The 60,948-nt window shown below is 50.0% G+C and overlaps 1 protein-coding gene and 1 pseudogene across 5 annotated transcripts; one reads left to right on the forward strand and one right to left on the reverse strand.

Annotated features, from left to right (window-relative positions):
* Positions 1-13,185: 13,185 nt before the first annotated feature.
* Kcnj15 (potassium inwardly rectifying channel subfamily J member 15) lies at positions 13,186-58,225 on the forward strand. 5 transcript variants are annotated; one of them, XM_021656574.2, is made up of 4 exons: positions 13,186-13,412; positions 13,739-13,910; positions 47,682-47,767; positions 51,320-58,225. In XM_021656574.2, exons 3-4 carry the CDS (start codon positions 47,698-47,700, stop codon positions 52,477-52,479), a joined length of 1,230 nt encoding a protein of 409 aa, XP_021512249.1. In that variant the 5' UTR covers positions 13,186-13,412; positions 13,739-13,910; positions 47,682-47,697; the 3' UTR covers positions 52,480-58,225. The 5 variants fall into 5 exon arrangements, with proteins under 5 accessions (XP_021512249.1, XP_021512250.1, XP_060226792.1 ...); XM_021656575.2 differs by having other exon boundaries at positions 13,186-13,363; XM_060370809.1 differs by lacking the exon at positions 47,682-47,767 and having other exon boundaries at positions 13,332-13,412.
* LOC110560578 (large ribosomal subunit protein uL23-like) lies at positions 26,666-27,414 on the reverse strand (annotated as a pseudogene).
* Positions 58,226-60,948: the final 2,723 nt, after the last annotated feature.

Here is a 60,948-nt window from a genome sequence, read left to right on the forward strand (position 1 = left end):
ATGGAGACAGAGCTGCCATGGGCCACGTATTTGCAGGGGTTCTAGGTTATCTCCATGCATGGTCCTTGATTGGTGCATCAGTCTCTGCAGATCCCCGTGGGCCTAGATTTATTGGCTCTGTTTGTCTCCTTGTGGAGCTCCTGTCCTCTCTGGGTCCTTCTATCCCCACCCTCTTCTTCCATAAGACTCCCTGCGCTCTGCCCAAAGTTTGGCTGTGAGTCTCAGCATCTGCTTTGATCCCCTGTTGGGTGGTGTCTTTCAGAGGACATCTGTGGTAGGCTCCCATCCTGTTCCCTCTCTTCATCCAATTCAGGTGTCTATGCTATTTGCCCTTCTGAATGAAAATTAAACGTCCTCCCTAGGATCCTCCTTGTTGTTGAACTTCTTTAGGTCTGTGGATGGTAGTGTGGTTCTCCTGGGTTATACGGCTAAGATGAGCTGAGGGGAATAGGGGGAAGGGAAAGGGAGGGAGAGAACAGGAGAAGACAGGGAGGGGCTACAATCGGGATGTAAAGTGAATAAATTATTAAAAAAATTAAAAAGAACACCACCATCTGAGAAAGAAAAAGATTTAAATAAATAATAAAACTTAAAAATGATCAGGTCACAAAAGGGACGCCTGTAGTGCGCGCACTAGCCAGGCAGCCCGGCTTGGACAGTCACCTCAGCATTAAGTGAAAGCAGAGGGCTTGTGTGTGTCAGAGCTGCCGCTGTGCTGCTGTGCGTGGAAAGGACATCTTTGCTTTCCACTTATCATTTGATGCAGATGTTTGGCTCAAGTGTCCTAATCTCCTCAGCAAAGTTGTTAAACTGGAACAATAATCCTGCTTGTGTACGTTTTCTTATGAGGTGTAAATTTGTGGAATGGTATTGTTTTTACTGTAGCCCCAGAAGGAGCTTCCACTTTGTGTCTTCTTGATACACACACACACACACACACACACACACACACACACACTATGGGCTTTCACCAAGGTGTTGCAGATGGCTGACCTTTTTTGAGCTCTGAACTTGTCAAAGTCTGCAAAGGACACAAACAAGGAGGAATTTGCTGAGCTTTCTACTTGTGACCTTTGGAGCAGCCCAGCGGAGTCCGTGGTGTCCACCTTCCGAGCCTTACACGGTTAAAAAGCAGCTAGCAGGTGACAGCGGTGGTGACAGCCGGTTAAGCATTCTCCAGACTCTGCTCTTGAGTGGAGGGCGGGTGCCCAGCGAGGCTCCCAGGGGCAACCTCGAAGCTGGCCCGCCCGGTGAGGGGAACGGAAGGCTGTTCTCTGACGCGCCGCACCACCGAGGTCCAGTCCCATCTCCCGGAGCTGCTCCAGCATGCACAGGCCCGGATTACACAGCGACGCTTATCTCTCACCCTTCTTCCTGGCTTATTCCTCCACCTTTCAGAGGCAGACTGTTTTTAAACAAATAATGTTGACTAAACCTGACTTTCAAAACTTCTCATTTCAAACCATCCTACTTTGGTGTTTGGTCCATAAGACACAGTTCACCTGAGCTTTCCGTTACAGCTGTCACAAATGTGAGGGCAGCCATCGGCGCTCTCACTGTCGAAAACATTCCACGTGTGTGTGTCACTGCTGTTGCGTTTGTTTAATGGGCCCCAGACCTGATGCGTTTCTTTCCTGACAGACAGGTTCTCCGCGGTTTACTGGAATTAATGAGTATACAGATAGAAGTTTTTAAGTGCCCACGATCAGGAACATCACGGAACATATTGTACCTTATTGTAAAACAAAAATAGCCTTGGACAGACTGTGGAATGTGCTTTCACAGGATAATCAGCCCTTTACTGTGGTTTTCCTGCCAGCCGGGAGCTCTGCGTCACACCGAGCGGATGCCAAGTGTCTGGTTTGCACTTTGGTAAGACATGTTTTTCTTGCTGTGAATTTTCAGGTTTGCAGTCTCTTCCCCCCCCCCCCCCCCCCGAGCGAGCACAGAGCATTCACTTCACCTTCACATGTGTTTGGGGCCTCGCTTTGCTCTGGGTATTTAAAAAAAAAAAAAAAAAAACCCACAAAAACAAACAAACAAACAAACAAACAAACAACACAGGTGGGCAGGACAAGCCCACACACTTGTCCTCTGCCCGCTTGGTGGAGTTTCATCCTGTGTAAAGGAACATCCTCCTTGCTGGGTTTTCTTTCATCAACCACAGATTTTTGAAGGTCTGAAGTGACGTGCTGAAACACTGCGGTGAGGGAACTCGGGTGAAGATGTGCTCATGAAGCCATGGTGGCTTTTAACCCTCCTGGAGTCAGAGGTTTGGGCCAATCTGTCCTGACGCCTCTTGTCTGGCCAGTGCCCGGAGCAGTTGAATAAGATCTTCGCTTCTTTCAGTCAGGACAATCTGCTATGGGCTGATGACCAGTGGGAGTGTGTGGGGTGGGCCGCTGGGGCCTACTCGCCTCTAACCCACTTCGTTCACTAGAGCAGGCAAGGCTCCGTTCGGCGTGCTTTCTACCCAAGCGGAAAAGGCAGTGGAAGACCTAGGGGTCCATCCCTTTTCAGACTAAAATTGTTCCTAAATAACTCTCTCCTCGTGTGTCCTTCTCTCCTGCTGGTTCCCGCCACGTTAGCACTAGTCCGGGGTCACCCAAGAGGCAGGATTTCACACATAATCACTTGTGAAAAAGCATTCTGCAATTGCTGTCACTCACTTATTCCCTCATTCGAGATGGACCCAGGAAGGTAGCTGGGGGTGAGGACTTTAATGAGAAGATTTTGGGTTGGGGGGGTGGCTTGGCCAGTACTTGCCACGTAAGCTTGAGGAGCCATGTCTGATCCCTCCACCCCAAAAAAATGTTGAAAAAGAAGTATAGCCACATGCCAGTGCTGCGGGGATGGAGACAGGAGGGTTCCTGGCGTTGGCTACCCCACCTGTCCAGGTTCAGTGAAAAACCACGTGCCACCCCTCCCCCAAAAAGATAAGGCTGGAAGTGACGGTGGAGGAAGGCGAGCCAAGCTCTAGGCTCTGCTTCCACAGACACCTTCACCTCCGCATGCGCAGCCTGTATGCATGCGCACGCTGGGTACACAAGGAGAGGACTTCGACATTTAACCGCGGAGGAGTCTCCAGGCTCCTCACTCCCAGGTTCTCACACCAGCATGTCTCTCGTGGAGCCCTCCACTCTGCCGGCCCAAAGCGCACGCCAGGCTTCCTCCCCGGGCTCAGCCCAACTAAAGCTTGATGGACGCCAAGTAAATAAAATCTCTTAGTCAAATATTACAATGCCCAGACTGTAAGGCCTGTGCCTGCTTTCTTTAGAAACCTCATTGCCCAATGGGACAATGTGCTTTAAGCTCTGTAGACCATGAGCCAGCAAACTTTTATCTAGAAAAGGCCAACTTGCAAATATTTGTAGCTTGAGAGACTGCTTCCTTGTCAAACCCACACCACTGTGTCATTTCACCAGGAGGGTCTTGGTAAATAACCTGTAAACATATGGACATGGCTGTGTTGCAGTAGAACTTCAGGAAGGCCATGAAGGTTGGCTGTGTTTGGCCGGAGGGTGGGGTTCTCTGGCTCCGTCTAGACTCCATTGCCTAAGGGCTGGATTGTGCTGTGTTTCTGAGCTAGGGCCACAAGACCGTTTTCCTTTAGCTTCTTGCTCCTTAGCACTCAGGAAAAGTTTCATAAAGTGGCCCGCCATCCTGACTTCTATTCAGTCTTTAGATTTGATGTAGCCTGACCCACCTAAGGAATGTCCTAAGGTGCTCTCTCTTCTGCCCCCCCCCCCCGCCCCCAGCTCACTCTCTAGCAGACCAGGTCTATCCCTCACCACCTTGAACTCCCTAGAAAGTTGAGGATGGCTGCTTCATGCAGTGCTGGAGATTGAAGGCAGTGCTTCTGCAAGCTTAGCTGGTGCTCAACCAACTGGACACCAATCTCAGCCTTTATTTTCCTTTTCTGCCACATTGTTTAAAAATAACACCCATCTTTGTGGAGCATCTGGTTCACTTAAACTACAAAGACAGAGCCTGCAGTGCAAGGCTGAGCCCTTTGTGGTTAAACTGGTTGCTCCACCACCAGAGCCTAGGAAGGGAAAGAAAGGCCTGGGGCAGATCAGATGCCTCTGACAGGGAACTGACTTAGACACCAGACTGTACCTCCTTCAGTGTGCACCTCAGCATAAGTGTTTTGTGTGGAAGTCAGCATAAGGAGTGGACTCTAGCCCCTGGGTCACCATCCGGCTGGCCAAGCATTCCTTTCCTTTAGGAAGACAGGACCTGGCAGATCAAGCTGGCCACAGTAGCCTTCCTCTCCTCCCTCAGGGTCTGACAGCAACAGAAGCAGAGGGGGGAGGGGAGGCAGAGGCAGCTACCTATGTCATAGTCCCCCTCAGCCTTACAAGTGTCCGTTACAAGCCTCACAGAGCCCAGGCGGCAGGACTTTTTATCTGTCCAGTGGCCAGCGTAACCTCTCTGAGCCCCAAGGACTGAGATCATGACACTGAAGGGTGACAGTCTCCCGCAACTCTTCAGCGCCCAGAGTCCACAGGCTCTTCTTGCTGCCTCCTGGGAGTTCTCTGCCTCCTCTCTCCTCCTTCCCACCCTGGACACAGTCTGTTTAGCTCTTCTTTATGTTGTCAGTGGCAATTAATAGGCCTGGGGTGTGGCCTCTGCTGTAGCAGTACTGGGAAACCATAGATGCAACTTGGATACGTGCTATGGCTAATGATCCAGGGTAGCAGAGCCACTTAGGAACTGGTTGCCAGTTATCCCAGGACCACTCATCTGCAGACCTGCCCTCTGCTAGGGGCATGGGACTGTCTGCATGAGATTAGTGACCTGTCAGGCTCCACCTGGTACATTCCGAGCCCTGTGCCCCCACCGCCACTGCTGGTACTTGGTGGAGCCAAAGCCTCCTACCCTCAAGCAAATGCATGAAGGCCTATGCATCTGAGGAGGAGCACTGCCAGCGGTTTTCTCTGGTCATTTAGGGCCCAGGGCTGGGTGGCGAGGCAGCCATGGAACAGCGCTGCCCTGTAGACCAACACTGAGCTGCTGTGTGGTGTTGGTCTTCATGTGACAACAGGAAGCTGGGACGGATGGCAGCGTCCGGCAATGCTGTTCTTACACAGGCACGGGATCTTAGCCATCCAGCCCACCAGTGCCCGCATCATCCTCCACACAGAGCCGGTGGGATCAGGGACGAGCTGCTGAACTGCCAAACCACCTCTGCCCTCTCTGCCACTGTCCTTGTCTGAGGCTTCTTTCTCCAGGCCTCCAGGCCTCCAGGCCTCCAGGCCAGTCTGCGTTGCTGCATGGAGAAAAGTGAAGACCACTCACTCTAAGGCTGTCTTCTTTTTAACTGCTGTTGCGATACAGACGAGGCTGCACAGCAGAGTGTCTACTGGTCACTTAGTGGGCTTAAGCAGCCTGCTTATACAGCCCAGAAGGGGGTCTCTGGACTGATCAAGGCCACTGTTTGGGCAGCCCCAGCCTTGCCCTGGCACCAGCCACAGGGACTAAGGCTTGCATATGGCAGGTTACACTCTGTCCTTAGCACTGGCTGAAGGAAGTGACCTTCTCCCCCAGCCAAGGTGGACATGGTTATCTCAAGGTAAAGGCTGAAGATAGCTGGTTAAACAGCTCTCGATAGGGCTGAACCTTCGACATCCAGGGCAACCAAATGGGAGTTTTTATATTGTTATCTCAAGGTGTGTTTAAGGAGTGCTGAAGCTACCCGGTGCTGGCGTAGTGTAGCCTGTCTGGCTGCTAACTGATAGTTGTTTTGCTCAGGTTAGTTTGGACAGTACAGGAGAGTCCAACAGCTGCTAATTAGGTTGTCTTTATTCTTTGCTTAAAGAAAGATGAACACCAGAAAGTGTTTACAATCTGAATTTATAGAACTTCTGTGAACAGGAGCATTGATTTTACCAGATCCTAACAGTACTTTGACAAGGCTTCCTACTTGTCCAGAGGTAGGCCCTGGTCTGACCCACGGTGGTTCTAAGATAGCACGGGAGCAGGGTCCATATTGCAGGCCGAGCACAGACATGGGGCAGAATGGACCTTAGGCCTGAGGGTAGACCAGCTGTCTCCCCTTGGTCTGCATCTGACCTGGGCTAATCTTTGGTTTCCTCTACAAGAACAGGAGCAGACTTTCCTGGCAGTCTGGAACCCCCAAATCTCTCTAACTCTCCAACTGTCCTTTCTAGGCAGAGCTGAGTCCAACAGTGCCAAGAGAGCACTATCTCCAGTTCCAGCCTTGGCTCTGCCCACTCAGAATTTCTTGAGTAAAACTAGGCACTGGGCTGCAGTATTGGTGATAGGGCCAGTCAGGCCTGTGCCAATTAAAACAAAAAACATTGTGTGTGTGTGTGTGTGTGTGTGTGTGTGTGTGTGTGTGTGTGTTTGGACCAGGGGTGGCAGTGCATACCTGTGTGCATGCAGAGGCCAGAAGAGGGCACCAGGCATCCGTCTATATTACTCTGTGACAATTCTTTTTATTCAGGGTCTCTTCTAACCCTGGAACTGGCATTCATTATTTTTCCCAGCTGGTCTAGAAGACAACAAACACCAGACTGAGATCCTCCTGTCTCCACTGCCCTTGGACCTGGGTTCCAGGCACTTTCAGGCTTAGAAATGCCAGGCTTGGAAATGGGAATCCAAATTCTGATCCAATTCTGATCCTCACTCTTGCTTAGCAAGCATTCTTAACCGCTGAGCCGTTTCTTCAGCCTGAGCTTGTGACTGCTAAGGTATTTATTTTATAAAACAGAGAGTTAGCAATAAGACCTCTGGACCAATGATTGTCTGTTTCTTCTTAATAAAAAAGATATTCTAAGTAATTGGATTGTGGGCTGGATGCAGGCCAGATAGCTAGCAAAGGAAATTGGACACATCCTGATGCAGATGACCACATGGGCATTGTTTGTCTAAGATGCTCTTTAAAGGGTGGTGACTGGCCCATAGCTGGAAGAATGCAGAGCCATGACCACAGGAGGCTGCTGTAGGCATCATCTTCAGAGTCTGAGAGCAGCAGGAAGGCAGGGGAAGGCATGAGGAGCCAGAGGCCACAGAAGGCTTGGGGAAAAGGGCAAGGAGCTGGACACCTCAGTCTAAACCCAACTGCAGCCTGCCCTAGTTGCTGGTTACTGTCCATGCAAAATGGTAGCTCTGAAGGGCATCTTTCTACAGTGTGGGGCAGAGCACTCGGTCTGCCTTGGCATTCCTGGCCATTTTAGGAGGGCTGGCTACTGTTAGGGTTCCTGCTCTGTACCACAGGGTCCACAGGTGGCCTGTGGGGAATGGGTTAAAAGTCCCGTAAGGAGGTGTTAGGCTCAAGTCAGGGCTGTGAATATAACACCTGATAATCAGATTGATAGAATCAACTTCAGTATACAGATTCACCATCTGAACTTTGTTCTTTATACTACAATAAATGCAGGCCTGAGACCCACCTGGAATGGGGTCTTTCTGATGTGAGATTTTTCATGTCAGGAGTTATCCTTAGCTATAATTTTAAGGGGCAGGTCAAGTCAGAGAATAAAACTTGAAAATGAAAGACGTGTGACAAAATCATAGGGGCTGTCATGATTTGAACGGGAAATGTTCTCAACAAACCCCTACTTTGAAGACTTGATTCTCCAGCTAATGGTGCTTTTGTGGAGGGTTCTGGAAACTTTAGATATTTCCTAATTATAGGAAGTAGGCCACTGGGGTCCAGGGCAGATCTGTGGAGACTTCTTGCCCCTTGTCCCTCCCGCTGTCTTCTCCGTGTTCTGCCTATGAAGGGCTGAAGAAGTTCTTGGGCACATATGCCCTCTGCTGCAATGCTCTGCCCAACTTCCTGCGGCTAACAAACGTGTGCTGGTGCCTGAGGCCTGAGCCAAGCAGCCCTTTTCTGTCAGATTGGTGCCTGAGACCTGAGCCAAGCAGTCCTTTTCTGTCAGATTGGTGCCTGAGACCTGAGCCAAGCAGCCCTTTTCTGCCTTTTCTGTCAGATTAGTTTGCTTAGGTATTCGGTCACAGCAGCACGTAAGTAAATGACACAGGCAGAGAGATGGAAGGAAGGATAGAGACATTGGTAGGATGACTGGCTAGCGTCAGCATTGGGTGACACGGCTGTCCCTACAGCTGTACCCTCACAGCCACTTGTCAGGTTCACCTCGGAAGAGATGAACTCATCATTTCCAGCTCAACTTCTCCCTGAGCTCTGTTTTCACACAGGCACATGTCCTGCTCACAGAACTGAGGAGAATGCTTTCTGCTTCCTGCCTTTTCCACCCTCCATGCTCCCTGAATTCTGAGGAAGAAACCCAATACCCAGCAAACACTTGAAGGTGCTCTGCTGACGCAGGCCACTCTCTTAACTAAAATTTCCATCTCTGGGACTCAGCCAACTTTGAGATGTGGTGACTTCTATATGTGGGCCTTATTGGCTCTGTCCACGTGAATTTCTGTAATTCAAATGGCAGTTTGGACACAGGGAACATCAGGCAGAGTGATACACACACGGCCACTTGCTCAGGGCAGCACGCAAGCCTGGGCACCATTGACACTCTGTTAGCAAGTAAACAGAAAGGCGCTCCGAGCACCGCCAAATATCGTTTTAGATTCTACAAGCATGATAGGAGATACACTCTCACACTTGATTTCTGGGAAGGCATGCATGTGATCAAAGTCAGAAAATTATGCTAAATAAACCTGACAAATTACTGTCACAACACAAGGCACTTCAGGAACATCAGCTTGGTTAAATTCAGCAGGAACAAGCTGAGGAGATTCTGTTTATTTGAGTAATATAACCTATTTAACCATTCAAATGATTTGACCCTCCCCCGAAAACAGCAATAGAGTAAGAAAAAGGAAACCACAGCTCTCCTCACTGCTCTTCTCGGAGAAGACCTGGTTCTTAAGGAATGCAAAATTTTGGAAGTATTTTAAGGTAGTTCAGGGTCACAGAATACAGATGATGAACACACAGATCTCGAAGGACTGGAGCATGCACAAAGGAGAAGGTAAGAACCACAGAACTGCCCCTTAAAGTCTGTGACAGAAGACACGAGTCAGCGTCCCCCGTGTTCTCCACCTGCACACGCAGATCCTGGAGGTGAATGTGTGCTCACCTGATGAGTGTGAAGAGCAGCTCAGGGGCTTGGCTCTTCCTAGGTCACAGCTCACAAGCAGCATCTCCACAGAGCCTGAACCAACAAGAGAAAACTGCATTCCGCTCTTCTCCCCCACGCTGCTCAGCTTCTTGCCGGGAAGGACTAGCATGTCAGTGACCAGGCGAGGACTGCAGCTCTACCCTGTGCACTGCAGCCGAGAGCTGGCTCAGAAGGCCAGCCAGAGAGCCCCTCAAAAGACGCATTAGAATGGGCCTACACTGCTAAGCCAAGGGGCACATTCTTACGGAGCGGTATGAGTGTTTTGCTTCTTCGTAAATCAGAGCCCTACACCCTCGGGGGCACCTCTGCCTACCGAGTACATGGATTTCTGATGGGAAGTCAGCTGAGCTGAGGTAGCCGGACGTTGGTGGGAGTTCCTCAGTGGAACTCATCTGGAGAAGGGCAAGCCATCACCCAGCTCCATTGTGGGGAAGGGTAGCCACAAGAGCAAAGCAAGGGGGTGGGATGGAGTGAGCTGCAGGGGCAGGCGCCCTCCTGCGTGTGACAGAGAATAAATGCAGCCAGAAAGCTGGAGACTCAGCTGTCTCAGTAAAATGCTTGCCTGCAAGCTGGGAGGCCTGGTGTCAACCCAGCACCAGTCTAAACAGCCAGGCCAGGAGAGCAAACGTGTAATTCCAGCACTTGGGAGGCAGAGACCAGTGGATGCCTGGAGCTTGCCAGCCAGACAGTCAGCCAATGCATGAGCCCAGTAGCTCAGTAAGCGACTCCATCTCAAAGTCAAAGTGGATGGTCAGGAAATTTACCCAAGGCTGACTTCTGGCCTCCACATGTACACGCGTGTACCTGTACATTTAGGAACACATGAACATGAACACCACACCACACACACACACAGGGTGAGAGACACACAGACAGACAGACAGACAATGAATGAATGAAGGAAGGAAGGAACACCAGGCGATCTTTCTTAATGCAGAAGCTAAGTAAACGCAGCCACCCTCTTTTCGGCCTGCATGAGGGTCAGATGCTACAGAGATCCGCAGAACCTGAGCACAGTTCAGGAAGCCTGACCTCTGCTCCCTCGTCACACTCCAGCTGCTCTGACTTTCCCGTTGGCTTGCTGAAGAAAAGGACAGTCTCTAAGGTGTGCTGAGAGCGTCTCTGCCTGCACTGCTTTCAGACAGACAGCGGGAGTGAGTCCAGTGAGGTACCCGTGGTTTTGGCAGCGCAGCAAACAGCCAGGCACAGCTTGCCTTTCAGCTCAGCTTTTTGTTGCTTTCTAGACAATGTCACATTAATTCCCACTGTGACTTAGCTAAAGATTCAAAGAGAAAAAAAAGTAGGTGAGCTTTACAGCAAGGATCTAGAAGTGAGGGGCTCCCTCTTCCCCACTCCCGTCTCTCTTCAGCCCGCATTCTTGGAGACCTTAATGACAGCTTGGCTCAGCTCTGTCACCTGATATCATTTAGCCAATTTTCATTGCTCAGTTTTTCCACAATAACTGGGATAGTTGGCAAGAAGTGACAGTTGTGCATTGGGAAAATTTCCAACATCAAAACCCAAAAAGTGCAGGTGTTTACCCTCCTGCTTATAGCGCATGCTAAGGGTGTGCAATAAGGGAATGGGGCAGTTATGAAGAATCAGGGTCACCACAAGGAACCCATCAGGGTGTTTCAGTGACTGTCACAGCATAATTATACCACTAAATGCTAGTTAGACAAAATAATGCCAGCCCCAAATTGCAATCTGAGCCCATAGTCTCTGCCAGAAGCCAGGCACTAACTTTGGAAAAGTGTTAAAAAGGCCCTTGTCTATGTTCAGGGATAGAAGTACCAGAAAAAGACATATGAGAATAAGAGGGACTTAAAGGGAAGGGTCTTTGGACAGCGTGAGGCGATGGAGGACAGTAGCTGCCTTCAGCAGGTAGAGTCAAACATCCTTCCTGCTGATTGCTGTCGCTTAAGTGACATGGGATGACTGTCACAGGGTCTGGGGCACTCTATTTCTGCATGTAAAACTGACTGAGAATCAGCCTGCTGTGCTCAATAGTCTGCTTGGCCGTCTGGGGAGACACGCCCATGGCATCTCACTGTCTGGCTCAGGTAGTTACCCACCTTCTCCACACAGAGCTAAACAGTAAGAGACGAGTAAAGAGTCAACACGCGCCAGCGTGCCGGCACAGCTTCAGTAGTGCCCGGGCTTGGGTACCGCAGGAAGGAAGGGTGGATGTGGGTGCACTGGGCCAGACTTGCCTAATTACACCCGCAGGCAGCACTTTGCTATTTAACCAGCTCATGCTGGCAAAAGTGCAAACTCGTCTTTGCTTTTTACCCTCTGTGAGGGCAACTGCTAGGAAACGGACCCACTGCCAGAAAATGTGTTTGAGGTAAGCTAACTGTACATTCAGTGAGGAGTAAGGCTGTACCAACAGAGCCTAAAAGAAAAAAGTCTAAATTGATTTCGGCAAGAGGAGACATGAACATGCCTAGCTGGGGCCAGCAGATACCATGACTCTCACTGGCACAGACGGTGCCACGAGAGGAACTTAGAACCATGAGGTAACTCAGGAGAGGGTTAAAGAGTGAGCAGAGACCCAAGTGTCATAAACTGAACTTGTCAACTGCATCTTTTCCCATTGGGTCAGCATTCACAGATACAGTGGCCATTATGAACTTAGTGTGACCATATTAGAATATCAGAATAACAATTCTATTTTTAAATATATATTTTAAATATTATTAGCTAACTTTAAAAAAGAGAGGAGGAGTGGATGAGCTATAATCCTAGCAACCTAGATGGATCTCTGTGAGTTCAAGGCTAGCCAAGGCTACAAAGTAACACCTTGACCAGAAAAAGAGAGAGAGGGAGAGGCAGGAGAAGGAAGGAAGGAAGGAAGGAAGGAAGGAAGGAAGGAGGGAGGGAGGGAGGGAGGGAGGGAGGGAGGGAAGGAAGGAAGGAAGGAAGGAAGGAAGGAAGGAAGGAAGGAAGGAAGGAAGGAGGGAAGATGAGGAGGATAGATAAGGGGTTATTGACCAGTCATTCCTGCTGGGTTTGGGCTACAGATCAGTTAGTTTAACCAACTTGGATGACAAGCATCAGTTGTTCCTTCATGTAGCCAAGCTCAGATCTCGTCACCTAAAAATCTGCTCTTTGACCCCCGGATAGGAAACAGATTTTATTCACTGGATAAAAGAAAGATTGGGTGACTTTTTTTTTTTTTTTTTGCAGGAATTAAAAGGTTTTCCTACACACTTCTACCTCAGAAATTTCCAGAAACACCTAAACAAGCCATTCAGCTATTAACTCAGGCAAAACAAAGCCTGTCTCCTCTGCTGAAGTCTTGTGGATGGCTCTTTTAAATTTTCTCCCTTCCTCTGTGAACACTCCAGTGGTATGTTTTTAATGTCTCCTCATTTGGTGCATTCTGTCAGATTTGCAAGCACAAAATCTAATTACTGACACATTATCAACTCTAAAGAATGAAAAGGTGAACATCACCACAGTGAAGAATACCGCCTTAGAACTTCATGCTTTAAGTGTATTCATACTACTTTCGACTAATTTTCTTTTTTCATTGTCATTTTTATTATGTTATAAGTTATTATCATGTTCTTCATATATGAATGAATTTTGGCTCTAACTAGACATGAACCTTCAAGAAACCAAACTTGCAACAGTTCTAAACTGCAAAGGGTATATTAGAACCTATATACACACGTGTGAATATCCCCTGTGGACTGACAAGAAACATGCAAAGCAGTGAAACACACAGATTAATAATAATAATGATGATGATGATGATGATGTCAGACTCTGTGTGGGAATGCCAACACCCTAATTCTAACCCCAAACTCCAGCCCAATTCCAATCATCCAAAAGAACCCAGATTTATCTTTCCAATTACTTGAAAGAAAACAAAACATCCAATAAATAAATAAATAAATAAATAAAATAGACCGCTGTGGCCACAGAGGGCAGAACTGAAAACGGCAGTTCCTCCCAGCCATGTTCTCCTTGAGCACACGCTGACTGAGCTCCCTGGTCCCTGCTTTCCCTGGGAGCTTCGGGTTCTGCTTAGTATTCATTTGGGGTGGGGAGAGGGAAGAGGAAGGGAGAACAGGAGGGTCAGACAGGTTCCCGAGAAAGATAATCTGTTTGTTTATAGTTTACTTAGGCAAAGGGACCTTCAGAAGGGACTTTGATAAGAGGGGACAAAGTTTCTCCTGAAAGGAGCTGTGTTCTTCAGCCAGAACTTCGGCTTCTTTCACACACAGGTGCCTGGAGAGCTGGGGAGTCGCTGCCAGTCCAAGACACCTTGAACTGGTCCATCAATTTCCTAAAAACCTTGACACACTGACATCAAAGCTCCTTCCTGATTCCCTTCTCTCTCCTCCTCCTCTTTCTCTCTCCCCTTCTCTCCTCTTTCTCTCTCCCTTTTCTTTCTCCTCTTTCTCTCCACTCTCTCCTCTCCCCTCTTTCCCCCTTTCTCTCCTCTCTCTTCTTTCTCCCCTCTCTCTTCTCTCTCCCCCTTTCTCTCCTCTCCCCTCTCCCTCCTCCTCTTTCTCCTCTCCTCCCTCCCTCCCTCCTTCTACGTCCCTCCTCCACTCAGTCTCTTCCAATCTCGTTCTTTCTCTCTTCATTTCCCTCAGGTAATTCCTACAGAAACTTGTACCAACTTGTTCTTGACTGACAGCGAGCGTTTCTTCACTTTGAGAAACCCTCAGCACCTACCTCTCTCACCTACCTCTACATGGGCTGATCATTTCCTGGCCTGGTCGTGGTTTCCCATCTACCCAGGAGCCGGCACTGGGTGCTCCACAGGTAAGAGACGGGAGCTTATGTCAGCAAGGGGGCATGCAGTGTGCTGAAGAGGTTTCTGAAAACCTTGACTTCAAAAGGCAGTGAAAACATTGTGATTCTTTACAAAAAAACTTCCTTAAATCGCTGAAGCCAGTCAAGCTTATCTGGTGGCATTTACAAGTGCTGTTTACTTGTGGAAAATGGGGCAAAGAGAGCAAAGGTACTTCATCCTTGTATGCAGAAAAGAAGTGTAAATACCCAGAAGCAGCCCGGCATGCTGAGGGGTGAGGGGTCTAGAGTCTGAGGATTACTTTGTTATTCTCTTAAGTGTTCTATGTCGTGTGGTATGAGTGTGTTCCTGATTTTTGGTGATTATATGGTTCTCTCTTAAGCTCCCTGGCTGTCATTTCCCTTTGTCGGTGGAGAAGTCAGTTCAGGTGGAAGAAAGGCAGGCCAAAGATTTGAAACTGTGGCGTGTGGGAACCGGAGGAAAGAGCTGGGGTCAGAGGAGCGGACAGCAGTCTGCTTGAGAACCTGCCAGGTTCACCACCACCCCAAAGACAATGCTTCTTTCCCTAATGTGGGTGTAATTTCATGTGCATTCAGGCTGTTTTCAGCACAGGAGCACAGTGCCAGGCTAAGCCCCCACCTCGGCCCCTGCAGAGCTTTGTCTGTTCCCTACACTTCCGCGTTCAGCCTGGAGGAAAGAAGAATTTGCCTCTTAGACGTTTCATGACCTCCCAAAGACTTTAAGCCACAGGTCGGAAAACTCACAGCAAACAGAGAAATTAACTTTGGGCAACTGAAGCCCCAACCGTGTCCCCCGCACCATCAAAATGCTCGGCTTCCCTTCTCTTTCTCTGAGTGTGTTCACCACCCAAGCCCAGCTCACTGTCAAGGTTATAAGTGAGCTTCAGGGTTCCTTTCTGGCCATCTCAAATCACAGCTCACACCCACAGCAGCCTGGGTTAGTCTGGACTCTTCTCTACTCTGCCCTTTCACATGAAGGTTTACACAAACAGGTCAGTAATGGCCTTGGGTGACAAATTCTCTCCTGTTTACAGCTGTGCTTTAAAAAAGAATCAAAGGGGAGTGTCACGTAAAACTAGAATGCGCTTATAAATGCCATCCAGGTGTGGACACCGCACACGGGTAAATCCAGGCGAGGAATAACTACAGACTCACCTCACACTCCCTTCCCGGGGTTTGCTTTACTCACGTCTCCGTCCTGAGGCAGCACAGGTGAGCACAGAGCATGGCCCCGAGGTTACCTCGGGCTCCCACACACAGGCGCACAGGCGCACAGCCACACAGCCACAGAGCCGCACAGCCACAGAGCCGCGCACCGCACAGCCGAAGACTGACAAACTTATGCTGCTCTCAGCAAGAGAGGGGGTGAGAGAGTGCAGCCTTTCTCCCGGTTTCGCACACTAGTGTGTGGGGTCTTCGGGAAGCAGGCTTGACTGGAGCCTGCGGTCCTGCCGGCAGGAATGCATTCTTGAGAAGCCCTCCCTCTGACCACTTCTCCCTCCCCCAGCCCACCACGCTGCCAAGTTACAGAATTTCCTCACCTCGCACTCATAACCAGTGTGGACAGCTCACGTTTGGGAGGGGGGCAGGAGAATGAGACCACAGGCGTCAGGGGCCAGCAGGCCCAGAACTAACACAAACAGGTTTTCCTGGCTCCTGCCCTCAGGGCTGAGGGCGTGCCTCCTCCCCCCTTCCAGGAAGAAATCTGGAAAGGCTTCTGTGCTTGTTGCAGGGAAGGCTCCCATGCACCGTGTGTGCATGCATACACTTGTGTTTGTGTGGATGCAGATGTGCGATCCTGTGCACATGTGAATATGTGTGCAGGTGTGTTCGAATGTACGTGTGTGTTCCTGGGTGTGCTTTCGTATATTCACCTGGATGCCGGCACCTGCAGAGGCGCACACACAGGCGGCCTTCCCCTGCCTTCCGCGTGGATGTCAGACACAGCCCTTCCCCAGCAGTCTGCCCAGCTCCGGAGCCGTGCAGAGCACTTTCCCTCAAGGTGTCCCCTCAGAGTCCACGCTGAGCTTAGAGTGGATCTGTGGACTCCCCAGCCCGCAGCATGGGGGAGAGAGAGCAGGTGCTGCAGCCGGTGCCAGCCCCAGGAACTCCTGTGGGGGTGTGGAAGCCTCTGAGGGCTTGCCCTCATCCCTCCTCACAGAAGCGACCCAGTTTGGACTGTCCCCTGAGCAGCAAATGCATGGACCTCACTTATGTCTCTTAAATGAAAACAGTTGTTTTCTCTACTGCAAAAAGACTCCGAGGGTTGCTATAAAGAACTAATACTGATTTCACACCGACAGAGAGGAGTTGCTTACCGGTGGTCAAAGGCAGGAAGAAAGCAGAAGGAGGCTGTGGCCTGCTTTCCTCGCCTTTGTCTCCTCAGAGCCACTTCCATGTCCCTGGAAGGAGGCGGAGGCAGGCATAGCCCAGGAGCACAGTGAGCCATGGACAGGCCTGGCCCTGCACCTCTCAAGGACACAGCGCCCTGCTAGAGGCAGGTGGGAGCCAAACTCTTGGCTCCTCGCTCAGGCGGCTTCCTGGTGCCAGCTGCCTGGCAGGCAAGGGGCTCTGTGATCAGAACTTCCAGGGCAAGCAGCTGTGGGAGAGCCAAGCCCCGCATGAGTTAAGGGAACAAGGGGCTCGCTTCCTCCCCCCCTTCAGAGGGCACGCTGGGAGCAGCAGGTGGGGAGATCAAGGACTCCAGGAAAGAAGGGTACTGACTAAACGTTGCTCTGTTGAGAGGGATGACAAACGGGAACACAGACATCAGTACAAAAGGCAAGATGGGGGCACAGCTCATGGTAAAGCAAGTCGCCAAGGGGCCCTTCTGCCTCCAGCTCGTAGGAAAAGGCCGGGCAGAGACTTGAACCTGAGAACAGCACAGGTGCGTTCTCTGGATTCACAGAGCCAGCCACGGGGGAGGCTCCTGGACTAACACAGCTGAAATCCTCGTAGGATTTGGAGCCACACGTTTGTGCTCCTTTCTTAACAAGGGGGTCTTGGTAAGAGAAATGCGGCTTCCTGCATTCCCTCCAATGGGGCAAGGGTGAACCAAAACCAGCCTACGTGTGTGCTCTCTACCCGATGCTCTGTACTATAAACCCCAGACACCCCAGACACACTATAAAGACCAGCAAGGTTGCCCATCATGCTCACATCAGAAGACACCGAGAAGAAACCGGGGTTCTGTCTCAGGGCACAAAGACACACTAGTGCCAGCAGCTGGTTTGTGCCCAGTAAAGAGCAGCTCAGTGAAAGTGCATGTGTGTGCCCCACCCGCTGAGGACACAGGGGAAAGCCAGGGCAGCATGCGCGTCGGCATGAGCTGGGTCCTGTTTGGTTCTCCCCTCTACCCCTGTGATTGCACAGTTGGAGCACTCCCCAGGCTGCAGCCGTCCACACCAGCAGAGATGCTCAGATCTCAGTGCCGTCTGGACACCCCTGCTTCCCCCAGGGGTCAGTGGTCAGGGCAAACAGCACCGCAAGCCTGCTGTGCCCTGGAGTGCCCGGCCATACTGATCCCCCGAAACAGAAGGTGGGTGAACCTGACGCAGAGAAGAAGCAGGCTGGTGGGGGATGTCCGGAGGACCCGGGAGGTCTGGCTTCAGTTCACCCTCGTTCAGTCAGAGCCGTCTTGGTGTCAGGCTGACCTGACGGCTACAGAATTCTTGTGCATTTTTTTCCATGGCCCAATGCAGAGGCTGGTCAAGATTTCACAGGGCTCCAAGATCACCCAACACCGGGCTTTCTTCAAAGAACACGAGTTTCAAACGGTGGCTGCAAAAGTCAAAGGGGGTTCTGAAGAGGGCTGTGTGTGTGAGGAGGCCCACGCTGGGGTCTCACCCGTCCCCTAAGTCCCCTGGATCTTACGTTTCCCGCTGAGGGGACAGGTGAAGGCACAGGTGAACGTGTGAGCAGCGGCTGCCGGCTGCCTGAGGGAGACTGTGGAGGAGGCAGGGCAGTGCGGACCTGGGCTTCTCTGCGCCTCCTCACTCCATCTCGTGTTGTCTGGAATGCTTCTCACGTCACTGGCATGGGACCAGGGGCAGATCTCCACCAGATGCAGGCCCCTGAGGTCACGTCCTCGGGGTAAGATGCAATCAGCGTGTCTCTCACGGCGCCTGCATGCTGGAGTTCACACTTCTACCTGGAAAGCTGAGAACCGACGCACACAGAGCGCTTTGCCAGGCAAGAGCCTAACCCCAGAATGACGTCAGATCTACCGGGAGCCCTACCTTCGCCAATGGACTGTGCGAAGCTGCCTCAGTGAAACGCCTGTGTGTCCGGCTGGGGCTCCCCCTCTCCCCCCCCCCCCGGTTTCTGTGAACGAGGGCTGCTTTGAGTTCATGTATCAGTTAACGGTCATTTCCTGGGATGACTGCTTGCGAAACTCACCAAATAATGCTCTTCCTCGTGAGTGTTTGCACTCTGGAGTATTTGTAGGCTGGTGTCTGCTCCGTCCGTATCCCCTTCAGTAAAGATACACGGTCGAGGCCCATACCTTGATCCCTAACTTTCCCTTTCTGCCTAGCCCTGTGCTTTAAGAAGAACAAGGCTCACATCTGCTGAGCCCGCCTGTCAGCCATTCCCACAGACTGCTAGGAGCTAGGAAAGCGTCTGGAAGTGCCTGGCGGGGTGGCGGCCATGCTGAAGCACCGCAGAATGAGTCCTGCCAGGCTGTCTTCTGAGAAGTCTCGGAGGAACTGACAAGCGGCCAGCCGCCTACACCATCCCCGGCATATATGTGCAGGTGACAAACAGGAGCTTGGAGCTAGAACATCAACAACAGAAGTAAAGCTGTGTAAGCGCAGAGAGTTCTGATGCCAACCTTGTCCTAACACAGCTACGCTTTGTCTTCGATAACCTGATTAATACGCTTCAAGACTGACTTTTTAAAAGATTTTGTCTTTGCTTTATGATTCTGTGTGTGTCTGTCCCCAGTGTGAGTTTGTGCATATGAGTGCAGCTCTCAGAGGCCAGAAGATGGCATCAGATCGGAGGGCCAGAGCTTCAGGTGGCTGCACAGGGCCTGATGTAGGGGCTGGGAGCTCCACTCCGGTTCTCAGGAGCGTTTAACCACTGAGCGTTCCCCGCGGTTCCTGCGGTTCCGGGAGGCCTGTACGAAAAGCAGGCTGTGTTTGCAGGGTGCAGTTCGGTCGACGATGGAGTGCTAGCCCAGCGTCCTTGAGATGTGTCCCCAGCTGCACACACACTGTGCAGTAGTGCAACCCTGCAATCCTCGCCCTCAGAAAGTAGACAGGAAGATCAGCAGTTCAAGGCATCTTCAGCAACGTCGTGAGTTCAAGGTCAGCCCAGGACACACATGACCCTTTCTCAGAAATAAATCAATAAATAGAACATAAAACTAACTGTAAGGCGCCAAGCCCTCTGAGCTGCTTTTGAAGCGCTGGCTCTCTGACGTGACGGCAGTGCGCTACTGAGTCCATGCGTCTGCTTTTAGACTGTCTAGACGAGACAGTGCAGTGACCCTCTAACCAGCGAGTCCCAGAGACCCAGCGGCCCTGAAGAGCTGCTTTGGCATTCAATAGTTTGTAGTTCTGAAAGACAGTCTGCTCTCTGCTGTGCGTGTTTTTTACCTCCGGCTGCTTCTTTGCATCCTTCTGCCCACACTGAGGTTTATAAACTTCCTGCATGGCTGACAGATCTCGCCTCTGCTTGAGGACACCATCTCTGGCTACAAAGCTGGGGCTAGCCCCTTCCTAGAACCTCCTCCCGATTCTAGATGTAGGTGTTTCACTGCCTAGATGTAGGCTCTGGGGGCCTGAAGCCTCTTTGCTCTCCTCGGTGCTCCCTTCGGCCCCACTTACTGGCCCACATGGAAGCACACTTCCTCTTGTCTTTTTCTCATCGCTGGCCTCCCACTTCTATCCAGCACAGACTTGTCCTAGGAAGTGTTTTGAAGAACTGCAGTGTGGCGGACTGGCTGCTGGAAATGGACAATGGGGCCAGGGAGGGAGGTGCTTTTCATAGGTGAGAGGGAACCAAGGCCGTGAGCCTTCGATGCCGAGCTGACAAAACGCTGAGCGTGTTCTGGAAAGAACACAGGAGACTTGAGACAAAGCAGAAAGGCTCTCCAAGCCAGCGAGGTGCGGCATGGAGTGCAGGCTGCAGCTCTGACCTGAGGAGAGAAGAATGTGCAGGCTGGGGTGTGAAGGGGGATTTGATCCATGAAGGCGCACCCAGGAGCCCACTGAACATCGTCGTGTTGGCCTCTTACACGTTGTCTAATTAGGGCTGTGCTGGGCATAGATTCGACTCTCAGAGGTTTTCAGACTTTAAGTCAAGAAGAATTTTCTAGATTTTCCCACTTAGAGCATGAAATTCTCTTTCAGACTCCGAGTCTGAAGAACGGATTTAGGGTGGGAACAACCAAATGCTTCTCGGTCCAGCGGGGGAGCCCCTCCCCCCCCAAGGCTGTGTGTATATTTAAACACTTGTCTATCCCGGGAGGCTTCTTAAACTTTCTCTGCAGCAGTGTGCTTACTTTTGAATATCTGTCACTCCTGCGGTTGGCAGAACTATTTGTTAAATGAGATTTTTGAATCAACTGCCCTTTGATACTTAGGCTCAGACCTTCAGCTGCCTGAGTAGGTTCTTGCTGAGAGTTTTCTTGACGGGAAGTTAAGCAGTTTTCTATCTACATTTATTTGGGGGTGTGTGTGCATGTGTGTGTGCCACAGCATTCACACTGAGGTCAAAGGACGGCTCGTAGAAGTCAGATCCTTCCTTCCACAGTGTGAATTCTGGGGATCAAACCCAGACTGTCAGGCTTGGGGCCACGTGTGATACCCACCAAGCTATCTGGCTGGTCCCAAAACTTAGATCTTCGACTCACAGAAGTTCTGGATGTTGCTAAAGGCAGATGTGTGTCAGGAGGGAGGTGGAAGAAGGGCAGGCACCCAGAGCCTGGGAACCACTGTGGTATGTGGCAGAACCTGATGAGGATTGAATGAGGGGCCATGGCAGGGAGCCGGGAAAGTCAGAAGCAGATTCCTAGGGCACATGAGACAAGCCTTGAAGAACAGAATGGACCCCAAAAGTGAGGGCAGGGGTCATCCTCACAGGTCAGAGGAGCACTGTGAGTAAAGTAAGGCTGGCCAGGCAATGCAGGGTGGCTGCCCCGTGCACAAGGTTTGAGGACAGAAGAGAGAGGGCGCCAGTCAGCACACCTGAAACTCAGGACCCTCAGAGGGCTGGACCCTCACAGAGGGAGCCTTACCTTCAGCCCCTTGGAGGTTTAGGCAAGCAGGGTCAGAGGTCAGGAGTGGGAGCTGACCTGGGAAAGGCATCCCATGGGGGAAGAGGGTGAGACCCTGTGTCTGCCAGGGATGTGCTTAGTTTTCCAAGACACGGAGCCAACTACAAGCCTGTTCTTGAACGTGTTTCCAATAAATTAAAAAAAAAAAAAAAGAATAGGAAAGATATTGCCGGATCCAAATTTGCTAATTACTGCTGTGATTAAACAAGACCTTTCACGTTAATTCTTTCGTAAGAGCAGCAACCTTTGAACACAGACAGGGCCTGAGCATTAGTGATGCCAAGGCAATGAGACAGGAAAACCGTGTCAGCTCCTGTGGGCATGAGCTTCTCACAGCCTCCAGGACCTGTTGCCCAGTCTGTCTTCTGGATTTCCATAACGGTGGTGTGACAGTGCAGGATTTCAGCAGAATATCTGTGATGGTAAATTTGAAAACTACATAGAGAGCTAAAAAGATAAACATAGATTAGAAAAAAAGAGAAAGTCGAATGAGAGTTGGACGTGACGGTGCATTTCCTTCTCCTAGCTCGCGCACGGCAGACAGGAGGTCCGTCAGTTCCAAGTGTGCCCAGGCTACGTAGTGACACGCCCTTGAAGAAAGGGCAGCAGGAAGGAAGGAGAGAATGGACGGGGGACGGAAGTTAGTCAAACGAGCAACACACATTTTGGAAATTTCCTGACAGGACAGAGTATAAGGCCAGGATGAGCATGTTCAGAGTTCTGCAGAGAGAGGCAGCTCTGTGGGGAACGGAGGGGGCAGCAGCAGGCCATTCCAGCGAGACAGGCAACCTGACACCCTACAGAGACTTTGGTCCTTGGGGTCCAGACACTTCCGAAGAGAATCCCAGGTGTTCAGACTCCAGGCCCCTGACAGCTGTGTCGGACATGGTGGAAGTGGTCCTCAGTGGATGGACCACCCTGGCACTCTGCTCCCACTTCCCAGCAGCACCTTCTTCTTCCTTCCCTAACATGCAGCAGCGTGCTTGTTCCTTGGTCAGTTTCAAGGAGGAGGTGGGAGTGGAGGAAGAAGGCCTGGGTTGGTGGTCTCCACTGCCAGGGCGGCTTCATCTGGGTGAGCTACCTACCGGTCTCCACCTGAAATCGCAGGGAATGCCTGCCACAGGCGGTGAGAGCCACCTGTGGCGGTCTCAGGGAAAGTGTTAGTAGCCACGTTTGTCTTGCGTTGTCAGAACTGATAGGGAGCAAATGCCTTCACGTGACCGAAAAATAATCCCTAGCTGCCTCCTCCCGGGCCTGATTTCCTTATTAAACAGTCCTACTTAAAAAATAGTATTTCATAAAGAAATCCTGAATTCTGGTGTCTAGGTTAGCTCTCTTACAAAACCTTTAAGAAGTGCCCTTCAGCCTGAAACGGGATTGCCAAGCTCGGGACATGGCTTATGGGTAAAGTGCCTGCCTTGAAACACGAGGCCACGAGTTTGATCCCCAAAATCCATGCCCAAAAACAAGACATGGTAGCAAGCATATAACTCCAGTGCCTGGAGCCAGAGAGGCAAGTCCCTGAGGCTCTGCACCAGCCAGTCTCTGCACCCGGAGTGTTCCGGGCCAGGGAGACCCCACGTCCACAACGATGTACCTGAGGAACGACACCCCGTGTGTCACACAAGGCATCACGCTGCAGGGCCACTGACGCTGACGAGACTTGAGATGGGAGGAACCGATCCTCTGGTTATTTCTGAAAGCACACCATGCAAAATGAGCTAGACACTTGTCTCTTAATTATTTGGGAGCCTTCTTTTGTCTCTGAAGAATACATAAAAGCCTTTGGAAGGTACCTCTCCTGTGTTTTAGTTGGAGAAAGGAGTGACAAAGAAAAAGAGCCTAAACTTGGCACGCAAGTGAGCCGTGCTCTGGAATCTGGGTGGGTCCACGAAAAAGCACAGACCTCAGTGGAAAACACGGATGGGCGCACACGAAACCCCCATAAACTATAAACTGGCTGTGTTCTGCTCGGGCTGGGATGGAGAGAAACCTCAAAGCTGTTGAAAATGAGAGAAGGGGGATCACCACACCACACCCCCGCTCTCCGGGAGCCTGTCACTGCCCTGGGAGTCAGGGTGACAGCTCTGATGCAGTCACTGAACCTGAGCACTGAGGCATCTCCTACTGCAGCCCAGGCTGCTGGGAGGAGGGGGAATGCAGCCTGCTTCTCTCCAAATTCTCCTCACCAGCCCTCACTTCAACCACCGTTCCTGTCCCCTGTCTCCCTGTGAGGTCCTGTTCAGTTACTGAAGGCCTCTTCCCCAACCTCACTGGATGCCCCTTCCGGGAAAGCCAGCCTTTGCTTTTCCTATTAGCACCTCATTATCCATTTCCCCAGGCTGGCCCCGACTCTGATTTTCCAGCCCCATAAAGCCGATCAATTCCTCCCTTTCCACATCTCTACCTCTCTAGTCTGAGCCAGATCACAGTGTGTCTGGGCTGTGTGAGACTGGCGGTCACGGTGCCCACAGTGGGTGTTTGGGGTGGGTGCCTTCCCGGGAGATGGAAAGTCCCTGAAGGGCCGGTGGCCTCTGTGCCTGCTTGGCTGCAGCGGGACCTGCCACCTTTGCAGGGTCTAGCTCTGTGCCAGCTGGGCACAGTTCAGGCTTCTTTGGCTCCATCATGAAGGGAAGCCAAGACAGAAACTTGGAACAGGAACGGAAGGCCGCTGGCTGGGTCACCCTAAAGATGGACAGAGAAACCTATTGGGGGCTGCTGGCCCAGTGACTTTGGGCAAGCCTCCCTTCAGCTCCCTTCAGCTCCCTTCTGCTCCATCCTTTGGACACAGAGAAGGGGTATTTTATTTCATGCACTTGGGTATCTTGCCTGAGTGTATTTTGGTGCACCACCTGCAAGTGCAGTGGCTGTGGGGCCAAGTGAAATGAAGGCTCCACCCATGTGGTGGTTAATAATTGGACTGGAACCTGGGTTCTCTGGAAGGGCCGCCAGCGCTGCTAATGGCTGGGCCATCCCACCAGCCCTCGACTCCAGTCTGTGAGGGGATAAAGGAGGGTGCCTAAGTAGTATCGCTCCGAGTTCCTGGAGTAGAGGCACATTACCACAGCATCCTAACAGCAGGGAAGCCTCTGTGCTCTCAGTAGTCACAAAGCAATCGCCACCTTGCAAATACTGGGGACTTAAACCATTTCTAATCATTTTCTGGACGATCTGTTTCAATGTCCAATCCATCACCTACCAGTTACCATGTGTGGTTCTTCAGACCCTAGAGATTTCTCTGTGCAGAACTCAGGTTGTGCATTTTCACAGGGCAATTGATTTTAAACCCAGGCAGGTTCCTAAAGCGCAGAGCTTTGGGGATGTTGCCCTAGTCCTCTGCTTTTACATGCGGATGGTTAAACATTCAAAACAACCATTAAAGGAGTCAGTGCACACTCAGAATTCCACCTTCACCATGCACCAGGCTGGAGGAGAGCTTTGAGGTCATTTCATCCAAACCTTTCATTTTACAGATGAGGAAAATGGGACTAATTGGTAGCCAGCGATGCTAAATTATAGCTCTTCTCAAAGCAGATAACAGGCTTGGTAGCTCCTCCGTGTACTCTGTTAGAGAGTGCACAAGCTGGCAAGTGTGCTGTGACCCGAGAAGCCGCCTTCTGTGGCTTGCAAGTGTTTATGCTTCTAATGTGGGGTTTGCAGTCTCCTGCTACAGTGACCTTTACCAATAAGGCCACTGGGCCCCCAGTCAAGGTGACTCCCTTCTTCCACGCTCAGCCAGCATGTCCACGCTGGTCACTATCTACGAAGTATACCAGGTGGAATAAAACACAAGTTCACACGTGGGACCATCACAAGACCCCGACCTGGCCAAAGCCTTTCTTCATACTTGCTGCCTCCCTCCACCTGTGGTTCAGGGGGTAGCCTAAGTTTGTCCCATGTCTTGGTTCCCTTGTCCCTCTTGTATTCACATCTCTGAGTGTGAGTTCTTGTCTTCCTGAAGTAGCCTTGACTGGCTTCCAACTAGCCATGTGGTCGAGGATTCTGTGTGGTCGAGGATGCCGTGTGGTCAAGGGTGCTGTGTAGTTGGTCGAGGATGCCGTATGGTCGAGGATGCCCCTATGAACTTCTTCCATCCACCACTCGAGCTCAGGATGAGAGACTCAGTTCCTGTGGTGCTGGGAATGAAACTCGGGGCATGTTGTGCTGGGCTTGTAACCGAGCTATATCCCTGTCCCTCTTCGATGTGGTCCTATCATTTCACAAGCCTGCAAACCCCAGGAGAGCAAATGCCTTGCCTGTCTGCTGTATCCCAATGTCTATTGACATGTGGTGGCTTTATTCTTTGAGGCAGGTGGTCATTTCTTTTTAAAGATTACCTCTGTGAGCATTAGCACTCCTCCATCCCCCACCAAACCTTGGCCCAGGGTTCTTATCCACGGCCATCTAGCTATCAATGTGGATAAACTGTCTAACCATCTGCCTGCTTTTGTTCTGACCCCTTTGCTCAAAGCCCTTCTCCCTCCTGTTGGTGCAGGCAGCCACTATGCTCATATCACCCTCTATTTTTCTTCCGGAATTCTCTATCCAAGCAGCAAAGCCAGTCACTCATCACCTCTTCACATGTCATAGCTGTATGAGTTTTACCCTGGACTCACGTGCTGTTCATCTGCCCATGTGGTGGCTAATCATTGGCCTGGAACCTGGATTCTCTGGAAGGGTGGCCAGCGCCCTCAGAACCTCCACGTAATCTCCCAGGGGCATTCTCCTGGCCTAACCCCCCCCCCCAGCCACACAGACCTACATTCTTTCTGCCTCTTGAAAGATCAGACTTCTCAGTGCGACCTTCATCCTCTTATAAAATCCACTACTAGGGCACCCATGACTGGCTTGTTCTGCGTGTTTGCCTGTGGAACCCCAGTGATGTGCAACCATGAGTGCACATTAGAAACAAATTAAGAGCTTTCAAAACATGAGCAAGACTCGGGTCCAACCACTCGCTCCTTCAGGATATTCGGATTTGATTGGCTTGTGCCGCGCCATTAGCACATCTGAGCTATCCCTCTGAAGAACTCTGGTGGCGGTGAGCCTGCTGCTACCCAGCCAACGGAGGGCACTCCACCACCTCGCATTTCTGCCTGGGTGATCTCTCTCTTCTCAGCAAAGCTTTTACTCCTGTTTCTTCTTTGCGACAGGAAATTTACACAGACTTCTTTGACTCTTTGAATTGAAACCGATCTAATTTTCTCTTGAGAACACCCAGTCTTCTCTTTTGATCATATTCATTCAAGAGCACCCAGCCAACCCTGCATCAGATATGGGTGATGTAGATGTGAAGACCAGATCCTGTTCTTGCTTATAGTCTTCTAGAATGAGTGAAACATATGAATAAGGGAATATTAAATTTTATCATAGACATGGATGAGAATCCATGAGTAAATGGGAACTATTTATACCGGGTATAAAAACAATGCAATGCACACCATCTAGTCTATTCATTTTTTTTTTTTATGGTGGAAAAAGTTTATACATTTAGACTTAACCAGCTGGACTCAGTTTAGATGATCCCAATGTTGTTGGCAACATCCAGAGCATCATAATCAGGAGCCAACCAAACATACGCCTTCTCTCTATCAGGCCTTATCAGACTATTGGCTTTGGCCACATCACTGCCATGGAGTTTCTTCACGGCCTGTTTGATCCGGTGCTGTTGGCTTTGGCATCCACAATGAACACAGGTGTGTTGCTGTCCTGTTTTCTTCATGGCTGACTCTGTGGTCAGAGGGAATTTGGTGATGGCACAGTGGTCAAGCTTGTTTCTCCTGGGCACACTCTTTCGGGAGTATTTGGGCTGCCTCCGGAGCCGCAGGGTCTTGGGCCGCCGGAAGGTGGGTGACGTGAGGATCTTCTTTTTGTAGCTATAGATGCCTTTCAGTACTGCCTTTCTTGCTTTCAAGGCCTTCACTCTGGCTTCAGCTTTGGGAGGGGCAGGAGATTCGCTTTAGGTGCCATCTTGGTGAAAAGGCCATCTCCTCTATTTAATAGTGTATCTTTGAGTGTTTTAGCCTCATAACACTCATTGTTATAAGCTTGGAAGAGCAAAAAAGTGTTAAATGCTTGCAGAATGAGCAAACAAATGAATGTTGTGGTGGCTAGGAAAAATTAGGGAAAGAATGGAATTTCCAAGCTAATGGCACTATGTCATCCAGTATTTGAGGCAGAGGTAAGATGTTCAGATTTGTACCTCCTCTCCATCTTCCTATAGCGTTTTAAAGGGGAGAATGAGAACAGTATATTTAAAACTAGATCCCATTTCTATTGCCTAAGACATCAAAAACTCTGACTTTAAGAAACAAACACTAGAGTTGAACAGTGACGCTTAGGTGGGTAATGGAAAGAATTGAGAGACATTAAGAGAAACTTAACAGATCCATGAGCCTTCCTTCCTTCTCCGTTGACCTTGTCATGATTCCCAAGTTGAACTCTTGAGCTTCTGAAAGGGGTTATTGTTATGGCTGCTCCAATGATCATTAATGAGTGTAGCAGTATTTTATGTGCTAATATTGTGTCTGTGTCCTTTTGGTAGGGGCAAACTAAGTGAGCAATGAGTCGGTGTGCATGGGAAGGTTGGAGCTTTCTCCAGTGTAAACCTCTAAGAAAACACACCATAAGGAATACAACATTCTTGGGAGAAGAACCTACCTCTGAATGTGCACGTGCTCTCTCAGGACACCAATGACACCTCCAAGAATGTCTGAGTCAAGACAAATAAAGACACATGTTTCTTAGCCCAGATAATTTTAACTGTGGACACTTATTTCCTGGAGAGACAGAACAGTGTGCCATCACAGAACATTTCAATATCAGCAATTCAAAAAGTTTGCATGCATGATAAGTGTACAAGAGCCACTCGTGTGTTCTTAGTCATGCTTTTGATGGCCATTCATGTTTCATCTTAGGAACTGACGAGCAGTCCATTTAATGCTTCATATGTTAACACATTTCAAGAGTCATGAGTCATGAAAACAGTTTTGGAGGCCTGTCCTGGGCCAGGGCCTCTGCTGCTGAGAGCCCCTTAGCCCAACCCATGGCCTTGAAGTGTGGGTTCCCTGCCACCCAGAAGGGAGGTGTACAAAGCTCCAGAGCATCAGGCTACAAGAGTAAGGGTGGTGATGTCATCCTCAGTTGTGAATGGGCTCGGCAGCTCAGAGTTCATCAAATAGAAAATGAGGAGCGATGAGGTTTGAGGTAGAGTGGGGTGAGAGGCTGGCGCCGTAGCCACACAGGTTCTCCTTTTTAATAACTGTTTTTGCGTTTTAGAAACATTGGCTATAAAGAGGGGGGTGGCATGAAAAGGGTTGGTTGAAGCCAGAGGAACAGCAGGCAAGGCACTAAAATGATTTGCACAGAAGAATCACGAGGCCTGCACCAGGCTGTGCTCGAAAGAGCAGAGGAAGGGAATGGGAACAAGATTATGATACAGGAGGCAAAACTGAAGGTTATGGGGCTAAAGACTCCAAGGAAGAGAGGCAGAGAGAGACTTCTGCTCTGGCTGTGTGATTGGGCTGTTCAAAGAACGGGGAGCAAGAGTAGTTTCAAGGGGAAGGACGATGGCTTCCCCTCTGAGGACCCCACACTGTGGCCTCCAGGGGATGCCGACATCTTCCATCACAAAGAGTGTGTGTGATACAGGAGATGTCAGACATCTCCGCTCCTAACTGCAGCCGATGTGCGGGAACATCCACTCTGAGACTCTGGGCTGAGTCTCCGCAGCCGGCAGGCCCACGTTCCCTTCCTTCCGTTCCTACTTGTATGCCCTGAACACGCGCTGCAGCCCTGCGGGGGGGCAGGCACGTGGAGTACGCGTAGCTTGCACTCTAGTGAAAAACTCTGGGCTGTGCTGGAGGGAGGCCTGGCTCTAGAGTGAGACAGACTGTGGTCTACACATGACCTCAGGCCAACTCTTCAGTTTATCCAGGTCCCCACCAGTCACTCCTTAGAAGCATCTCCACAGTCAACACAGTGCTGGACACATATTGCTGATTACCGTATTGTATACGGGCATGGAAGCAAACAATTCCACACGAGGAGCTCAGGCTTCTTGGAGAGAAAGCACAGTCAGACCTGGAAAGAATGCGCTGAACCAATCCCCACAGCTAAGAAAAGCACCTGCCTAGAGTGATCAGTGGAATGAAACAAAATCAGAAAAAATCAGGAAAAAGAAGGAGGGCTTTTCAGGAGGGAGACTGCGGTGACAGGCCTCGGCAGTCAGCAGGGCCAGCTCATGGGGACCGCTGTGACTCACACATCTGGTGTGGGCTGTGAATGGTGGTGCCAAAGCCAGCGACGGGTGGGGGCAGCAATGGAAGCGTCTCATAGCCCTGTTCAGATGCCCATGGGTCTGACTAGCAGACGGTGGTTGTTGCTGAGCGAGGTAGCAGATGGCGGTACAGGAACTGTTGCGGTTGAGGTTGTAACATGCAGAACATTCGTTTCATCTTTTTTGTTTGATTGTTTTTTTGGTTTTTCTTATTAAATTTATTCATTTTACATCCTGATCACAGCCCCCTTCCACCTCTCCTCCCAGTCCTATGTGCCCATCCTCCCACCTTCTTTCCCCTTCCTCCTCTTTTCCTCAGAAAAGGGAAGCCCCCTACCTACAAACCCACCCTGGCACGTCAAGTCACCTCAGGATTAAGCACATCGCCTTCCATTGAGGCCAGATGAGGCTGCCCAGCTAGGAGAAAGTGATCCTAAAGCAGCTAAGTCCATGTCAAAGACAACCCCAGCTCCACCTGCTAGGGAACCCTCATGAAGACCAAGCTGCCCATCAGGTATGAATGTGTTGGGAGCCTAGGTCCAGTCCACGTGTGCTCTTTGGTTGGTGCTTCAGTCTCTGTAGGCCCCCATGGCCCCAGGTTAGCTGACACTGTTGGTCTTCTTGAGGAACTCTCATCCTGAGGAGACCTTCTAGCCTTCCTCCCACTCCTCCACAAGGCTCCCTGGGCTCTGCCTAATGTTTGGCTGTGAGTCTCTGCACCTATCTCCATCAGCTGCTGGGTGGAGCCTCAGAGGCCAGCCATATGAGGCTTCTGTCTGGGAGCATCACAGAGTATTGTTAATAGTGTCAGGGGTTGGGTTTCTCCTATGGGGTGGGTCTCAGGTTGCCCAGTCCTTGGTTGGCCATTCCCTCATTCTCTGCACAGCCTGTAGACAGTGTAAACTGTTAAAGATATTTGGTTTGACATCCCTCTCCCTCTACTGGGAGTCTCCCTGGCTAGGAGGTTGCCACCTCAGTCTTCACTTCCTCCACCCCTACGAGTCACCCCACATCCTCCCAGGCGCCTGCCCTTGTCTCCAGCCTGTCTCAGAGAAGCCTTCTCCCCTCAGTTTCCCTTCTCCTCCAGCCCTCTCACCTCCCACCACCGCTCTCCTCACATCTGCTCCCACTCAGTTCCCGCTCTTAAAGAATGTTCCATGTCCTTAGTCATCAGGGAAACACAAATCAAAATGACCAAGAATCAATCTTACCCCCATCAGAATGACTAAGATAAAAAGCTCAGGTTACAGCTCCAGCAAGGGATGTGGAGCAAGGGGAACCCTCCCTCATTGCTGTTGGGAGTGCAAACTTGCACGACCACTTTAGAAATGAATCTGGGGCTTTCTCAGAAAATTGGGAATAGTTCTACCTCAAGATCCAGCTATACCACTCCTGGGCACATACTCAAATGCTGCTCCACCATACCATAATGTGCTCAACTATGTTCATAGCAGCTTTATTCGTAATAGCCAGAATCTAGAAACAACTCAGATGCTCCTCAACCAAAGAATGGATAGAGAAAATGTGGCACATTTACGCAATGGAATACTGTTCAGCCATTAAAAACAAGGAAATCATGGAATTTGCAGGCAAATTGATGAATCTGGAAAAGATCATCCTGAGTGAGGTAACCCAGACCAAGAAAGACACACATGGTGTCTACTCACTTATGAGTGGATATTAGCTGTATAGTACAGGATAGCTGTACTGCATTCCACAGACCCAAAGAAGCTAAGAAACAAAGAGGGTCCAAGGGGGCACGCTTGAGTCCCACTTAGAAGGGGGGAGAGCGGATGGCGAGAGCGGAGGCGGTACATTTTTTGTTCTCTTTCTTTATTATTTCTTCATTTCTTTATTACAATTTATTCATTTTGTATCCCAGCTGTAGCCCCCTTCCCCACCCCCTCCCAATCGCACCCTGCCTCCCTCTTCTCATTTTGGAAATCAATCTGGCGCTTTCTCAGAAGATTAGGAATAGCGCTACCTCAAGATCCAGCTATACCACTCCTAGGCATATATCCAAAAGGTGCTCAAGTGCACAACAAGGACATTTGCTCAACCATGTTCAGAGCAGCTTTATTCATAATAGCCAGAATCTGGAAACAACCCAGATGTCCATCAACAGAGGAATGGATATAGAAATTGTGGTACATTTATGTAATGGAATACTACTCAGCAATTAAAAACAAGGAAATCATGAAACTTGCAGGCAAATGGTGGGAACTAGAAAAGATCATCCTGAGTGAGGTAACCAGAAGCAGAAAGACACACATGGTATATACTCACTTATGAGTGGATATTAGACATATAATATAGGATAAACATACTAAAATCTGTTCACCTAGAGAAGCTAAGCAAGAAGGAGGACCCTGGGTAAGATGATCAATCATCACTCAGAAAGGCAAATGGGATGGACATCAGAAGAGGGAGAAAACAAGGAACAGGACAGGAACCTACCACAGAGGACCTCTGAAAGACTCTACCCAGCAGGGAATCAAACCAGATGCTGAGACTTATAGCCAAACTTTGGGCAGAGTGCAGGGAATCTTATGAAAGAAGGGGGAGATAGAAAGACCTGGAGGAGACAGGAGCTCCACAAGGAGAGCAACAGAACCAAAAAAAAAATCTGGCCAGTGGGGTCTTTTCTCAGATTGATACTCCAACAAGGACCATGCAAGGATAGAACCTAGAACCCCCTGCACAGATGTAGCTCATGGCAGCTCAGTGTCCAAGTGGGTTCCCTAGTAAGGGAACAGGGACTGTCTCTGACGTGAACTCAGTGGCTGGCAGAACAATGTTAAAGGAAGATAACTTGAGACAAGAACCTTAACTGTAACACTATCGTAGTAATCAAAGAAACACAAAGTAATTAATGGCTTTTGCACTAAGATCCTACTAGCAGAGGGCTTAAAATGTTAAGTATAGAGAGTAACTGTTAAAATGTAAGTGTTAAACCCTGAAGTGTAGAAAGTTCCCAAGGGCAAATCTTGGATGTGCCCCACATGCCAAGCCTGACTGTGAGTCTGCGGGTGTGAAGGGAAGTGTGGCCACACCATGGTGAGGGCTGTAGTCTCCCCCGGTTCACTGATCCCACACGCCCGAGTAAGGCCCTCCTGGCATCTTCTCATACCATGAGCTGAGGACAGAGGTGCTCGCTTCTCTCCTAAAGAATATGGTTTTCCCTTGCCGTGATCCCTTAAAGAATCTACTACAACTGTTTTCTAGAATGGAAGCCAGGCAGGTGGGGCCTTTACACACCCTTGTCTAAAAGGTCGGGGGTGAAGTTTTGACTAATGGGGTGTCCTCATCTAGACAGCTGGGGGCTGTAGCAGAGCCACTGGAACCTCACTACGTAGGACATTCTAGAAGGAAGATGGCTTGAGAAAGGGGCCTCAAGTAGGAGCCTGATGGGTTTCCCAGAGCAGCACACAACCAGGGAGAGCTTGAAGCAGGCAGAAGTGCACGGGTGCTGGCAACTGTCTAGGGGTCCCCACAGACAGGAATAAAAATGTGGAAAGGACAGAGGACTGATGAGGAGAGAAAGTGAAGCCGTTCCCTTCAGAAGGCCGGGAACTGGGAGGCCACCGAGTGGAACCCTGTCGGGTTTTCTGAGTAAGGCCCAGGAGTCCCCCTTCTCCCTTACTGGACGTTCTCAGGACCCAAAGACAGGCATCTGGGATTGTTTTTATAATCTCATGGTCTGTTTGTCTGGCAGAGACAGGACCCACAGGCAGAGGCAAGGGTGTGCGGATCCAGTACTAAGCCCTGCTGAGGTTCCTGTCCACAGTCCACTCCCAGCTCTACCTCCAAAGTGCAGGACCTTGTCTGGCAACGGGGCTGAGGGTAGACCCCAGCAATGCAGACACTGGCCAACTAGATGTTATTTAAGAGTCAATGCAACTGGCACTCTTAATGTTCTCCAACACTTGCACTAGTCCTGGTCTTTGTCCGTTTTAACACCGCTCTCTCGGACAGCACATGATTAGAGCGTGGCATTCTGCTGGCTTGCCTCAGCTTCTATGAACTGTGGGCCTGATTTTGGCGATGCCCCACCCCGTATTATCTCCCATTAAACCAGCTCCACAGCAGAGCACACCCAGCATTCTAAAACGTATATGCAGGTCTCGGGCGAGGGCTCAGCTGCTCAAGTGTTCACCTTGGAAGCACAAGGACCCAAGCTTGATTCCCCAGAGCACACCTGGAAGACGGAGACAGGAGGACAGCTGGGGACCTCTGGCTAACACACTTAGTAGTTTGCAAACTCTAGACCAATGAGACATCTTGTCTTAAAAACCAAGGTGCACGGCACCCGAGGAAGCACAGCAATGCTGCGCTCTGGCTCATCGATAGTTACACACAAGTGCACATGCACCCCCCCACACGTAAACATGCACACACATACACACACAGACATGCGCACACAGATTTGATCCATTCAGTCAATGGTGGTGTGTGTGTGCATGCATGTGTGTGTGCACCTGTGATGCTTCTCTCATTTTGAACGAAGAGGGCCCACGGCCCCTCCCTCCCAGTGTGGTTCTCATCCAATGAGTCTGCAGCAAGGACTAGTTACAGTGAGCTAGCGGGCTCAGCATGAGCTCAGCGTGACCGGGACCTCAGTCTCCAGCCAGCGCTGGGAAGGAGGTGCTGGCTACAGGGTCTTTTTGCAGCACTGCTAGTGAGGTACAGACGATGTTTTCAGCCCTAACATTTCCTCAGAGAGAGAGCCTTCTGCCCAGGCAGATTTCCGCCAGGGCCCTTCCCCCAGGGCAGATGGCAGACCTAACCCTTGTGTCCCTGTGCCAAGTGTACAGGACATTCTCTTGTGAGCTTGGGGTGACACTAATAACTGCCAGCCCCGGAGAAATGGGGAGTCAGCCACGCCGGCTCCTTCCACGTCCTGTCTGCTGTGGGTCAGGGGGCCTAGGCCCATTGCTTTGCAGTGTGAGCTGAGGCCCGTCAGCCGTACTTGGCATCATACGGGGTTTACTGGGAGCTGAAGATGCTCAGACTTTAGCCCAAGAATGTCTGAATAAGAATTTCTGTGCGAAGTATCCCCAGGAAATGCATGCATACCTTGAAGTGCACTGATCTTTGGTCTCTAAAGCAATGGACTCCCTAGGCCTCGTAGCTCATGGCTGTTCCCCCAGTGTTCAGGAGGCAGAGGCTGTGGGCACACATGCGTGTACTCTAGGCCGCTGGCAGGCTCTTCTAGGCCATTCTAGGCTATCCAGCTAGACCCTGTCTCAAAAGAACAATATTAAATACAGGTACACATATGATTCCAATATCTGTGATCATTCATCTCTCCCAACCAAACTTTGGGACCCGTGCATGGTATGTGAAGACGCTCCTTTCTTATTAACAGGTGTGCCCACTTAACCCCATACATGACGCGTGAGTATTTTCAGAGATAAAGGGGGCCTGAACTGGACTTACTGAGTTCTTTCTCTCTAAACCGTGTCTCCACACTGGAGACTCCTGGGCAGAACAGAACGTAGAAGCCCAGCTTTCTGGACGCCCTGATTGGCAGGTGTGTGCCTGAGACACGGGACACAGAGCAGCCATGCAGAGCTTCCCTTCAGGCTGAGCTGGGCGCAGCCATGTCCATTGGCTTGAGGAATGTGCACCTGGCTTTCCTTTCAAGCACGCGCTTGTGCTGTAATGTACCCATCTAGACCTCCCTTTGCGATCATTCCAGCCTCTGATGTGTTTCCATGTGCTGAGGTGTGCACTCGTGGTCCCACTGAGCTAGGACATGGGCTGTGGTTTCTGTAACTGTGAGGTCTGGTTAGAACCAGGGGTTCCTGGGTTCACTCAAACAGGACCAGCTCTGCCTAACTGGTCCTCTCTCTTAAATGTTAAGTCTCTCGTATTCCTTTTAGCATTAGTGACTTGAAAATGGATTCATGGCTGGGGAGAGGGCTCAGTCTATAACGTTCTTGCCCCACAACCACAAGGACCTGAATTTGACCCTCAGAACCCCATAAAAACAAGCTGGGCTGTGATCCTGGTGCTGGGAGGGGGAGACAGGAGGATCAGGGGCTGCAAGCAGCCCAGAGAGCTGAATCAGCATGATCAGTGAGACTCCGTGTCAAAAGGAAGATGATGGTGACTGAGGAAGGTTACACAGCACCAACCTCTGACCTATGCACACACACCCCACACGTAATGCACACATACATCTATAAGAAAGATGAACTGAACACGCATCGCTCCAGAAGCCACTTCTAATGTAAAAGAAGCAGTCCAGAGCAGAGTTTTACAGTCGCAGGGTAGAGTTGTCACGTGCTGCTGCCGAGCAAAAGGTAAAGAAGAAGAGCGGGAGAAAGCCTGCCTGGAATAGAGGGGGCTCTTCAGCTGCCTGAGAGGAGTGACTTGGAGTCTGCGAGAGGCACAAAGGACCTGGAGGAGCTGGCCCTGCCAGAGGAAAGGCAGCCAGCAGGGATCCGCTTCATCCGAAGCCCTCTGAGCCAGGTGCAAACTCTACAGCCAGTTAGAAGAAGCCGTAAGCTGACATAAAATAATAGCCTCCCTTGCTCTCTGCATTTCGGCTTCTGGAGTTGAGCAATTGGAACGTGTCTGAGAGTAAGTGACTCCACAGATTTGGCTACGGCTAGGTGTGGAAAGTTCCTCAGCTGGACCCTGTAAGTACATCTGGTTTACAGTGATGTCTGGATAGCCCAGAACGAGCCACACCGGGGAAATTGAATTTTCAGATTAACAGCATAAAATGGAAAGTCTGGCTGGAAATCTCTTTCTAATTGTGTTTCCTTTGAAGAAACGAGTGCTATCAGCATTTTAAAGCAATCTCGCTTTAAGTTTACCTGGAGAGACAGAGAAAGAGAAAGAGGAGCGAGAGGAGAGAGCAGAGACACAGAGCAAGAGCAGTGTATCCAGCCCTACTGATTGCTTTTGAAAAGACACATTTGAAAAGACACAGTGATGCAGTGACACACACCTGCCCCAGCTCTAGGGCTACAGAGGCAAGGAGAGTTATGGCTAGCCTGAGCCACCTCGTGAGTCTGAGGCCACCGAATGTCAAGGAGACCCTACTTCCGCCTGTCTGAGGCCTCCTTTCCCTCATCCCATGCTCCCCTCCCTGTGCCTCACAGCTCTGCCCCAGCTACCTTTGGACTCTCCAGGGAACCCACAGCACCAGGCGCTCACCTCTCTCTGCAGCTGCACCGGCTACACTTCAGTCCTTTCAGCATGGATTTCTGAAAGTGCAAATTAAATGGGACGCCAGCATCTAGATTTGCCAAATCCTTCTCCATGGCGTCAAAAGTAATCACCTAGCAGGCAAGTTAAATCTTGTTTTGAATAAAACCCGAGGAGTTGCTCATTCTCCTGAGGTGAAGATGCGAGAGTTCCCAGAGAACCCACAGGCCCCACGTCTCCCTGCTGTCACCTGGCTCCTCTGCCTCCTTGGTACCTGCCTTCCTTGCTGGGAGACTCTCCGTTTACCAGGGGCTGGGCTGCAGACACGCGGCTCTCAGTGGACTTGAAGTGGGGAAAGCTTCCACGGACCCCAGGATAGCACATGCCACACGCCATGCTCTGTCTTCTGACCGAGATCCCCTCCCCAGCTTACCCACATGTCTTTGAATTGATGTCTCATCTCACACAAGGCCTCACTTCCCTCTTCCATTCTAAGCTGCTGGGCTTCACAGGGCATTCGGCTCACAGTAGGTTTAGAGGAGCAAATACTGAAGAACAGAGTGTCTGTTCAGCACTCCGTGTGTTTTGATCAGTGTAGAAGCTGTAGATGATGGTTCTTGCGGCTTATGAGAGCTTTGTGGACTCAGAGCAGAGCTCCTGCCCTCCCTCTGTGATGAGTGGTCTTCTTTTGCCAGGGTCTTCTGTGCATTGCGTTTGCTGTGAGTCCGTGAAAGTAAAGGTCAACATCCGTGTCATACTGAGTAGGGAAAATGGGTTTTAACGTCTCACAGTCTCCGGAGTGCAGGAATTATCACTAGCTCCATCCTGTACTGAGGACACCAAGTCTCGAGGGATTAAGAATCTACCCAGGGTTGCACAGCTAGTGTCAGGAATAGAGTCATCTGCCCTCCACACAGCAGTGCCTCTGAGGGCATGCCGACACGTCTTTCAGTACCAAGAGTGTGATGCTCAGCCTGAAGCGGGGGGTGTGTGTGCGAGAGAGAGAGAGAGAGAGACAGAGAGAGAGAGAGAGAGAGACAGAGAGAGAGAGAGAGAGAGAGAGAACAGAAGGGAGGAGACCCTTCAGGAAAGAATCAAGCATTCCCAGACACAGAGCCCGAGGGCCCTGAGCTATTTTGGAAGAGGCAAATACAAAGCTGGATTCAGGCTCCATCCTAGAGAGAGCAAAGCTGAAGAGCGAGCTTGAGCTAGGGCTGAGCAGCGCCTTGCAGAGGCGCTTAGGCCTGCCCTGTCACAGCGGGAGCCGCTGGAAGGTGAGTGGAGGGCAGTGCCCTGTGCACGGGTGGAAGAATTTGCCTTCTCATTCCTGGTAGGGTTCGGTGGCAGCCGTGGTAATCTAAACGTGCTTGGGATCCTATGGTGGTTAACTAAAGCTCGCTCCCTAGTTCTTAGAAATACCGTGTAACACTGTGAAGATCAACAATGGCTTCCGTATCTCAGCTGCTTCCTGTTACCTCCTCCTTTATTCCCACACCAGAAGGAAGGGTGCCACGACTTCTAGACCAGAGGGTGCTGTGCTGCCTCCTTGGGTCTCATCCCACTGAGTGAACACTGACATCATGTCCAGGCCCATCTCAGTGCGTGTCATCATGTTGGAAGGGGGATTTGTTGTGTTTTATTTATTTATTTTAAAAGGTTTTTTTTTTTTTGTTACATGTGTTTGTGTTTGTGTGTGTGTGTGCCTGTGTGTGTGTGAGTGCGTGTATGAGTGCTGTGGCACATGTGTGGAGGTCAGAGGACAGCTTGCAGGAGCTGGTTCTCTCCTACCACGAGGGTCCCAGGGACCACACTCAGATTGTCACGCTCGGCAGCAAGTGGCTTCACTCACTGAGCCAGCTTGACAACTCCTTAAGCGTAAATTAAATTATTAAGGAATCATGCTGTATTTATAAAACAAATAATTATTGGATGCCTGATTGCGCCTTTGGGGAAAGTAAATCAAGAAGGCTGGGATGGGCCGCCTGGTTGACACTGTCAGAATATTGCACTTAGGATGTGTAAGTTAGTTGAAATCAGCTCCATCGTGCCTGGAGAACTGAGAGTATCTCAGACGAGAAAAGGAAGAACTGTTCGTTTTCAACAACTTCCCACTAGATTTCTGTCTCTTCACTCTCAATGAGTACAGCAAACCATGGCTGTGTTAGCCGTGACGCTGTCACAGCAACAGCCCGGGGCAGCTCACCACCACTGTGCTGGCTTCCCAGAGACCCTGACATACACACTGACCCCTGCACTTGAGAGCAAGAGCCTTTACACCATGAGTGGAAAGAAGCTCAGTGCTTCTTTTCCGGAATCATAAGGCGTGTGTTTAACTGCAATGTGTTTCCGAAATCTCTGTGGGTTGCCTTTATCTGCCTGAATATTATATTCCAAGAAGGCATTCATGGGTCTATCTAGATCACCAAAAGAGACCACAGAACAAAAAAGTGGTTCAGAATCTGTTGGAAATGACCAGGGAATGTGGCTCAGTTGGCAGAGTGCTAACACAGCATGCACTAAGTGTCGGGTTCAATCCCTAGCACTTTGCAAACCTGGCATGGCGGTACATGCGTGCAGTCCCCCAAAGAAACAAAGGAGAAGTCTTGATCACCAGCTTACAGGCTGTTTCTTAGAACCGTGCAGGAAGAGGCTGCACCCCGTCCCCACAGCGCCACAATGCCTGCGTTTGTTTCCAGACTTCCTGGTACCAGCATACTGCTCTAAGAACGCTGTCTGTGTCTAAAACCTTGTCTTTTTGTGTTCTGACCTTCCAGACTACTCAATTATGGATCTGTTCTTCCAGAAAGAGACCAGATATAACAAGTAAAGATAAGAGGCCACCGTGCTATCTACCTTTCTATACACAGCATGTATGTAGAGACACATATATATGCATTTTAGATCAAGAGTGAATCATTTTTAGGATATGTATGATAATAATATAATAATAAATTATTCACTTTTGCCAGTTGTAATAAAAATATTTGCTATCCATCTGAAATTCAAATTTGACTGAGCATCTTGTATCATATCTGGAACCCTAACATGATCAAAGCTGAGCCAACCACCCCAGCTAATCGAGAACAGACGGCTCCGTGGTTTGTGTCTCCCTATTTACTGACGGAGGCTAGTTAACTGCCAGAGGGCCAAGGTTTTGATTGAACTTGAAGGCATTTTGAAATTAGAAAACACCCCTGTCACTCAGAGATGACACGTGACCACTCAAGAAGCAAACAACGCGGACAAGGCCTGGTTCTTGAAGTACATGGTCCCTCACGTTAGGCTGTGGGTGTGAACTGTCTCCCTGAGACCAAAGAGCTCCAGTTTCCATATCACAGACATGTGGTCAAAGCATGGACCACGAGAGAGGCGGGATTGTGAAACAGTTTGACACGGGTCCCGCTGTTAAATAGCTTGGTTCCAAACCAAGCAAGAGTCAGCCATTTCCTTTGTCTGGTGTACGATTCCCACTAGGATAATAACAAGCAGGAAGATCAACAAGGGGAGGAAACTAGCCCCAGTGGCAGGTGAATCACGCCGAAATCCATCCGTCACCATGTAATCACTCACATCACAATTCCTTTTTTTTTTTTTAAAGAAAAAGTATTATAAGGCCAGAAGAACAAGACACGGCATTTACAGGGTGCTTCTTGTGTCTCTATGTCTTTATCACCTCAAAGTAAAATAGATGTATTTGGGTAGTAAAAGGTTCACGAGGGAGGTTTATTGAGGGGAAATCAATTTGAAGTGTTATAAATTATAGAAGGACAAACAGTAAGAAGACAGTGCCTCCCTCTCAAGCACCTTCCTGAGTCATAGGAAGACAGGAAAGTCACCCCTTGCCTGTGTCTCACTTGCTGGCTTCATTCCAGCAAGTGGGTCTGGCTGCACCCAGTTTGCAGTTTCACAAAGTAAAGCACATGATATAAAACAGTCGTTCGCCTACAGGGCTGTGTGAAAAGGCAGTCTTCCTCTCTGCCTTCCTCCACACCAGCCAGACACCCCCCAAGGCTCTGCCTCTCTTCTTGTCTCACGGAACAGAATGGTGGGAATCCATCTTCTCTGTGTCTGACCTGATCTGGACACTGCTGTGAGTGAGGCCGAGTGAGGATTTCGGAGAAACACAGTCCCCGAAGGTGAACACTTTTCGTGGAGTGTCTGGGGAAGTGAGCACAACGCCATTGCCTCCCCTCTTCCTCCCCAGACATAAATCCTCCTGTTTCACCTCACAACAATGCATGTCCAAGCCATGCTGGGATTAAAGGGAGAACACGCTTATTACCCACGTTCTTCACATGTTGGAGCAAGCGAGATCGAGGGCGGGAAACCAAAGGAAATTTCCACTTGTCCTGAGCCGCGGCGCGCTCTCGGTCTATAAGAAAGTTATTAGGGAAGAATGTCACTCGTAACAGCAGACAGATGTATAATGTTTTGTTTGGGTTAGCGAGCTCTCCTGCAAATAAAGAGCCTGAAATTAAACTGTCTTTGCAAATGACAGCTCTGACTTACACTACTGCTCAGCTTCCTGCCATGGAAAATGGAAAATGAGTCTCTGCTGAGCCTGGCATCCGTTTAGACTTGTCCTTGCTGCGGAGAGAAAAGGTTGATGGTCTGTGGAATGAAAAAAGTTAGGAGTAACCTGCATTGAGGAATAAGGCTGAAACTATGCAAACCACAGTTAAGGGTGGAAATGGAGTTTTATTTTTAGTACTTATGGAATTTAAAAGAATAATAGTAGAACAGAGACATGAGAAGGCTAAACATTTGAACACAGAGGCAAATGGTTTCCTGACAGGGACACGGGGATTAGTCATTGGTGGAGCATGGGCTGTTTTCCCTGTGTGTGACATGGGTAAAGGATAAACCTCTCCGAGTCACCCAGCCACCCTTGCAATTTTGGGGGGAAACCGAGTTTCTCTTAAGACTCAGGTCTTGGAAAGATCTCCAAACGTCTGGGCTTTCTAGCTCGGGGTGGGACCCGCGACCCTGCGCTTCCAATGAGCTCTCCATGGGAGGCTGAGGCTGCAGCTGAGGAGAGCCTTCTCTCCAAGCTCTGGCGAGGTGGATAGCTCACCTCAAGACATGTCAGAGCGACATCTGCTCACGGGAATGCTCGGGAAGCACAAGCGTGCTCCAGCCCTCAGCCGTTAGTTGCTGGGTGAGGATCTTCAGCAAATCACGTGCACTCTTGGATGCTCTTTCCTATCTGCTCGGTGTAGACAAGACCGGCATTCCCCAAGGTGCTTCCGGAGGCCAGATCTGCGCTGGACGCTTCTGCCTGGGTGTGGCGTGGGTGACTCCCAAGCACACTCCTTGTGGCACAGGAGAGATTGCTTAGCCCCACAGTGGCAGAGCCGGGAAGGGCGTGGAGGTGAGCCTTCTCTACATGATTCTATAGCTTTCTTGACGTCAGGGCTCGCATTAGCCCGGCCTTACCCAGCAAAACACCTCCTAAGGCCTGAATGCTGCCCTGCCTGCGCCACACCTGACCAAATGGCACCTCTGGCCCAGCATGCCATGTGCAGGACAGGCCTCTGGAGTTCTTAGTCATCTTGGTGCCTGCACATGGAAGGGACTGGGAGTCCTTCTCAGTTGAGTGTGCCCTCACCAACCCTCTCAGGCTCTGTCCCTCTTGTTGCTTATTTGCTAAGAGAGCCCACTTGAGCCTCTGTTCTCTGGGAACATGCCCAGGACAACTGTACCTTCTGGAGAGTCACATGTGGCGCGGTGAACCCTGTCAGCTTCCTGCTATTCCTAGCCATGTGTTCTTTTCCCTATTCCCTGTGAGGAGTGTGTACACCCTGTCCTCCAAGTGTGACCTCAAGATGCGCACTGGCACCGCCTGGGCGCTTAGACCTTTCTGTTTGCTTTCACATCCCTTGGTCCTACCTGCTGGGGGCGTGGCTGGCAACCCTGCCCTCTACCCAGCGGCAGGGCTTCCCCTCTCCCAGAGTGTATGATCTCCCTTCAGTCTGTAATCTACACCTTTGGTTCCTCAGGGCTTCTCTCTCTTCTGCTCTTCTCTCTTTCTGTGTCTCTTCTCTCCTCTCTCTTCTCTTTCTGCTCGCTCCCTTCTCCCCCTCCCTCCTGCACTGCTCTGGATAAACCTGCATCTCTATAACATAACTTTGTCTGGCCATTAGCTCCATTTTATTTCTATCTTTGGACACTCTGGCTCCACACAAGCCAGACCCTTCTTCCAGACCCTTCACAGACACATGCTTATAGTCTTCATCACCTGGAATACAGGAATTACACTAGTATCTAGTTAAGAGTCCACGTGAGGGTGAGGCATGGGCCTACATAGGCCTGGCAGGGGTAAGCGATGCATGGGAGGCAGCTATTGACCCACGGGTGCAGTCCAGCAGTGAGTTTCACCCCAGCCGCCGAGAGAGGAGAGCTGTCGCCATGTTGGCATGATGATGCTGTCACTAGGATGCCAGGGCCAGGGGCTGGCAGAGGCCAACAGCAGGGGCTGGAAGACCTGGTTCTCTGGCCAACATCTTCTAACTGGGTTTACATATCTGCATACATTATTTAACTCTCCCATCTTAAGCTCCTCATTTAGAAAATAGATTGTTTTCTTCAGCTGGTAATCCTTCTCTAGGATGGAATAAAAATTGGTGTTCCTTTGGAATGTCCCCCTTCTGAAACCAAAGCTGTCAGTGGTATAGAGATAAGGGCCCAGGACACTTAGTATGTCTGTGATATCACAGATCACCAAGCCAAAGGGAGGCTGGAGGGATGGTCCATCTATGCACTGGACTCTGTGCCTGGCACCTAAGTGCTGACTTTGAAATAACTCAGTAAGAAGCAGCCCCTTCCCGAGGCCATACAGTTGCTCTGCTGTGGTCCAGCTCTGGGCATCTTCTTCCTCTTCTCCCTCACCCAGAATAAAGAGCAAAGCAGCTGAAGAGCAGCCCAGGGGCTGCATGAGCCCAGCGCCTCTGCTCCGCTGTGGTGAGCCACTCACAGTTCATTGTGCGGAACAGTCACGTGACCTCCCAACACAGGAAGCAGAAACGCTCCCAGCCCAAAGGGTCAGGCCTAGGTAAGGATCTGATACAGATCCAGCAGAACAATGCTGGAACAACTGGAATCGACAGCACACACAGTACCAAAGCCTAACACAGCTCTACCTGCATAGACCACTGACTCAGGAAACCCGCTGTGGACCAGCTGTGGACCAGCTGTGCACGGCAAAGCCACTGGCGTCCTAGCCTGTGTTGGCAAAGTTAAGAATGAGGTTTAGAACTTAGCCAGACTTTGAAGAGAATGGTAGATGCCTTTGAAGAGGAGAGAAAACTTTGGTACAAGGCTGTAGCAAAGGTCTCCTAGAGTGTGTCTGTGTGGCCCGTCACAGGGTCCAAAGGACAGCAAGCATGGCTGGCTTTATTTTCAATTACCCTGAAATCCTCTGAGCTCAGTGAACCCTGAACAAATTCTTGTTAAGCACTTTTTCCTACTTAATATTTAATCCCATGTCTACTTAACATGAAATTTAATCTAGGTAATCTTTGGGCTTGTAGGTCATCAAAAAAAACCCAGTGTGTCAGAAATAGCTGGTGCCTAAGAAAGCTTTTCCAGCAACTTTTCATATCAACAAGAGGCTGCATCTTGTCAGACTGTAAGTCGGACCCTTTGTACGTTGCTAGCCCAGAAAAGCAAGGTGTGAACTAACTCGGGTTTCTTCCTTGGCACTCCCATCCCTTTGAGAGAAGGTGGAATGAGGACGCTAGAGACCTGGTGAAAAGCAGGACATTCCTGGAAAGGGAAAGCTGTGTTTCCTTTCTTCTGCTGTACGCCCACCTTGTCTGTCTGCCATGGGACACAGCACGACCTTTTCCCAGGATGAAAACACAGAAAACCTACAAAATTCAATAAAAAGATAATTTCAAGCTTTTAGCAAATCCCAAAGCTATGCTAACCAGGAGGGAGAAAGTGATTTCTAAATGAATCTATTTTTCTTAAGAAAGTATCTGTGGCAGGTAGAAGATCCTATTTTTGAGAATTAGAAAAATAGGTATTGGGTAAAGAGGAGTGGGCTAGCAACAATGATGGGTGAATTTTGTTGTGAGAGTTAAAAATATCTCTGTACTTACTGTTTGCTAGAATTATTTATATTATATTAAAATACATATTTACTACAAAATATAAATAACATTTATACAATTAGTGTAAATTACTCTTAGCTGGAGTCATTTGTACTGCACAAATATATATATAAGCATATAATACATGCTTAATATAAATTGTATAACATTTGTGTATATGGTATATATTTGATAATATATAATATACATACACTCTATAACCTATACTACGTACAAATAAAAAATCCAAAATAAATAGTATGTCACGGTTTTGACTAGAATCTCTATGTATTTCTGATTTGAAAAGCCTTGTCCCTGGCTCTGGGCAGGTGGAATTTCATGTACAAGGGTGGGGGAGTCGGACAGGTGTGAACTAACACGCAGGTGCATTCAACACCCGGGCAGTGGTGTTCCTAGGATGCCAAGAGGAAGTAGGGCGAAGAAGGCTCATCCCGAATGGGGGAAGGCAGCGCACCACGGCTCGGTGCAAACGGCACGTGCCCTCCCCAACAGTGTCACATGGGGTCCCCTCCATCACAGCATGGTGTGAACAGTGTGTGCCCCGGAGCAGCAGGGTCACGTTGGACCCCACTAGCCACCCACATTGTCCGGCTTCACGTCCAGAGCACCCTGTCTGCAAATCCTGTGGCTCAAGCAGGGCAGTGCACGAGGGAGCTTGAACGGCCACTTCGCTAGACCTCTCCGTGCCCAGGAGTCCTCCTGCGGGGACAAACGGCCGTGCTCACCCTGCAGTGGCGCACAGTGAGGGTCCTGTGTGGAAAGCCCACGGCTGAGGCCTGGCTGCCAAGCTGTGAGGACCCCACCCGCACCCCTCTGAGCCGGATCCTTACCCGGATTTTCTCACTTGGCTGCTGTAATCCAGCTCCATCTTCTCTGCATTGGATGCTCCCAGCTCTGTTCCTGCCTGCTATCCCCTCAAGGTCTGCTAACAGGCCCGCAGTTCTCTAGTCACTCATCAGTGTTTCCTTCAGCAGAGAATAGCCCAGGTTGCTCTGCTGCTTGGCCCAGATCCTCCAGCCGCACCTCTCAGTTTGATTTTCCTTCTCTGAAGACAGGGTGGCTGCTTTCTCTTCAGTCCCCACCTGGTTCCCAGCGCTCCCTGCTCTCCACAGCCAAGTTCCCTCTGCCTTGTGCCTGCTGTTCAGGTTCATTCCCAAGCAGACTTTCCTTTCCTGTATCCTCAGAAAACAAATGGTATACAGCAGAAAAAACGCTAAATGAATTGATGCCCTGTGTCGCTCTTGGCTAGGAGTAGGGAAGGGCAATCCTGAGCTCTCTATTTGATAGTTTACAGGACCTCAGTGATGGTATCACAGTTCTGAGAATTTTAATCTAAGCCAGTAAGCATTGACAGCATAAAAAACCTGGGAAACTGGATGTTATTCCTAGAGGCTAACGCTATGTATGGGTTTAATGGAATGTTGTTTATCTGGGACAATGCCCTTTTCTCAGCCCACTCATAGTTAGCGTATGGAAAATTACGGTGTCTCTCAATATTCTAGAAGATAAGCCATGTGGATTGCAGAGCCACTGAGGAAAAAAACAAAACCAAAGACAAAAACATAAAGACATGTAACAGCGCAAAAAGCACAGTTCTTTTTCAAATGGTGTGGGTTTTTTTAGTGTGTATGTGTGAGTTTATCTGTGTATCATTATGTATGCAGTGCCATGGAGGCCAGAAGAGGGGACCCAAGCCCCCAGAACTGGAGTTACAGATGGCTCTGATCTGCTCGTGGGTACTGGGGACTGAACTTGGGTCTCTGCAGTAGCAGCAGCCACTCTTATCCACTAAGCCGTCTCCCCAGCCCCCACGAAGTGTGCTTCTTGAAAGGGCTCTGGAGACCAACTAGAGTAAATGAGGAGTATACTGTGACATGCAAAATCCAATGAAGCAAACAGCTGAGCTGATGTGTGCAAGGCAGGTTGCTGGTCTCAGAGCAATGAGCATAGGGCCCTCTGTCCTCCAGCCACGCACTGGGCACACTGACACCTGGTGAGCGGGCGGGACAGGGAGCTGGAGGGAGGGACTGTGTCAATACAAACCAGTAAATGCTGTAGACACAGGACTGACCAGCAGCAGGCAGCACGTGAACTGAGGGGACTGACAGGAAGGGGTCAAGGTCAACAGAAGAATCCATGGGCGGGTGGACATCGGAGGGACACGGGTAGAGGCAGATGATGCATGCAGATAAACAGCAGATTACTGGGTATTTGGTAGAAGCTATAGAGACGACGCAGAGATGAAGATAGGGGGCAAAGGGTAGGAAGGTGATAGGTGATTGATGACTGCTTGATAAATCACACACACACAGTGTTTCAGAAAGAACGGGAAAGCATCTTGGATTTAGACCAGGCCACTGGGAGTGGAGGACGGGGTGCTGTGTGTGGGGAGGAAGATTGGTGAACCCTGAGTCTCTGCACCCTGCCTTACTCCCGCACCCCAGCTGAGCCTTTGGCTTCAGTCTCTGCTTCTGCAGTCTCTGCCCATTTTTGAGATGGTGGTGCTGATGGCCCTTTTCACCTAGGTCTCTGTGACTCAACAGTAGCTCCGCGTTTCCCCAGGCAGTGGGACTATTCCGGACTCTTCCCCTCCAGCCTGGGCTGTTTACTTCCTCTGCGCTTCCCCTTCCTGCCTCCTGCTCAGATCGCGGTGGCCTCCGTGGGGGTGGGCTGACCCTTCTCTCCAGAGCCCTTTGCCAACGAGCTCCCTCCAAGGGCCGCGTTCCTAGCGGGAGCTGTGGTGATAGCAACGGTCTCATTCTTAAATCGGTTGGTCATTTGGCCTGTCCTGGGCACCTTGCCAGATGGCCAAGGATTCAGAGGTAGCTGCCCCACCTACTGCCTTGAAGAAGTCCTCGGGGACCAGTTTTGCTGGGTGCTCTTCGATCCACCTGTGAACAGCACATGTCCTTCCCTCTTTCTTTCAGGCCATAGCAGAGCCCCATGGTAGCCAGGTGGGTGAAGGGAGGCGAGGACGTGCCACTTGCCCTGCGGAAGATTCCTGACCTGCAGAGTGAGTGACCAGGTGGTACGGGTGCTGAGGGCAGAGGGTGCTGGGCTGGGGGCGGGGCGGAAGACTACCGCCATGGGCTGTCCTGAGGCCCGTGTCCTCAGAGGGAGGAAGGCACTAATGGGCTGTCCTGAGACCCGTGTCCTCAGAGGGCAGAGGGCCACAGATCCCAAGCCCTCACTGCCAGGAGGCACACTGCTGGTGCTCTGACCCCAGAGCCAGGTGCAAGCGCTTACCAGAAGCAGGAAGGTGCACAGCTCCACCCAAGCCAGGTCAAGATCAAGGGAGAGCACAGCCCCGCAGCCCCAGGGAACAGGCAGCAGCCCCAGAAGCTCAGGAAGCTGCCCTCTGCATACAAGACTCAGGTTTCACTTGTCCTGAAGGGCTTAAGCCCTTGCTTTGGTTTCAGCGGGTTGAGAGGCCTGTGTGTTCTCTTTCCTCTCTTTCCCCTTAAGTATGTCCAATCACTTGCACGTAAGCTGAGTTTGTCCTTGGCAGTGCTCCTGTGACCAGCTTGTCTCCGAGTTCAGCTTAGGCTCTCCAAGCTTCCATGGCATGGCTTTCTTCCTCATTGTGGGCTAAGAAATGTGGTCAGCACAAGACGGCAGGCCGTGCTCCCTGCCATGGCCTGGGCTTCTGAGTAATAGATCGCAGGAGGAGTGAAGGCGGCGTGAAGACGGTAAAGCTCTGAGTAACTTACGGCCTTTCTTTACAATGAAAACAAACAAACAAAAAAAGTGACCTTCCAAGAAAAACAAGTAATATCAAGGGGCATTCACAGTGAAACAGGAAGGTTAAGTGCCCAGTGGCTCCGTTTTCCTCCTGAGCAGGTGCTGGCCATCGTCAGGACCCTGTCGTTTCCGTGAAGGGATTGGCCTGCGCTCAGTCTAAAACTTTTACTGACACATTGCCCCTCTGCTGGAAAGATTACTTCTGAATTGTAAGCCACTGCGCAGCCAACTGGTGCTTTCCAGAGGGAGGAATTCTTTCCCAATTCTTAAAATTCCAGTGAGGTAGGGGAAGAACCTGCAGCCAGGTAGAGTTCCTCTGCGGTCGCCAACATTGTCTTCTTCTGGGAATGTGGGAGTCCTCCCTCCCAGGCAGCAGGCAGGCACTGTAAGATGCGTGTGGCCTTGCTGCTAGCTCTCCTCTGGCCGCTGAGGCAGGGCCTCCCGGGGCTGAGCGGGAGCCCACTGCTGCGTCTGGTAGGTTTGCTTTGTTTTTGTTTTCTGCTACTATGTTAGATTTCTATACCGCATGCCCTTTCATTTGTTCTTAAAATAGACGCCCCCGCCCCCGAACCAGAGCTGGTTCTATTTTGATGCAAGGAATAGGGCAGAATTTTGCGTGTACCTAAGTATCACACCTAAAATGACACTGGTGGTGCCTGCCTAACATAAGCCACACAGCAGCCGAGATGTCAGGAAAGTTTAGTTACGTGCTGCTGGTGGCTTTAGCTTCTTGATAATTGGGCTTTTCACAAATGTCATCAGAATCAAGAGAAACCACAGATTCTAAATTATTCATCTGGATGAGAATGGCAAATGAACTGCTCTAAAGTATGCAAGTTAAAAGAAAGTTGTAAAAATCAATTGATACTACCTTGGCTCTGAAAACTTGGGGTAGTATTCTCGATTGCTATCCCAGAACTATGGTGAGGGTGGTAAATATTACAGGTGCAAGCTCATACGGAAGACCAGTTCTGGGTGTGGCCAAGCAAGTCTGAAGTATTATCAAGGCAAATCATTAAAGCTGACTATAAGAAAATGCTGGTAATATTTTGTAAGATATTTGCATAACTGTTTGGTATCATCAAGAGAAAAGAAAACTCATTTTGGCTTTAGAATAAGGCTTCGTTTAGATGCTAATCTGATTATCATGAAACCTTGAGGATTAGGACTATCATGGTCAGATCCTGTCCACAGAACACAAACACAGAAGCACTGGAAAGGGGGAATCTCAATTGAGGAATGGCCTCCACCCAGCTGACCTGCAGGCAGGTCTATGAGCCATTTGATTGGTTGATGATTTATGTTGGCAGTACCAGCCCACTGTGGGTAGTGCCAACCCCACACAGATGGGTCTGGGCTGTGTAAGAAAAGCAGCTAAGCAAGACAGAGGAAGCAGCCAGGAAGCAGAGTTCCTCATCTGCTTCAGTTCCTGCCTGGACTTCCCTCATGATGGCGTGTGACCTGTAAGGTGAAGCAAACTCCTTCCTCCAAAACCTGCTTCCCATCAGTTTCATCACGGCAACAGAGAGCAAACAAGAAATTGCTACTCAGAGTGGGATAAAAATCCACACAGGCATTAAGGACCTACTCCCACTTGGATATTAAAGAGTTGAGGTCTAGAGAGGTTAAGTGTTTGTGCTGAGTGGCATGGCTGATCAGCTGCAGGGTCAGGATTTCCTCTCCTCCAAAGCCTCAACCCCTTACTCAGCTGCCCTCGCCGCGCTGGTGCCACTCAGAGAGTCTGGCCTTTCCAGGTCTGCTTTCTCCCTGACAACCACACTCAGCCCTCCCTCTGCTCCCCGAGTTCTCTGTCTGTCGGCTGAAACCGCTGAGGGTTGGACATACAGGGGCGGCTGCCCTTGGGTACATGAAGGCACTGCTCTGGAAATCCTTCCCCAGGCAGACAGGATGGGAGCCGCTTTTCTGTGTATTATGCTGGTCATGTTAAGTTCTCTGGATCATCGAGAGATGGTTTAAAGCACTGAGAATGGTGTGCACAGATTCCATGCAGGTAATTTGTCATCTGTAAAGGAATCATGATCCATGGCAGAGGTTTGCATCCATGGGAGGGGGGAGCCTAGAAACAGATGGTCCTTGGAAACTTAGTTTTGCTCCCTGTTTCTATGTTATAACAACCTGACAAAAGCAACTGAGGGGGACTCTGCAGAGATGGCTCCGTAGTGGCTTGCTGCTCTCTCAGAGGACTCGGGTCCCAGGACTCAGGCATCACAATACGTGGAGCTCCACCAGTTCTGGGGGTCTTATTTCTCCTCTGGCCCCCACAGGCACAGCCCCTCTACACATGCTTACACATACTTCAGTCCTTTGTGGGGGAAACGAGTAAATGGAGAAAGGACTTATTTTAACTAAAAGTTCCAGATTACAGTTGATCACGGGGAGTCGCAGACACTAGATCTTAATAGAGCTGGTCACATCACATCTACACCAGAGACACAGCCAAGGACAGCATGGCTCTTCAGCCCACTTTTTCTTCTCCCGTGTAGTTCAGGGTTCCCTGCCTAGGGAATGGTGCCAACCACAGCGGCTGGGTCTTCCTACCGTTAACATAGCCACACCCCCACATACACACAGACAGTCCCTCACTGAGGCTCTTCCTCCCATGTGATTTTAGATTGTGCTGAACTGACAATCAAAACCAGCTGGCCCAGGAGCCAAGGAGCGACTGCTCAATCTTATTGCACATGGCGATATACTTACAGCATGTGGCAGAGCAGTAGCACCAAACAGCGGGACTCTGCCCGTGCCTATCCTGGAAGTCCCACCCGGAGCGTTGTCAGACACATCTTTCCCTGTCGTTCTCTAGGTGGTCTGAGGAGCCTGACCATGGATGCCATGGATACCATGGTTCACATTGGCATGCCCGGCGCACCGCTGGTGAAGCACGGCAGTGGGGGTGGCCTCAAGGCCCACCGCCCTCGGGTCATGTCTAAGAGCGGACACAGCAACGTGAGGATTGACAAAGTGGACGGCATCTACCTGCTGTACCTGCAGGACCTGTGGACCACAGTCATAGACATGAAGTGGCGCTACAAGCTCACCCTGTTTGCCGCCACCTTTGTGATGACCTGGTTTCTCTTCGGTGTGGTCTACTACGCCATAGCCTTTATCCACGGCGACCTGGAGCCCGCGGAGCCTAGTTCTAACCACACGCCCTGCATCATGAGAGTGGACTCTCTGACCGGGGCCTTCCTCTTCTCCCTGGAATCCCAGACCACCATTGGCTACGGAGTCCGTTCCATCACGGAGGAGTGTCCTCATGCCATCTTCCTCTTGGTTGCCCAGCTGGTCATCACCACGTTGATTGAGATTTTCATCACTGGGACCTTCCTGGCCAAAATTGCAAGACCCAAAAAGCGAGCCGAGACCATCAAGTTCAGCCACTGTGCAGTCATCAGCAAGCAGAATGGGAAGCTGTGCCTGGTCATCCAGGTGGCCAACATGAGGAAGAGCCTCTTGATCCAGTGCCAGCTCTCGGGGAAACTCCTCCAGACGCATGTCACCAAAGAGGGAGAGCGCATCCTCCTCAACCAAGCCACAGTCAGGTTCCACGTGGACTCATCCTCTGAGAGCCCCTTCCTCATCCTGCCCATGACCTTCTATCACGTGCTGGACGAGACAAGCCCGCTGCGGGACCTCACGCCTCAGAACCTGAAGGAGAAGGAGTTTGAGCTGGTGGTGCTCCTCAACGCCACTGTGGAGTCCACCAGCGCCGTGTGCCAGAGCCGCACATCCTACGTCCCCGAAGAGATTTACTGGGGCTTTGAGTTTGTGCCCGTGGTCTCTCTCTCCAAGAACGGGAAGTACGTGGCCGACTTCAGCCAGTTCGAGCAGATCCGCAAGAGCCCGGACTGCACCTTCTACTGCGCCGATTCGGAGAAGCAGAAGCTGGAAGAGCAGTACCGGCAGGAGGACCAGAGGGAGCGGGAGCTGAGGAGCCTCCTGCTGCAGCAGAGCAACGTGTGAGCCCGGGCCCCTGGGCACCCCTGGCTCTCCACTAAACAGGGGCTCCTCTTGGAGGCTGGGCCAGGTGGGACCTGCCGCACGACCACACAGATGGTCAGGGTTCAGCTTTCCCTCTGTCTGGAGGCTGAGCAAGCATTTCTGAACATAAGAGTGCCTGGTCAGAGGTGAACACTCAAATTCAGATTCTGCCCCTGACCCCCTAAAATGGAACCCTGTACTGAAGAAGTGAGCACAGGAAGGTGGAGAGGCTTCCTGCTGAGGGGCATACATGCAGCAATGCTGACGGTAGATGAACATCATCGTGTAAGACAAAGTATTTATTAACCACCCATCAAAGGTGCCAGTGGCTGGGTCTGAAGTGTGACTCACTTTGCTGTGGCTTAAGAGCCTGCTCTTTCTCTTGTTCCAGTCCTTAAGTTGATATTTGTAATGGTGGCCATCTGGTAATGGCCTGAAAGTGTTGGAAAAGAAAGTGAGGATGTTAAACTTGCAAAATACAGTCATTTTCTGTTACAATTTTCAATGGATTTAATTGTGTAGGGTGAAAGCAATCAAGTCAGGAATCAAGAGTTCTGAAAGTGTGTTGCTATCTTGATTCCACTGTCCCATTATTTTGGGGGGAAGAGTGTACTAGTCTCTTTTTCCTTCAAAATGTCCTTCACAGACAAGCCAACCAGCACCATTTAGGGACATACTGGCAACCTGCACAGTCGGGTTTCAGCCAGGCTCACAGAACCGTCAGTCCCATAGGCTCTGCTCTGAGTAATGTTTTAGTGTCATTTTTTTAGATCCTCACAGGAAAAAGTCTATGTGAGTTCCACAGCAGGCGACCTGCCCTTGGTCAGTGCTGTCAGTGTATTCCAGTGTTTCCCTGTGAACACTCCCTGCCACAGAGAAAACACATGTCTTAAGAACGAAACAGCTCAATCCTCATGTGGTGGTGCACATCTTTAATCCCAGCACTCATGGAGGCAGAGGCAGGCAGATCTCTGGGAGTTCGAGGCCAGCCTGGTCTACAGAGTGAGTCCAGGATAGCCAGGGCTACACAGAAAAACCTTGTCTCTAAAAAAAAAAAAAAAAAAAAAAAAAAACCGAACAAACCCCCAAACCCCTGAGAGCCAAGACTGTCACGGTTGTGCTAAGCACATGGTCTGAAGACTATATTCCACACAGAAGACAACTGAAACTGTACCACAACATACAAAGTGTGAACAGATGCTGAAGCTTTCAGGGCCCGAGAGACACTGAGAAAAGAGCTGGGGGGGGGGTGAACAGGAGGACGCTCAGGCAAGGGTCACGGGCATACCCTTCGTGTGCACAGGAGGACGCTCAGGCAAGGGTCACGGGCATATCCTTAGTGTGCGAGCCCGCACAACCCAGTACAACCTGCGTTTCCTTGCAGAAAGAGAATGTGTGGGCCAGGATTGGCCCGATATGTAAAAGATTCGTGTTCATTTCACTCGAATCAGGACAAACTGTGCACTCACCCAAGTGCCAAGTGACCACGAACGTGCAGGCAGTACACACACACACACACACACACACACACACACACACACACACACACACCTCATACAGTATGCCAGTGTGTGCTCGCACTCTGCAAACACAGTACCAGGCAGCTGGGGTCTGTGTCACACTCACAAAGTGCACCCCAGTTTTCCGAGTGTTCACTTTGACTCTATAAGAAATTGAAACTGGCCGCAGAGAAACTGAGTCATCAGCGGGATCCAACCACTGGTGTGAAATGTGGCCCACCCAGACACAACCTCATGGCCACACCTGCAAGCGCCTTTCCTTTAAACAACAGCAACAAAATGTGTAAACACGGTCTCTGGAGTGGAGCTGAGCTGATGTGTGAAAGCCTGAGACTCGTGGAGGAAAAGCAGAACAATTTCTATCAAGGAAGATTTGGGGCTGGAGAAATGGCCCAGTGTGTAAGAGCAGGAGGACACCCGCTCAGATCCCCAATGCCCATCCATCTGGGAGGATGTCGTGAGCCGTGGGAGCTGAGACAGGAATCCCACTGGGACCTGCTGGGCGCCTGAAGGGCCCCAGGTGCAGGAAGAGGCCTTGTCGTGAAGGATTAGGTCAGAAAGGGGGACAGTGACTCCTCTGGTCTCCAGGCACATCCCCCGCCCCTCCTCCACAAGTCCCTTAACACATGCATACACACGCGCACACACACACACACACACACACACACACACACACACAGATCTCAAATCATTAAAGAATTTTTTCATGGCAGTTTTAGGTTGCCATTCTTGAAAGCCTTTTAGCTGCTTGCCTGTGGAGACAACTTTAGCTATTACTCCCGTGTATTTAAATCATATGTTACAGTAGACTCAATAGGAAAACCCATGCTATGGGTGTGTTCATGGCCACTCTTCTATTACGTTAGGAAATCGCTCACACAAAATCCACCTTGGTGCCCCTCTGAATCTGATCACACCAGTAACTCAGCTCTATTCTGTTGTGTACGGTACAATGATGGCATGTCAGACTCAGAGTCATCTTTGTGTAATCACTGAGCATATTATATCAGCCAGATTTGGAATATCTGGTTATTGGATTTTTTTTTTTTGTTAGTACACACAAATCTTGTAGTGCCTTGAAAACCACTGTATGGGCCAGGTGTGCTGGCACATGCCTGTGACCCAGCACATGGGAGCTGGAGGCACAAGGATCAAGAGTTCAAGGCTAGCCTTGGTGATGTATGCATGCATTACATGAACTCCTCTATCAGAAAAAGGCCATAATGTGTAATAACAATAATCTATATACTATTGTCATATTGTGACATAATATTTAGTCAGCCTAGTTGACCGGTTTGAAACTCAGCATTTTCCTGTTAGCTTAGCTGTTGTTATTTTGAATCCTGTGTTCTTGGGTTAATCTACCAATAGAAGAGCTAAGTGGCACACTTACTGGGTGTTACCTAGACAGTCTTCTGCTTGACACAGATGCACAAGTGTCACCCAAACAACCAAGTGTCTAACCCAAAGGAAGCCTGTGCTCTTTTAGAAGCCCAGTGAGTTCCCTCCCCAGTGACTCTTCACAGTTGCTTTCGGGAGTCACAGCGCCCACAGCAGCACAAGCACAAGCCGCTGCCTCATTCCTGGGCCCTGACACCTCCGGTTGAGGGCAGGAGCCAAACACGGGTTCTCTGTTTTCTTCTTATTCATGGGGAAAATTAACAATGAAGTTTTTGAATATCCAAAATAAATGCGTAGTGGTAAGAAAAATAATATTTGCCAGTGGACCAGTATTTAGATAAATGTAAAGGCCTATTTAGTTTGATCTTTATTTGAATTAAATTTCTACTTTGAATTAGCTGTTGTTTTGACATCACTGAAATGAAAAAGTTTTTTTTTTTTAAGCCACTTATTCTAGTGTGGCGAGGCCTTTCTAGTCTAACGTAATTCTCTCTTCCTTAGACCCTTGTCGCACGTGGAAAGAGGACAGGGCAGAGTAGAAAGAATGGAACCAGGGAGCGAGAGGTGAGGGAAAGAGGGGAAGGGAAGGGAGGGAAGCGGCCTTTGCAGGATTCCCACCACAGGCTCACTATGGGTGCTGATTCTGTGTGTGTGACTGTAGGCTTCCAGGAACACACATGGCTGTCTTCCATCCTAATGTTCCTTTGCCTACACAGGACATGATGACATCAGTTAAGATGGAGGCCGGCTCACTCTAGTTTTCTCTGATGATAGTTTTAAAACTAAAGCTACTCTGCCTCAGTCTGGATTTCTACTTCCCGTGCTGTGCACTCATACACAGCCTCTGGTAAGGGAGCGTGGCAGGCCTGAGGTGTGCCAGCTTTCTCTTCAAGCTTAACCTCTTCACGAGGTTAACTAACTGCACACTCTGCCTGTGTGGTCACCCGCTGCCCTTAGTGAGGTTACTTGTCCCTGACCTTCAGGTTTGTGGCTGGCAATGGGGGATTACCCACTTCAGAATAGTCACAGTTGAGCTGCCCTGAGGGCTCCAGAGTTCAAGGTGGAGATCTGACCTCAGTTACTGCTCTGCAGTTGTCCACCCAAATGGTTACTGGCTGTTACATTGCAACAAGCTGCCATCATTCCCTTCTGAATTCCATAATTTGGCCTAGAAATGCCAAAGGATAGAGGCCAGGTTCTTTCCAAAGCTTTACCACTAAGTATGTCATAGAAGAAGCAGAGGGTCCGTGTGTCAACCAACAGGAGCAGATGCAGAGACTCACAGCCAAACATGAAGCAGATCTCGGGGAACCCTGCAGAAGAGCAGGAGGAAGGATGGTAGGAGCAGAGCAGTCAAGGACAGTTCTACAGAATCAACTAATTCTACAGGGCTCACAGTGGCTCACAGAGATGGAAGTGGCAATAGCAGAGTCTGTGTGGGTCTGAGCCAGGTCCTCTGCATGTACATCAGAGTTGTGTAGCTGGGTGTTGTTGTGGGACCCCTAACAGTGGCAGTGGGGGTGTCTCTGACTCTTTTGGCTCCTCTTGGGACCCCTTTTCTTCTACTGTCTATTCCAGCCTTGACATGAGGGTCTGTGCCTCATCATACTATAACTTGTAATGCCATGTTTCATTAATACCCCTGGAAAGCCTATGCCTTTCTGAAGGGAAATGGAGGAGGAGCAGGTCTCAGGGAGAGGGAAGGTGGGGGTTGGGAGGAGTGGAGAGAGGGGAAACTGAGGCCAGGGTGTAATGTATGAAAAGAAAATAGGAGGAGGAGAAGAAAGAAGAGGAAGAAGAAGAAGAAGAAGAAGAAGAAGAAGGAGAAGGAGAAGGAGAAGGAGAAGGAGAAGGAGAAGGAGAAGGAGAAGGAGAAGGAGAAGGAGAAGGAGAAGGAGAAGGAGAAGAAGAAGGAGGAAGGGGGGAGGAGGAGGAGGAGGAGGAGGAGGAGGAGGAGGAGGAGGAGGAGGAGGAGTGGTAAAAACTGACCTCGAGTCATGCCATCTCCTCCACATCCACTGCCTCCAGCTGCGTTCGTTTCCTTGGGCCTTGATGTGCTGTTCATCCCCACAAAGGCAAATCATTTACTGGGTTATAAACTAAACAAACAAATAAAAAACTTCTCTATCTAAAACCTGAGCACAGGAATTTTCATTTTCCTATTCTTATGCTATAGGGTGTTTAAAAAAATTAGAACCAAGAAAGGCAGTGAGCTGGGGTCAATAGTCAGTTACTAATAAAATTGAAAGACTGGAAAGTCGGAGGATGTGATAGATATGTGAGTCCATGGGTGTGCAGTGGCAGGGCACATGCCTGGCTTTTACAAGTCCTGGGTTTGATCCCCAGTACTGTAAAACAAAATTAACAAATGTGAAGAATGCCACCGGGAGGTGAACACTTGGCTCTGTAGAGGGAGGGAGGCTATGTGGACTGCGTGTCTTTTCCTATGTCCTGTATATTTTTCACTTGTCCTGTGCCTGGTCACTTTTGTTCTGTGTCCTCTGAGGACTCCCTTAAAGTCCTGTAGTCAGCAGTTTTTCACACATAACCAAACTGCCTCGTCAGTCTCAAAAATCTTCAAAGTTCAAGGCTGGAGACATGGCTCAGGAATCACAGGAGGACCTGAGTTTGGTTCCCAGCTCCTACATGGCGGCTCACAACCACCTGTAACTCCAACTTCCTGTGATCTGGCGCCCTCTTCTGGATTCACTGGACCCAGCACTAATGTGCACATACCCCTACGTCTGCACACATATACACATAGACACATAATTTTAAAACAATAAAATAAAATTTAAAAATCCTCAGGCATAACTGGGATTCTTTATCTGATCTGGCAAGCTTATGGAGAACACTCACACAACCCAATCCACGCTCACTTCTAAATGGGGCATGGATGCATGTCACTCTCCTGGGAGTCAGAGTATTCACACAGCTACCATCAAAGACACAGGTGATCTAAACACACGTTTCTCCAGCCCGCTGGTAGCAGACGTGGAGTGGTCTATGACTCTCTGGGCCTGTGCTGAGCCTGCCTTGCTGGGAAAAGCCCTTCCTGCTTCTAGCCGTAAGTCATGAGTGTTGAGCCACCCTCTCATGGTGTCAAGAAGCTGGGGCCCCGGATGTGAATGAGGCCTATACTTCCAGGCTCCTCACCATCACTTTATCCATGCAAGAATGACAATATCACAATAAACCCATTTATTTGTATGGTAACCAAAGATATCCTTAAAAGTTATCTTTTTTTCTTTATTAATTACACTTTATTCACTTTGTATCCCCCCTGTGGTTCTCTCCCTCCTCCCATCCCAATCCCTCCCTTCCTCCACCCTCTGCATGCATGCCCCTCCCCAAGTCCACTGATAGGGGAGGACTTCTTTTCCTTCCTTCTAATCCTAGTCAATTAGGTCTCATCAGGAGTGGCTGCATTGTCTTCTGTGGCCTGGTAAGGCTGCTCCCCCCTCAGGGGGAGGTAATTAAAGAGCAGGCCAATCAGTTCATGTCAGAGACAGTCCCTGTTCCTATTACAATGGAACCCACTTGGATACTGAACTGCCATGGGCTACATCTGTGCAGGGGTCTTAGGTTATCTCCATGCATAGTTTTGGTTGGAGTATCAGTCTCAGGAAAGACCTCTGTGCTTAGATTTTTTGGTTCTGTTGCTCTCCTTGTGGAGTTCCTGTCCTCTCCAGATCTTACTGTTTCCCACTTCTTTCCTAAGATTCCCTGCACTCTGCCCAAAGGTTGCCCATAAGTCTCAGCATCTACATTGATAGTCTGCAGGGCAGAGCTTTTCAGAGGTCCTCTGTGTCAGGCTCCTGACTTGTTCCCTCTTTTCTCCTTCTTCTGATGTCCAGCCTCTTTGCCTTTCTGGATAGGAATTGAGCATTTTAGTAAGAGTCCTCCCTCTTGATTAGTTTCTTTAGGTGTACAGATTTTAGTAGGTTTATCCTATATTATATGTCTATATGAGTGAGTATATACCGTGTGCATCTTAAAATCCTGTAATCAAAATTTCTGTTTAGCTACTTCTTGTTTATGATATGGCTCTTAACTAGCATTGTATCTTGATTTCAGGTCAAATTTAATTTATGTAGCTTTGTTTCCCCATGCCTAGTGGCATCTAATCTGGCCCCCTCCTCCGCAGAAGATGTAAAAATAAGTAAAAGTTAGACCACAACCCAAAGTCTGTCTCCAAGGACCATTGATGCCAGGGCACCTTGTTCCTAAGGAGGTTTTAGCCTGCCCTCTGGGAGCTAAAACCCAGCATCACCTCTCATCTCATCACACCACAAAAAGCGGTTACACATCTGTTTAACACTGCGGAGAAGTGAAGAGCAGCCATGAGGGCTGCGGGGAAGCCCGGGGCTGACGGCGTTTAACTGTTTAACTGCTCCTCCACCTGCCGCTTCACTGCTGAGGAGTGAGGATGCTGAATTAAAGCGAATGGTTACAGGAAGCATGACTGTGTGCGAGCTTTTACAAAAACAGGCCTGGGGTGACAAAAGGAAGTGCTGGCTGTGTGCACACAGCAGTAAATAGCAGTCTGGAGAGGAAGGCAGGATGGTGGCCAGCCAGGTCTATTTCTGTAGGCTGTGGAGGAAGCCTGAGGTACAAAGGGACTTGGGGACACAGAATCTGCAGTCCAAAAGGGCACACTACAGGAAACAGCTTATAATATCCATAGGGAAGTAATGGGGACCGGACCCCAAGGAATGTCCTGATTTTAGGAGGCAGTAGATTGCTGTTTCAGACAACTGGCTGTGTTCTGTCACAGAAATCACTGCAGTTTCTTCTTTATAGAAAGGTGCCTGACTCTGGCCTGAGCCCTACTTGCCTCCCCCCCCCAGTGCTGGGATGTGCTGTAGCAGGATATCGATGCCTCTTTCTCAGAATCGGGCATGATGGGAAATCACACGGACTTGACCCAAACACGGAAGGGCGAACAGTCAGAGACCTCTCATACTGTGTGAGTCAGTTTCTCTCAGAAGACTCGTCGCCCCGCGTGCACAAGCAGGCTTGGCTGTCCTCGGACTATGTGGACCACGAGAGCCTGATGCTGTACAGCGTTTTCCTTCTGCTCTGGACGCTCGTGGTGCTGATGCTGGTCTGATGGAGTGGATTCCTCTGCATCCTCAGAAGCCTCAGGAATAAACTTGCCCAAAATAACCTTTCCTGGTCACAGCAAGCACAGGAATGAGTGAGCGACTGGGCACCAAAGACTCCTTAGGGCAGGGTGTGGCTGGTGTGCGCCCACACTCGCCGGATGCTCAGAACCTGGGTCCTGAGTGAGTGAAGCTATTTCTTTACCCTGGAGCTCTGTCCCAGGCCTGTTGCTGATTTGTTTGTTTGTTGTTTTATTTTGAAACAAGGTCCCACCGAGGGGCCCAGAGTATCACAAACTTTGAGTTACTCCTGTGTTGTGTGGCCGGGCATCTAGGAGTGTTCCAGCACACACGAAGATGCCATTTTCTATCCCAGCCTAGAGGAATGTGCCCGCTGCCTTTCCAACCCCAGAACAGAAAGCGAA

This window comes from Meriones unguiculatus, chromosome 17, assembly GCF_030254825.1.
Source record: "Meriones unguiculatus strain TT.TT164.6M chromosome 17, Bangor_MerUng_6.1, whole genome shotgun sequence".
NCBI lineage: Eukaryota > Metazoa > Chordata > Mammalia > Rodentia > Muridae > Meriones > Meriones unguiculatus.

What these genes read in the sequence shown, in the direction of transcription:
- Kcnj15 (XM_021656574.2), top strand. Translation starts at nt 47,698, where the DNA reads ATGGTAGCCAGGTGGGTGAAGGGAGGCGAGGACGTGCCACTTGCCCTG. An exon ending in GAAGATTCCTGACCTGCAGA is followed by an intron (nt 47,768 to 51,319) that starts GTGAGTGACCAG and finishes GTCGTTCTCTAG; the next exon opens with GTGGTCTGAGGAGCCTGACC.